Here is a 70360-nt window from a genome sequence, read left to right on the forward strand (position 1 = left end):
ATAGACTTGGCTAGTTGTTTGGTGAGCACTTAGTAGAACAGGTTCGATCGCTCCTGGTCCTGGGATCTGCGGGCCCAAATGTCAGGGTTGGAGCACTTCATGCAGAGCCAGTGTTAGGATAGGGGATGTTCTTCGATTCCTCCAACAGGAACACAAGCCGAGTCCGGAATGCGATTGGATCTGGAGATTCGGACTCCACCCAAGGATTGCCTTATTCCTCTAGAAGTTGGCCTGGGAGCGCCTGCCAACGAGATCGGTGCCAAGCAGTCGAGGGTTGAGCATTCCCCCCAATGTTCTGAGTGTCGTGTGGACGAGATGGTGGATCCCGTGCTATTCTAGTGCATGTGGGCGAGGGGGGTCTGGAGACTTGCAGCGGTCCCGCAGGATGCTTGGAGTTGGAGGGACTCTTTCCTACAAGTGATCTATCGGTGGTCCGGTATCCCTCAGATGCGCCGGATGGCCATTGGAGCGAGTTGCACAGCTTACCACATATGGCTGGCAAGGAATGCTCAGACTTTTAGCGAGCACAGTCTGTTCCCGAGGTTCGTGGTGGAGCGCGCCCGAGCACAGGCAGCAGAGATTACTCATGCAAGTTTACGTCATGGGCTTTTGACAGCTTCGGACACCTAGGGCCCCTATTCTGCTCAGGCAGTGCCCTATATGGTATTTTTTACCTCGGAGCCCCCACCCTCGAGTTTTCTTAAGGTCAACTTTGAAAGTTTCATTTTGGACGAAGGCAAGAGAGGAGGTGTCGGATTTGTTATCAGGGGCCCGAACTCTCGGATGGTGGCTACTGGTGGTTGCCGGTGGTTGTCAGATCTTCGACATCTCGGTTTCTGGATCAAAGTTGCGGGCGTCCCGAGCCGACCTGTGTCATGCGCGGCGAGTGCTTTAGCTAGCTCGATCATATTAGAGGGCGACTCGGAGACAAGGGGGCCCTCATGGTGGTGGAGGGGGACACTCTCTGCTTCGAGATATTTGGACGATGTTTAGAGATGGCATGGACTTTCAAGCTCAGCATATGTTCCGAGAGGCCAATGGGGCAGCGGACTGAGTGACTGCATATATGGCCAGCCACTCAGGAGGCACCCTGTGGGCCGAGGAGGGAGAGTTGCACAAGGTACTTCGTGACTTGTTGTTTATTGATTTCATTGGATGTATCCGTACTCGTAATGTATGAAATACCCGCATTCGCAAACAAAAAAAAAGAAGAAAAGGCGAGCAATTTTTGGACATGGCAAAGGTTAAGGAAATAGAGCTGCATGGTTCTCGGCTCAACTCCTTCTGTGCCATAGTTCATCAAGCCCTCGGGCTCTAGGGAGTGGCCTACGAGTAAACATGTTGGCTTTGGGTTAAATACAACAAATATCCAACATCAAACTTCCTATTTTGGGACTGATTTTTTCTAATCAAGTTTTGATTTAGGTTTGGATTGATAACCAGACTTCAAGAGCTCTAGGGGATTTTGCAGAAAGAATGGGTCACTTTTCAAGATTTGAGATTAGAGGCCTGGACTACGGAGTCATAGCATCTGGTGATAGCTCGATTTTCGATACCTCGATTTTAGAAGCGGAGATAAGGGCTGCTTGGGCTGGTGTTAGCTACGCTTGGCACATTCTAAGAGATTGTGGGTGACTCTACTATTGTAATTGGTTGGATCTAGGGTGGGCTGGGGAGATGGGTACTCAACCCCTATTTCAGTACATTTGGAGCCTGATGAGAGGGAGCACTTGTTTTGTGGCGAGGCAGATCTACTAGCAGGCGAATGGAGCCACAAATTGGATGACCTCCTTTATGGCGCTTTGGACCGATGTGATGCTTGCTCTGAGGGCTTTTCGGGCCTTCTTACTTCTTGATTTTTTTTTGATGTATTCATGCTGTGAAATGCCCGTCTTAGCTAAAAAGCTAAAAAAAATGTAGACAATCAAATCCATGAGCTAATTGTGTGCACTCATTTTTAGAGGTACAATCTTTCCGTTTTATGGATCTAGGTCTTTCCCTTGACTTCTACTATATAATATGAGCAGCAGTTATAATTTGTTTTAACAATTTGTCTTCTTTGACTACAACTGCTAGGTCAAAGGTAAAGAGTTTCATGCATAGCCTCCTAATATGTTCTTAATAAGAAAAATACTGCCTAAGCTTTGTAATTTCATGATGAGGAAAGCTATCTGCAAATACATCGCTACCAAACATGCTTGACATCCTAGAACATCACATGTGCTTAATCCTACTATATTGATTATAAGAATTTGAGCAATTCACTAGTTTTTTTTTTTATTGCTTTCAGTAGCTGGTTCCTAAGTTTCCATCTGATTCTACCATATGAAATTTCAAGAAACTTCAATTATCCACATATTTCATTATTAAAAAAATGATTGGTCTCACAAAATTACAAAATGCAATTTAAACATTTAAACCAAAATGTAGGGCAATTCATGCTAGAATCAAGCAGGTAGGATACCAAATGCGCAGGCACAAGTTTGTACCATCTGGTCCAAAATAGGCTTGGTCAAAATAAGTATAAGATAGTTTATCACGTGTAGACAATGGGATCCAGAATTTGATGCACCAAAGATACAAATTGTATTGCATGGTTTTTGCTATCAATCTAGATTTTCCTTGTTTACACATGATGTAGTGTTTTTTAATTTTTTTAAGCTGTTGTTTCTGTAGCGGTACATTGTTCTTGTGGTTACTTTGTCCTATATTTCCTATTCTTTTTTCTCAATGAGAGGCACAAGAAACGAAACAAAGAAGTACATAAAGAACTTAAGCATATTAGATGATGGGCTTAGGAAGGGTATTCCAAATGCTTTGCCCTTTATTAAGGGGGAGAGTCCATGGCATTTGAGGAGGTTGTTGACAAAGAAAGAACACCACTTCTATACTCCATATATGGCTGCATTTGTGGACCCTGAGCTGGTCAAAGACAAGATGGCACCTTATGAAACAATGCTAGAGTTCACACATGCCCTTCAGAAGATCTCTCTGGACTCTGTTGGAGCACATAGATTCCTTATTAGCTACCTTGAGAGCAAGTACAGGGATATGGTTTGTCATGTATATTGACTATAAAGATAAAACCTACAGTGCTGTGAGCTTTAAGAATTCCCATTAGTGAGAATTTGTGTGCTTATGGTATTTATATTTTCTTAAAAAATACAATAATATAAGCATCTAAAATATGTTTCTACAATAGCAATTATTTGGCTGTGCATTCTAGTGTCTTGTGTCTTAGGCAGAACAGGCCATTTAAAACACCTGCACAAACTAGAACTGCGTAATATACGCAACTTCCTTTGATCTACAAATATATAACTCAATATTTTATGGTGGGGAATGCACCCATGATTCCACAAAACCTTTGTCAAATGGAAAAACACCCTATTTTTATTTCAGACTAAATTTGCACTTTACGTTTACTTCAAGTAGATTTCTGCATGCAATTCACTTGAGGATGTCTTATAATTGTTGATTGTTGACATCCTATTTTCTTGCAAACTATTATTTAGCCATGTTTACTTTAGATGAACCATGCCAAAAGTCCTCAGTGACTAGAAATTTATGAAAACACCTCAGGTATCTTACTAATTGCAGATTGATGCAAGACCTTTTTACTTATCAGTGACTACAAACACTTAAGTGATGAATGCATTAATTCATTGTTTAGAAAATTTTGTAGCCAAGCAAATTTTAACTTTTTATATGAACCCCTTACTATGGCATGCAACTTGAATTTATGAAATACTTTTCATACAACCCCATCTGAATTTTGAATGATTGGTTCACATAGTAACATCCATGGACAAACTAGGGGTGCAAGTGATTTCCAGGTCAAGCATGACTCACCAATCAACTATACAAACCCAATCTCCTAAACCTAGTTTCTTTTTGTTGCATGGTCACAGCGTGTGGAGTAGGAGTAGTAGGACCTCCCAATAATCACCAAGACAGTGATAACCTCCTTCAGAAGATGTTTTTCTTCCTTTGTCACAAAAAACACAACATAGACTAGTTCAAAAAGGCACTTCTTGATACACCGAGACCAAGAAACCAGAAACGGGACACCCTACATAACCACAATCAATCGTAAATTAAGCATATGGAAATCTATCTGTTCATAATTAAGGATATAAATATCCTACCTAGAAATTCTGAAGAAAATAGAGGAAACTGACAGACCAAACCAATTTTAGCAATCTTTCCAGGAGAATACATCAAGGATCCTATGCACAAGGACGATGAAGACCCAACTGATCGAAAGCAGAGCTGAATTTAGTTTTTACATCTTGTGATGGATTTCTTTTGAGCGTTCTTTCAGCAAATGGGACTGCCCTCCCTAGAGGGGATTCTGATTAAAGCAGGAGTTTGGATGTAATAACAGGTGATCTATAACACCCCCCCCCCCCCCCCACCCCCCAAAAAAGAAGAAGAAGAAGAAGAAGAAGACAATTACTCATTTCACATTTGTTGGCTTAAATTGTGAATTTATGTTACAAAAATATTGTTTCTATTGAATGTTATATCACATTTGCTGCAACAAAATGCAGCACATCATTACAAAATATATATAGGGACATGGACTTTATTAAAACAAAGAAGGCAAATAATAGAAACTCCTACATAGGACCTTATTCAGCATACATCAAAGGAAAAATAGAATCAACTCTCTCAATCATCGCATATGATGCCTGAAATAAAAGATAGATATTTTTTGACATAAAAACTAGGCAACATAATAATTTCAAAGATGATACAAAGAACTTTGTAGAAGCAACTAACCTTAAAGTCTCTTTTGTCCCACGTCGGATTTTACATCGAATAGTTGGGAGACCGAGGCGCTGATGAGCCTCAAAGCGGTGACATCCAGAAAAGCCTGCAAAGGAGAGTTGTGCTCAGAGATGCTAACATGATAAAAATAAGGTCATATTAGCATTGCAAGGAAAAGTAATATAAATAACACACAAGTATTGTATTTGCTTTTGCAAAAGTCAAGGAGCACGCACCATAGTAAACTCCATCCACCTCTAGCACATCAATCTGCATAAGTACATAAATTAAAATGACTATGCCTGTTATCATATGAATGATCTGAATTTAACAAATGGTAAATAGTTTAAAAAACAAAAGCTAAATACAAACACAGATGCATTTTGTGTAATAAATGCCTATATGCACATTACAAAGTACAGAAGGGTTTGTTCTCTGTTATTTTGATCAATCAATCATCATCATCATCCATCAGTCTTCTCTAACTAAACTGTGCCAAGGTCTTATCTACTTCAACATTTTCTCCAATTAAAACTAAAACCATTCTTAAAAAAATCTTCCAGAAGTGTAATACTCTACATGTAGTAATGATAAACAGTAACTTCTTATAAAATAATTCCTCCTAAACAAAGTTTTTTGCTGGTATACACTGGTTTTCTTCAAAAAAAATGCTAGTTACTTTTGCCGTCACAGCAGATTAGCAATAAAAGAGAGGTTCTGCCAATAAATGTTCAAAAACTATTTGTGCAGTTCTAGGAATACTGTTTCTTTTTTATGGGTAATACTTGCTACTGATCAAGGTGTGCTTTAATTTAGGTTCGATGCAATGCATGGGACCTTGCAAAGAGACTAAGCTCCTTGCAAAGAGAATTGCCAAAACCTCTAAGTGAGTCAAAACAAGGTAAACTATAGCAAAAGCGATGTAATCAGCAGAATTCAATAAAATGTGACTTCAACCTGAACTAAACATATAGGTAGGCTTGAAGTAATTTAAAATGTTATCGCAAGCTTGTGGATGCACATACAGCAATAAGGAAAAAAAAGGGAATGAAATTACTTATCTGACTTTTTTTTAAGATTTCTTTTTTTATAAACAAACTTGATGAAAAGGACAAACACGATTCTTAAGGGAGTAATGCGAACATAAAATGATCACAGGATAAGCCTTTAGTGATCCATAAAGCAACTAGAAAATGGACATAGGAAAGACATTTGGGAAGGAAAAAAAAAAGGAAAAAGATCTTGTCTAAACTCTAGCATTTCTTTTTTTAATATCTCTTTGAAAGACAAGATTAAACTTAAAATCCTCGGAGGAAAGGACAATCTAGATCTCCCAAATAGTTATCTTTGTATGGACACCAAAGAACAGTCCCAAAATTGTGCTTTAAATGTACTATAGTTCAAATTGTTCTATTTGTATCTTTCCAAGTTTCCAAGTTCATTTGGACCGGAATATATATATATATATATATATATTTACAAATTTGCTGCAAATAGTACCAGATGTATACAAGTACAAACAAATCTACGAAAATCAATTATTTAACAAAGGTAACCTCCGAGATTTTTCTGGATTTTCCTTCTCTTTTTGCTTGTTAACAGAGTTTCAGGGTGTATAAGATATCCAAACTTACAGGTTCCTGAAGCCCTATTTGTTTGATGCTCTCCATGAGGTCCTTCACCTTCTCCGGATCATTCGCCCGGGTGCGCATCAGAGGCCTCCTAATCTTCTCGAGAGGCAGTTCAAGAATCGCAGGCCCTCCCGATTTGGGCTTCGAGAAAGGAACCCCTGAAAAGAAAATTAACAGAGATCACCAACGGACTTCAGCTTTCATAAAAATTTCATAACTTATCACCAAAAAATCCCTCAAAAAAGCTAATGTTTCTCATAGGGAGGTACCATTAGCGGAAGCTTTGATCGGGCGCAAGGAGCAGCTGCTGCTGAGGGTGTGGGAGAGATGCAGCGAAAAGTTCGCCATCCTCTCCTTCTCCTTCTCCTCCTCCTCCTCTCCGGTGGGCAGAGGAAAAATATAAGAGAAATTTTCTTGCTTATAAATCGGGACGAAAGCAGTAGTGCCATCAACGAAGAGTTCGGATCGCTCACGGCAGGCGTGGGCCGCATGGCCGGCCCATCTGCGACCGCATGCATCGGCGACGGCGTGGCAGTTTCTGGTGGGCCAGCCTCCAGGGAACGAGATAAGAGCCCAGGAAACTTGGGTGGCCATCAAAGAGAGGAGCTTTCGATAGCTTCGAAATGGAAGGAGCAGCTCAAATGGCTGTGCCCATTCTGGGAATCGTAGCAGTTGCCGCAGTGACATTCTATGCTGTTAGCTTCGCAGAGATCCGTGAGGTAATCTTATCCAATCTCTGTAGCCAGCTTCCATTGTTCTCTCTTTGCTTGCTTGATCCATCTATCGTATGAGCAAGTCTTTTTCCCTCGTAAACTACAGAAGTCTTTCAAGGACTTGGAGGACTCGGAGGAAACGGAAAGTGGGGGTGGATTCCGGTCCTCGGCCAGCTCCAGGGAGCGAAGAGCCAAGAGAAAAGCCGAGAAAGAGGCCCGGAAGTGATATTATTGAACTCCAGTCTTCTATAGATGCCATGAGAGCGTTCTTCTTTTCTTCTTGTGGAACCAACGGGAAAAAAAAATTACAAACAAGTTGTCTGCTTCTTTTTTCCTGGTTTTTCTAATTAAGCTACATTTCCCCTTGGATGGAACCTTTCATGCTCATCATCCTAATTGTGGATTGCTGCAGCTTTAAAGGCTATACAATTCGGTTTACGGATGAAATTTATGAATTTCTGTTGGACATATAGATTTTTCTAATCTTAATTCTGATATCCTTTTCATGATATGCAAAGTAATTAAGATTTCCTGCAATGCTATGAAATGTTTTTTTCATGAAAAGAAAACAACTAATTTGCATAGAGGTCGGACAAGTTACCTTAATAACATTTAGTTGTTTTGACAAATATCCTGAAAGCAAATCTATGAGGCTCGAGGTCTATATAACGCAATGACTTAGGAACTTCAATGAAGAGTCTGCTAGTGGCATTTCCTGATTGAATCTTGCTCAAGTTTGTGCAAAAGATAATTGGGACTACTCCTACCTCTAAAAGCTATTTATAATTTGCAGCCAAGGATGGATGCCTTCTATGATCACAGCTATATTTAACTTTTAAGCATGCTAAGTAATCATTCAACTGGTTAATAAGGCTCGCAGCCACACTCGAGAGTGTTTTCCACTGGATTATTAATGCTATACTCCATTCCATACAAGTCATTCTCTTTCAAAGAGAGGTTTGAAATCTCTACATGAGAAGTTATCTTATACCTGCAAAATTAGAAGCTGATTAAACCAAAGTAGAACCGAAAAGCAGGTTAAGCAGCAATCTTCACTGTGTTGGCAATCAAAATCTATGCATGGCTGGTATATGATCTTCAGATTTGATTTACAACTTCTCGCTGCACTTCATGGTAGTGCTAGTTATCATAATTCAATTGTGTTCACTTAGGCCTATTTGGTTGGAGGTAATTTTGCATGAAAAAATAAATTCCATATCAGACTACTATATTTGATAAAAAAAGTGGATGAGAGAGATAGTAAAATAAATAGTGGATTCGATGTCTATTTTTCTGAGAGGCAAGGTAAAACAAATACCATCAGAGGGTGGTATTTATTTTTTTGTGCCAGATTACTCAGTAGAGGTAATCCAAAAATATTATTTCTTGAGGGAAATACCATTACTTATATTATGTTAGTATTGTGTTAGTTATATTATATAATTAATTTTAATTATATAAATATATTATAAATATATCAATATATTATTTAATAATATTTTATAAAATAATATATTTAATATATTAATATATTTATTATTAAATATAAAATGTTACCAAATAATTAGCATATATTTATTAATTATCATTTAATCTAACATAGGATTTATTAATAATAAATATATTTATTTATATACAAAACATACTAAAATTTATTTATAATAATAAGAGATATATTTTCTAATATATATATAATTAGTTTAAAAATATTTATTAACTTATGTAAATATATTTCAATATTCGAAATAGCCAATATTACCATGTTTATGCAAGTGAGCCATAAATATCTAACAAATGGACTAAACAAAAATGTTGTTGCTTGAACTGTTTATTCAAATTATTATTAAAAATTTGATAATATTCCAATATATTATTATCTCGAATCAAATGTATCAATCTTTTTTTGATGCTATTTTTTAAAGTATTTTTTTTACCAACCAAATACGATAAAAATTATTTTTCTCCATAATTATTTTTTTAGATAAATAATTGCTAGGAGTCAACAAATTACTCCGTAATCTTCATATATATCCCAACCAAATGAAGCCTTAAGCTAACCATGGAACCTATATTTTCTAAGCGACTTACGCAAATAGAAAAAAAGATGAAAGAAGTAATATTTCTCTAGATACTTCATGCAAGTTTTGAAAAAATTCAAGTTGTTACCAACATAATCTATAACTCTATCTCCAAAAAAAAGGTTGCTCACTTAAATGGAGCAGCAAGGAGAAGTAAGTTTATGATGATCGCCTTAATTAAAATTCAAGATAGTTTTGAAGCAGCAAAAGTATAGTCGGCAACCGGAATGCCCATTCTGTGTGTAAAGTCGGCAGTCCTTCGATCTCCGTAAAGGATGCCGACTTTAATTTTTTCTCTCGTTTTATATCCATCTCTGTATTTTAATCCTGCCTTCCTGAACCGAGCCGATCCAGCCGGTTCGAATCTCCCTTCCGGTGTACGGTATACCGTCCTCCCTCTCCTCTCTTTAACGGTACTATTAACGAACCCCGTCTCGCGAGTCTACCGTGCGCCGCTCTCTCTCCCCGGCCGAGAGCCGGACCGACATGTCCGACCGGAGCAGGCCCCGAAAGCAGCCGAAGCCCCTCTCCCCGTCCCTCTCTCCCTCTCCCTCCACCCCAAAAACCCTAGCCCCATCCCGAATGGCCCGCCGCTCCCTCCTCAAGCCCTTCGTGGCCTTCGCCCTCTCCCTCTTCGCCCTCTACTCCCTCCTCCACGCCGACCTCTCCCTCGGTCCCCTCTCCTCCTCCTCCTCGTCCTCCGCCGCCGCCGCCGCCGCCGCCGATGCCGCTGCCGCCCGCCCCCCGGTCCCCAAGATCTACGTTCACGATCTCCCCCGCAAGTTCACCTACGGAGTCATCCGCAGCTACCTTCTTGCCCGCGACCCCGGCGCCACCCCGCCCCCCGACGGGGCCCTCCGCTACCCCGGCCACCAGCACTCCGCTGAGTGGTACCTCTTCTCCGACCTCCTACGTCCCGATCGCCGCCCCGACTCCCCCGTCCGCCGCGTATCCGACCCCGCCGACGCCGACCTCTTCTACGTCCCCTTCTTCTCCTCCCTCAGCCTCATCGTCAACCCGATCCGCGCCGCCAACGCTGGGGCCGCGCCGGAGAAGGCCTACAGCGACGAGGCCATGCAGGAGGAGCTCATGGAGTGGCTCGAGGGGCAGGAGTATTGGAGGAGGAACAGGGGGAGGGACCATGTGTTCATTTGCCAGGATCCGAATGCTCTTTATAGAGTTATCGATCGCGTGAGGAATTCCGTCCTCCTCGTCTCGGATTTTGGCCGCTTGAGGGGGGATCAAGCGTCGCTTGTCAAAGATGTGATCTTGCCATACTCTCATCGCATCAATCCATATAAAGGTGACATCGGCATTGAGGGCCGGCACTCGCTGCTCTTCTTCATGGGCAACCGCTATCGTAAGGAGGTAAAAGTTTGCATTTTTATTTTCTTTCGAGTCGTATTCTAGCTAATATTTTTATAATTTACAATCTATCCTGAATGAAACATCGGCTGAGCTTCTAATCTACGCATAATGTTTGTCTTCTAAGATTTTCAGGTAAAATATGCTTACCAACGATTTATAAATCAAAACAATTGCTAGAACTCCTTATTCCCGATCTAAATTAGTTTGACTTGTTCTTTCGATATTATATGCATAGATCTACATTATATTTCTGTTGGCCAATGGATCCCTACAAAAGTGGCCGATGTAGTAACAATTGTTACAAGGAAGTAAGTTTGTTCTTGCATCTAGAGCAGACCCTCTAATGTCAAATTCTGTAGAACATAATGCTCTGTGATATCATTTTCTTAAAATAAATGATCTTGAACCAGGGTCATATATTATAACTAATAAATGCAAGCCTACTTATGAAGAAAGTTTGGAGAATTTAACTACATTTTTTTTAGATGGTAAAATGTATATCTCAGTAGGATAATCTTTTGTAATTTTCGCAGCCTGTTCCACATCTCCATCTTAACCTGGTGGTTCTATCATACTTGTCGAGTTGTTTTTAATGGAATATAATCAGACCATCAAAATTATATTTCTTCTCAAATGCTCTGCTCTTTGAAGTTATTTTCATGCTACATCCAGTCAATGAGAAACCAATGCCATTCAAGCCGCAAATCAAAATGAAGAGATATGTAAAACTGATTTCCCTCCTATTAACAGGAAATTCTTTTCTTGAAGATACTATGCAGATAGTTATTTTAGTGTTTGAAATAAAATATATCATGATGTCTAATATGTAAATATATCACTTCCACCAGGAAGGGGCCCTGTTATATTTACCTTTTTGGTCTTTTATAATTTATCTTAAATTTTCCTTGTATTCCTCTCTTATAATAGATATCAGAAGTAATAGAATAAGTATAATGTGGTGAATAATGCAGTTTAATTGCTGGTTCTAAATTTCTTATATGAAGATTATATGCGTTTACTATCGACAATGTGCTGTTATTTTATTATTGAAGACATTTCAGATTGAGACTAAATCCATATTTGCAGTTGTTAGTCATTTGCCGTATCCTTAAATAGGCTATCATGCCCTTGTTAAACATCTGCCTACGTGAGGGAAGACTATGATCCTGCATTGATTTAAGCCAGAACTTAGTCAAGTTATTGAATAGGATTGATATCTTCATGGCCTGTATGGCTTCCCTGCACACTCTTGTTTACGTTACACCGTACGTCCTGATCCTGTTATCATCATGATTCATGAGCCTGCAATATACTTAATACTTAGTAGCCTAGACAGGAAGGACTACAACAAAGTATTATAAGTGACCTTCTAGAGCATGCTATATGGATGTATAGTTCTCCTTCTTACTTGCTATTCTAGTGATTTAATATACTGAGAAACTGAATTGCAAGAATCTCATTTGCTTTCTTTCACTGTAGTACTATCTTCCTGCTACCTAATTTGAAAGATATATTAAATAAAAAAAAAATGAATATTAGAACCATTATCATACTTGTTGGCACCACTTCTCAAGATATGAAGTCTAACTGGAAATACATTTTTGAACCACTACCCTTCTAATGTTATCCCTCTACACCTATAATCTGTTAAAATTGTCATAATCTGTTGGCTTTATGCAAAGTAGGGTGGGAAGGTTCGTGATACTCTTTTCCAGATACTTGAGCGTGAGAAGGATGTTGTCATCAAACATGGTACACAGTCCCGGGAGAGCCGGCGCACGGCAACACAAGGAATGCATTCATCGAAGTTCTGCCTACATCCTGCTGGAGATACTCCCTCAGCTTGCAGGTTATTTGATGCAATTGTGAGTTTGTGTGTTCCAGTGATAGTCAGTGACTCTATTGAGTTACCCTTTGAAGATGTCATAGACTACGGAAAAATTGCAATATTTGTGGATACACAAAGAGCTGTAAAGCCAGGATACTTAACTAAAATGCTCAGAAAAGTAAGCAAAGACAAGATTCTGCGGTATCAGCAAGAGCTTAAAATGGTAAGTAGAATGTTGTTCCTATGTCATATCTTATAATTCTGTTTACTCAGTTATTTACATTCTGGATTGTTCTTTCAATTGTTCAAAGAAATATATCTAAAAAGGAATTCTCACAACATTTTTTTCAAACATTTATTAATAATACTAATTGTTGCACGGTCATCTGTATATCAAGGATACGGAAGATAATTGTGTCGTCAATATATATTATTTTGGAGTTGGTGTGGTAACCTTCCCCTCTAGATGCCTCACCTCTATGTCTGCTATCCAGAAATTTTGCTTAGGAAATTTGTTTATATGAAGGAGGTCAAATGCTTTTAGAACAAGGTGAACAATATTAAAAGGCCACAAGCTAGGTTAGCTGTACAAAAAAAAAGAGGAAAAATTACACTACCTAGATTATGATAACTTTCTTTCTTCAGCCTTTTTAGTTTTGCTTAATTGAGATCTATTTCTATGCTATAGTTGGACGAGTTATGCTTAGATCTATTAACAGATTGAACACATATTGAAGTATTAATGCAGTACATAATTTTGAGATCTAGAGGTTTAGGCTTTACCCTTATTTTCAGGTGAAACGGTACTTTGAATATGAAGATCCGGATGGAACAGTGAATGAGATATGGCGACAAGTTTCTTCAAAACTCCCCCTGATAAAATTGATGATCAACCGTGACAAACGTCTTGTCAAGAGGGGCCCACATGATCTTGACTGCTCCTGCATATGTTCAAGACAAAATGGGACTATCATTTCTAGGTGATGAGGAGGTTCAAGTCTTACTGCTATGCTAAAGCTAGAAATGTATTTGAAGATTAAGCCTTTCCTGGAGATTCAGAGCGGCATGGCTCGGGTCTTACTGCTTGTGCTTATCCATTTTTGTATAGCTGAGGCAATTCTTTCATCATCATCATGATGCCTTGCACTTGTCCAGTGCAATATAGCTTTAATTTCCAATGTAATACATAAAGATAATCTGCATGAAATTAGGGAGATTTTGGATTTTAGCATTCATTCGAAAGCCATCTTTGGCTACTCATTCTTTTTTGTCTTGAGTTCAATTTTTATTCTCTTTGATACCATAAAATATGCAAGGTGTAGGTCTTTTCAGCTTACTCTTGCTTTCGGTAAATGGATTGAGTTTGGAACCTGTATAGTAGAATAAAATCATTTTTGCTCTTCTGTTACTGCAGTTATCATATGTGGTCCTTGACTTCTTGTTATTTAAGGTGGTCATATCTGTTCAGGCAGAACTAAACTGTTAGAGTGAGACAGTCTTTCGGGGGCACAACCCAGCTATTTGTGTCTTGGCTCACAGATTAACACAGCTGTCAGCCTTCTGTGTTGCATTTTAGATCTTTCAGTAACAATTGACATGAGATGGAGGTAGGATTCTCAAGCCAGGTTAAAACTGGATTGGAGTAAGCAGGGTTCATCTCGGTCACAGCGTGGTGTCTGCCATAATCCAGACACCAGTTAAGAAGGCTCTTTATTTCCCAAGATGAGAAAGCTGAGCTCGTTCATACGCTGCTATAAAAAAAGTGGAACTTGACTATCCATGTTCAGGTGAGGTCTAAGTAGACATAGCTGGTTTGTTTCTCTAATAAAGTATGCTAATTACTTTTAAATTCTAGTGCTCTTTCTTGCATTAGTTTTTCCATCAGTTATTTTGTGTTTGAAGGTTTGAAATTTAATTGGATAATGGACGGACATGCCCACAGCTTCATTTTCCTTTGAAGGGTCCTTGTTTGACATCACAAAAGTCCCACTCTTGTGGGAAGCAAGTTTTCATGTAAATCGGTAGCACATATAAAACCGTCATGTGGTCACATTCAACACCATTTACTGTTGCTAAATTGTTGATCTTTTAATGACATATGCCTTTCTTATGTGAAGCTTTTCTTCAAGATAACAATATTCCTTTTCCTTTCTATGTTATACACTGTCAAGGAAACAGGTATTTTTGTTATAAGCCATCCTCTTCTACCTATGTAGATCTTGTGAGATATTCATTACAATTACCATTTTGTTCATTTAACAATTGTATTATTACATATAGGGCTTATTAGATGGATTTCGATTTAGTTCATCCATTTTACCATTTCCACGGAATTCGATTATCACGTACCGTTAAGATTTTTCATTATTTATCTAAAATTTGGTCGTAACATGACTTTCTTCTAGTGAAGTCGATGAAATATCTATCGCTTTTTCATTCCATCATTTATGTAACCTTATTTACTTTCTATTGTCTCAAAGATTTTATTTTTTCGAATCATGGGTTGCTATGCTTTTCTGTTGCATTCCTATCTACCCTATGAGCATTAAGCTTGTAGTTATCAGAGGTGAAATTGTTTATAGATTTGACGACAAGACCAAGTAGTAGAGGAAAGGCATCGAGTTTGCTTGGACCTTCATTTTATTACCATTTGGTGATTAGTTTTTGCTTGATTTGCATTTTTCTGAGAACTAGAATCCAAGGGGGCTTGGCCACTTTCAAGGTGAGAGTAGAATTGAACATAGATCACTAATATCCAATATTCAATCACTTTATCAAATTAACCAATTGATATCCGTACATAGGTAGGCTTGTGGTTTGTAAAATATTATTCTTGTTTCTTTGCACATTAATACCTTTTTTCTAAAACCAGATTAAGTAATAAAATAATCATTAAAATCAAGGATTAGATATTAAATTTTCAATGAGCAATGACCAAAAGTAAAATAACAGTCAATCCAAGAGTTGGTTCTCAATTTCCTCTAGGAATTCATGCTAATTCAGTCTTATTAAAATTTCAAAATGCTGTTCAAGCAATTGCATATATTTTTCCTCAGTTATCACACTGTTTTTGGGCTTGGGCCATTAATAAGTTACTAGAAGCTTGTAGAGGCTCAAGTGGCTGGCATAGGCAGCCCAAGTGGATATGGATTATAATAAAATGGTTTATTAGATCACTATGAATAAGTGATTTTTTAAGGACATTTGTGGTATTATTGTTGTTTCTGCCTCATGATTGATGTTGTAAATAGCATTTGCATGGAACTTGTGCCGCCTTTCTTCTTTTTTTTTTTTTCTTTAAAAGAGAAATAAATCTTCCATACCAAAATCTTCAAAGGTTTTGAAGCAATTTAAAGAATAAAGAATTTCATCATATATATCTGTTTAATTTAGTTCAATTTTTTTCACAAGTCCTTAAATTTTATATGGAAAAATGCTTTGGGGCCCAAGCTGGGGTGCTAGGAAAAGATTTTTTTTTTTTTTTTAGATACAAAGGCTATTCACACAGCTCTGAGTCTAGAGAGAGAGGCCAAGGAAAAGGTTTCAAGGTCCGGGGGTCTCTTTCGTTTGGCGTTGTGCTTGAGGGTTTCGTTGGCGCTGACTTCGTAAATATCGAATTTTGCATGAATATTCTTCAAAAATTAATATTTATATGTATACTCTCGTATAATACTTGTTTTGCTATTCTACCATTTTTTTTTTCTTATTTTTGCATATGCACCCATATCATCTAACGTCGTTAAAAAATTAACAGTTTCAAATTAGAATGACTAAATACTCTTAATGGGCAGGTGTGCAAAAAGAAATATTTATACGGCGATCGTGGTGAAGGACAAAAAAGTAATTTCAAAATTTTATTTTATTTTTAATTAAAATAAATATGGTTTTTATTAACGGTGTTAGAAGAACCATTATATTAGAGGTATTTGTGCAAAAATAATATTTTGTGAGGGTATGGAAATAAATATAATTTTTAAAAGGGTATTTACGCAAATTTGTATTTTTAGAGGGGCATTCATACAAAAAAAAAACGCTAAATATATTGTGGTGTTTGCACACGAGAGCATATTCTCTTATCAGTTCTGTAATTGTTCGTAATTACAGATCTCATATACCATGTTTCTGCATTAGTTTCTAAAGATTATAATACATCGTACATGGGAATGCCTACTTCGGATGAAGCCAAATAATTTGTCTAAGCTCTCAGAATTGAAGTGCCTAATCTTTGATCGATTCTATCAGATAGGATGGGGTTGTATCTTTTGTGCGAAAGAAGAATTCATATTTTTAACGATGGATAATTCAAAATGATTGGTGAATAATTCAATGGTGGATTCGCATTAAGAAAGATGAATGCTTTATTTGCTCGGAAGATGCAACCTCGACCCCATTGTTCGTGCCTAAATAGTTATTAACTGTGATTAGATTATACCGTTACATTGGGACGCTTGGATTTGATGTACCCTCCCCCCTCCTAGTATTAGATTAGGGCCAGGGGCGGCTCAACCCTTAGGCAACTGAGGCGGTCGCCTAAGGCCCCAGCCCAAAGAAGGCCCACCGTAGAAAATGCCTCAAAGATAAAATGAAAAAAAAGGCCCCTTGTGAATTCGCCTTAGGCCGGCCCACTGTAGAAAAGGCCTCAAAGACAAAATGGCCTTAGGCCCCCAAATACATTGGGCCGCTCCTGATTAGGGCTTAGCATGGAGCGAGAGATCGTCAAAAGAGACGTTAATCCAAGAATCACGTGTTCAAGTGAGCTGTTATGCCACTTGCTGGCCGCGGCTAAATAAAACGGGACGAAACGGATGGGAATAAAACCCAAAACCCTTCGCCTCTTTCCCTCCGCTCCAAACCCAATCCTCGGTTGCCGACTTCCGAATGGACCTCGGCGTCCTTCCCATGCCCGCCCCTCTATCCTTCTCTTCCTCCTCCTTCCTCTCCCGAAACCCTCGCACCCTTCTCCTTTCTAGGCCATTCCCTCCCCCTCCCGACCCCAGAAGAAGGCGTCGCCACGGCCGGGGAAGGGTTCTTGGAGCTTCTCTCTCCGGCGCCGCGGATGGGCCGGAGAAATTCTCATGGCGCAGGGTCTCCGAGTCCATGCGCCGCGGCTCGGTGCGGTTCTTGGCCAGTTTTGGGGAATACCTCAGGAAGGAGACCGGGCTTGATCTGGAGCAAGCCAATCTCAAGGCTCGCGAGCTGCTCGATGGTGCCCGGGGAGCTGCGGAGAAGGGCAGAGGGGTGGTGGATCGGTTCAGGTTGGAATTGGTCCCCGAGTTTATAGGGTGGAACAAGTGGGAGAATTGGAAGGTGCCGTTTTTCTTCTCTAAATTTGTCTCTTTTTTTTTTGTAGTCCAATTTATTACTCTGAACGCAGTTTCATTGGATTAGCTGATAAAAGAATCACCTTATCAATGCTGGATCAACTGATGTAAATTAGAATCTTTATGTGAGCGTAGCGTCTTGTTTTCATTGCTTGTGTTACATGTCATCATACGAGTTGCTTATTCTAATTTCTAATGCTATTTTAGTCACTGATTGTTTCTATAATTCCCGTAGTATGATTACTCATTCAGCATACATCTGAATAAATTCTTGGGGATCAAAGTTTTTATAACTGTAGAATGTTGACTCTTGGAACTTTGATTCAGGATATTTGATGATCAATAGCCATAAACCCTAAGATATGAGGGGGATCGGGTTGAACTTGGAAGGCATAGAGGAAGGGAGATTGCTGGAACACATATAATGTTGATCTGTTTGATTTAGAATATGAGGTGAGGGAGGAGAAAAGCTTTAAAAAAAATCTTACTGCTATAAAGGGTGACTAGTGGGGCTCTGATGCATAATTTTTGGCCCTCTCTTGAAAGAAACTGAAGGAGAAAAGGGCCATTCTTGCAGTCCTTATGAGTAAATGAAGAAGAGGCATAAAGCAAAGGGATGATATGTTCAAAGAGGGAAAATTGAAGAAGAAAAGGAAGAAAAATGAAAGAGAAATTATGAAAAGAGAAGAAAAGGAAGAAGTGAAAATGAAGAAAGAATGGGAAGGGAAAAATCATTGTTGTGTTTTTTTCAGGAGAAAAATATTGTGGTGCAAGAAAATAGGCTAAGAATTATCTGCCTAGATTGGTCAAGCAACTATAGATTTTCATGGATTATGATAGATTTTCTGTTTTCCTGAAAACAGTTTAACCTGTGGAGAATCATCGGATTTTTTCTTAATACATACAAAAATTTTCTATACAGCGATTCTTTTGTATGACAACCAGTTATCTTAGTGCTGTTTTATGCTTTGTAAACTGAAATTTTACTGTTAACTTGGACATGCTCAATTATTTCATGCACTGCTTTATAAATTTGTCTATTAATGGTTAATGTGTAAGATAAGCAAATACATCCATTCAATGTCCTCAGGACAAGGAGAAGTGGGAGCCAAGACGTGTTGGGGCCTTGATTTTGTATATTATTGTTGTTACAATAATATGTCAGAAAACCTATGTGGCTTTTACAAGTTATTTTGATCGTCGAAGCAAGAGAGAACTGACTGAGGCTTTCATGGAGGCATTGATTCCCGAGCCATCACCTGCTAATGTTAGGAAGTAAGTGCATAATGGTTTACTTGGAATTGGTCTAATTAGCCTTTTCTCTTTGTACATGCTATTAATTAGGAAAGTTAATGACCTTGTGGTGTAATCATGATATCTCCTTATTTTATTTTTAATTTTATTTTGTTGATGAAAAGATTCTCTTGTAGTGCATGATGATATGCATTAAATGTTTAAAGGAGATGACATGCTAATCCTAGAGAGTCCACTATTTGCATGTCCATCCTTGAGGCTTGCTCTATGTTTGAAAAGCAAATTAAGTTATTTCTGGGTAAAAGAGATCTTGCTATGTATTTAGATGGATGACTAGATGGTGTTTTGATCCAACACTAAGCACTAGAACATCAGGAGGTTTCATAACATCATTCACAAATCAAGGTATGTCTCCTAAATCGCTAGATACTAATGAATAAGTGAAATCCTGTGAAATCTTTTTCTTTAGCCATCAATTTCCTGTGTCGATGAATTCATACAAAGTAACATGCATATAGATTAACAATTAGATGTTGTGACAGTTGACCATTAAAAAGTAGATCATCAGGAGAAATTATGGTAGCACCATCCACAATGTGAAGTTTGTACCTTTTACCTGCTAGATGGCATGCCATATATACATGCATCCACCAACTCATAATATTGATAACATAAGAACTAGCTAACAACCGACTTCCACCTATGTGCATGCATAATACTTGGGCTGACAAAGTTGAACTTGTTTTAGCTCTTTAAGTTCTCAACATGAGGAATAGTACTCATGAAAACAAGCAAAGCAAAGGATTGAATGCCTAGGCTGTGAACCTTTTAATTCATGATATTCTTGATTGGTGGTTGGTGAATCTACATCCAGTATGATGTTGGATTTATCCATGGAAATTTTAGTCTCAGTGTGTTTAGCTTCAAACTTGCATGGAAGAAATACAATGGGCGTTTTAAACTGCTTATAATTGAATTGTAAGGATAAGGAGTTGGATAATTACTTAATATTTTTGGGTTGTGTCACATAAAGATTCCTGATGGCTAAAACATTACATTGGGATGTCTGGACATCAGAATGATATCCTACAAGATATATAGAGATTTGCATGTCCTTTATACCCTTGTAATGTTATATTTTGCAGGGATTCTGTAGTGAATTCAATCAACTTAGCATGATTTTCACTTGATAAAAAACCTGCTCCAATTGCAAATCTCATTGTTACAAGGAGTCATATATCTGAGGGTGCATCATCAAGAAGCTTACTAATATAAAGGTAGAAATGACCATTGGTCCTAACTTTGACTATCTTTTGTATATATGAACTAAGGGAGGGATGCAGCTTGTCAGTACTTGACTACTGCAGAGGTGCTTTATATCTGGTTCAAGCTCGAACCGTACCAAAACATATTGGGAATTTTGTTTTATGCAGGACTACCATTATTTCACGTACAATTGTAACCATTTTTACACTAGCTGATTTCATATACAACTACAACCATTTTCATACAAGCTATGTTTCCATTTTGTATCTTGATTCGTTGATGCTCTCAGATTATGTATCCTACTTAAAGTTCAAAAATCAGAAATTTCTCTCGTGTTATATCTTTCTACTGATAACCGTATTTGTCCAGCATTTCATGTACGCAAATAATTCTTCTAGTTCATGGATGTTGTGTAAGCTATAAAAAGTTCTACATATTAGACCTTGTTCCCTGTCTTAACTTCAACCCCCTTTTTGCTCTCTTTTTTTTTCAGAATTTTTGTAATGCAATCAGTATTCAAATTCTTGATATGTCACCATGTTTACAACCTGGATGTATTAGTATGGAAATTGAAAACTGGAGCTTCTTTTACACTTGGTTATCATTTTTACTGCAGATACAAGAAAAGCATATGGATGAAGACAATGCCCAAAGGACTAAAAATTAAGAAATTTATTGAAGGACCAGGAGGGGCACTTATTCAAGATGATTCTTATGTTGGAGAAGATGCATGGAGTGATGATCCTGAACCTGCTCAAGATACCGTAAGTAAAGTTATTGACAGTGATACAAGGTTAAGCATTGAACAAAAGAAAGAGTTAAAGGGAAGCTTGGGCATTTCAGGTGGGTTTCCCATTTTTTTGTGTTTTAACCCTCTTTGTAGGTTAAAATTCTTTAACAAATGATATAATATTTTAATTACGCATACCATTTCCACAGTCCAAATGCTAGTTAGGATATGTTGATATTAACATTTGCATATTCTGTGTCTCATGTAAAAAAAAATAATGCTATGGCCCTGCATGTATGAGTTGCTTGGTTGTTTAATAGTAAACCAGCTGGGCAAACCCATATTGATTCTCATAAAGCATCGAAAAATCTCTCACTATCCACTTTCCATATGGATTACAGTTGAGGCTGGCACTTCAATAGAAAAGCAAGAAGGTTCAACAAACTGGCGAGAGCGACTAGGAATGTGGAAGGAAATTCTGAGAAAGGATAAATTAGCTGAGCAAATTAGTTCAATTAATGCTAAATACGTAGTTGATTTTGATATGCAAGAAGTGGAGAAAAGTTTGCGCAAAGAAGTGGTGGAGAAGGTGTCAGATACACAAGGTAGTAGAGCATTATGGATTTCCAAGAGATGGTGGCTTTATCGTCCAAAATTACCTTATACATATTTTCTTGATAAACTTGATTGCTCCGAGGTAATAATTCTATCATTTCTATCAGCATGGTCTAACATCAGATTTTATTTCTGTAGTTGTTTCTTTGTTTTTTGTTTTGGTTTTCCTTGGTTACTCTATGCAGTTAAAGCTGTATGTTGCAAACAGGTTGCTGCTGTTGTCTTTTCTGAGGACCTGAAAAAAGTATATGTAACAATGAAAGAAGGATTTCCTTTGGAGTATGTAGTAAGTTTGATGCCTAATTTTTCCCTCCAGTTACATTTTTGGTGCAAGATCAGAAAAAAATGCAATCCATGTTACTGCATATTAAACCTGAACTTGATCATGGATGAATTTATGTTTTGTAGGTTGATATTCCTCTTGATCCGTACTTGTTTGAGACTGTCTCAAGCTCAGGTGTTGAAGTGGATCTCCTTCAGAAACAGCAAATTCATTATTTCCTTAAAGTTGTGGTTGCATTAGCTCCAGGTTTGCTTATTTTGTATCTTATAAGAGAGTCTGTGATGCTTTTGCATATCACATCTCGGCGATATCTCTATAAAAAGTATAACCAACTTTTTGACATGGCTTCTGCAGAGAACTTTATTCTGGTGAGCTTCATGGCTGCAACTCTAGTTGCTTTTCTTGTTTTGTTATTTTAGGGACTATTATATGCTAATCCACTGAACTGATAAATCTATTGTATGTATTCTAGCCAGTAGAGAGTTCTGATGAGACGAAATCAATGTATAAGGAAGTCGTTTTAGGGGGTGATGTTTGGGATCTTCTGGATGAGGTCATGATTTATATGAATAATCCTATGCAGTATTATGAAAAGGAAGTGGCATTTGTGCGGGTAATCTTTCTTACTTCACTTTTTTTTCTCAATATTATGAAAATGTATATAATAATGAACAGCTCGCACAGGCAACCATTATGAAACAGGCTTAGTGCCTAATAATTGTGGCTAGTGGTGAAGGGTCAGCTCCCAGCTGGCAGGCTCCCTTATCGGCAAAAATTTTAATGGGCATAGTCCTGTTTTCTAAGGGCTGTCTGTGAGGGTTGTTCATTGTTTTAGCATTGCTCTAATATAAAATATCTTTTTGTCTACTTATTGTGGCATAGGGGTATGATATGATCTAAAATATTATCTAATTCCATGCTAGGGTTTACTTCTCTCTGGACCACCGGGGACTGGAAAAACACTCTTTGCACGGACGCTTGCGAAGGAAAGTGGCATGCCGTTTGTTTTTGCTTCTGGTGCTGAATTTACAGATAGTGAAAAAAGTGGGGCGGCAAGGATTAATGAGATTTTCTCCATCGCCAAAAGAAATGTATTCATTCTCTCATCCTTTGTTCTAAAATATAATATGATATTTTCTGTTTCTGAATTCTGACCAGTCTGCACTGGATGTAACTTGATTACTAATATAATAATAATATGGCTTGTTAATGATGACTAACAAGATACATGAAGCCTGCAAATTATTCCTTTGTTTTTCTTTTATTTTTTTTAGCGAGAAGATTTGTAAGGCTCATGAAGTCACAGAAATAATTGAAGTCTTGATGTTTGAGATATTGAAATAAAGAAAAAAAGAGATCTCTATTTGCAAGTGAACTTGAGAATATATATATATATATATATATATGTCACAACATTTTCTGCTTCCTTTAAGTCTGATCTTTGCATAGTTTATTCTTTTATCATTTATCTATTCCTTTCCTCCGCTCATGATGTTTTGCTGTCCTATTCCCTGATCAGTTATAATGTGCTTATGAGAACTCCTTTCAGAGTGATCTCTCAATGTGGTCAAATCTGGTTCTACCATTCCTCTCCTTGAATTGTTTTTAGAAATTAACTTTTCTTTTTAAAAGAATGTGACACTATATTTTTCTTGTGTAGGACCTCTAATTGGTAGATCATTCCATTTTTGTTTCTGTTAGAAGAAAAACTTATTTATCTAAAACCAGGGATTGGTTTCAATTGTTGAATTTTCTGAAACTTATTTTCCAGTTTCCATTTATTGTTAAATCAGTTTTCTGAAAGAAAACAAAATTGAAGTCTGATGGAAAAGGGTTTGTTTTCTATTCTGAGAACTGTGCTGAAATCAGTGGTCATTTCCGGCATTGCAAGAAAGAAAAAAAAAAACTCTGATGCATATTTTCTGGTTTCTGGTTTCTGTTTCTGTTGCTGTTTTTAAAAGCTACTTGCTGTTTCTTTTTCCTGTTTGCTGATGCTGTTTGCTGAAGAAGACAACCTTCCCACCCCCCAGATTTCTGTTTTCTGAATTTTATGCAGAATTTACTGAATCTCAGATAATGGTGCTGGGAATTTTAAATCTGAGACATATACCTGTGCTTGTTTGAATCTCTGCATGATATAGAGATTAAATAAACCTTCTTTTGCTGCTTGTACCCTTCAAAACTGAAATTTTGAATACTGCTTGTGCCCTGACTACCCTGCTTGAAGAATCTCCTGCCCTACATATATTTGTCTTAATCACTGAATCATATAAATTCTAGACTTGATTTAAATTTTGATCTAACTTAACTAATCCTTACACTAAAACCAAACATACTACCAAGGTTCCCTGAACCAGTACTTGGGCTTGTACTGGTAAGCTATCAGTTTGTATGTTATTGGTATGTACCGTACTGACCCACTGGAGCTAGGAGAGGAAGGGGGAGAGAGAGTGAGAGGGAGGGGGAGAGAGAGAGAGAGAGGGAGAGAGAGGGAGGGGGAGGAGGACAGAGAGGGGAGCTATCAGCCTTGTCATTTGCTATGGCAGCTATGGCAGTGAAAAGCCTAAAACCCAAGTAGTTTAAAGATAATTAGGCTTAGGGTTTAAAGATAATTAGGCTAGTTTGGCCCTTCAGCCGAGTCGAACCACTCAAAACCGAGTGGAACCAGGTGGTTCTGCTCGATTTGGAGCAATTTGGGCTAATTTGCGTTGAATCCCAAACTGAATTGCTGAACCAACCTAGTTTCGCACCAATTCAGTTTGGTACGCCGCGAGCCAAGTAGTTGAAGTCGTTTGGCAGACATTGCATACAACTAAGATATAAAGTTTGATCATATTTGTCTTTGGTCCTTTCTATCACCTTCCAACCATGATAGCTTGGTTGAAATGAGTTCGTTTGATGTATCTAATAAATCCAGTAGGTGCATCGTAGCGAGGCATCCCAAGATCATAGAAAGTTTAGTTGTAGTGCACTCCTGAATCGTCGATATGGTCCCAAAGGATTATGATAAAATAAAAAAAAATTAAAATTAAAGAGATTGCCCGAACCTTCTTCAACTGCCTATACATATGATGGTATCATATGTCAACCAGTTTCAAGCAGGATGCCACATTATTCTATAGTGGCATAACTTACTTTCCATTGCATATATTCTCTTAGTGAACATCTCTTAGTGAAAACTAATGCAAACTAAGAAGTAGATCCCGTGATTGGTCTCACAATCTTACCAATGATACATGTCTGTCTTATTTTGTAAATATCATCTTAACATGATATTTGCAAGCATGGGCGCATTAATTTTTGCAAGTATGATCCATGGATTTGCACTAATTATTCTTCACTTATCTTGCTTCTTCCAATGTACAATTCTATTACATGTTCCAAAGAGTTTAATTATAATAAGAAATATTATAGTTTTTTTTCTTTCAGATACACCTTTATTGCATTTTGTTGCTGATTTACTCTTTCATTGAAGTTTTTACTATCGAACTGTTCTTTCAATGTCTATAATCTGGTTGCCTTATTAAATTTGACATTTATTTTTTTTAAAATATTAGTACAATCAAGGTACGCCATACCATACCGAACTAGGCGGTACAAGACATACCATATCGTACTGGTTCGGTACCGGTAATATATGGTACGGGTTGCGTACCGACACTCAATATATTGAATCGGCCTCCATATCGAGCGTACCAACATAGTAACAGGATGACATCGGTATGGGGCCCATTACTGAGATGGCGTACCTTGAGCACAACATTCAGCTGCTTTTTGTCCAATTAGAGATTTTAGTTTTATATGTTGTAAACAAGCCAGTGATCCTCTTGGCAGGCTCCTTCTTTTGTGTTTGTGGATGAAATTGATGCTATTGCGGGACGACATGCGAGGAAGGATCCACGCAGACGGGCAACTTTTGAGGCTCTAATTACTCAGCTTGATGGAGAGTATGTTTTTCTCCTTGTTTGTTCCTATCTTCTTCAAGTGTTGTTGAGTGTATAGAAGAGAAACCCTTCACAAGAGAAAAATCTCAAAGAATTGGATATGTTTCAATTAATATACTAAATTCATGTCACACTAAGGTAAGTATGACTGCCAACTAACGCAGCTAATAAAGCCTTTGGAGGTTGTTACCAAGGACTTTGGTTTGAGTCCTGCCCTCACCCTCATTTCAGATGGGTTTTTCTGTCCTCATTCTAAAATGATCATGAAGGCAGGTATAACATGTTGCTAAATTTGTGCCAAACTAAGAGTTGGTGAATTCAGCAAGTTGATTTGTCTCTCTGTTTTCAGGGCTAGTAACTCAAAATTCTATTTGTTTCATTAGCTTTCATTGAGTATGACTGTGTCTGTTATAATTTGGATGACATGGAAGTCTAAAAAAACTTGTTATGCCCCTTTCTGATTAAATGTTGTTTCTATCTTGGTGGAGTTAAAGTCACTTAGGCAAGTAAAAAGATGAATTTAGAGCTGATTGAATCAAATATATAACAATTTTTTGCATATATCAGTTCCTAGTAATTCTTGAATGTTAATTCTATAAAATCCTGCTAATAGTTTACAACACTACATATTGGTAATAACTAGCCTATCTATTTATAGTTCTAACTTAAGTAAATATGTGCTGTTAGGGTCTTATTGTAAGAAATGTTTTAGGGCATATGCGAACAGTTGACTTAAATGATCATTGCATTCATTAGGTTACTATATCGGTACTAAAAATGTTACTCTCTTTGGTAGCCATTGTCTATTCACAAGCAATATTTTCATATGCATTCTTTGATCTTGTGGTAATATTGGCATGTGGATTGGAGAAAGTATCACAAGTTATTTATGATTTGCAATAATTTCTTCTAAAGTTGATTTTCTCTACTTATTTGAATGTTCTATCATTTTTTAATCCCTTATATCTGAATCTTAATTTATTCTATCTTTTTATTTAATTTTAGTTATTTTTATTTGAAAAATTTACATTTTATGGGTCACTGGGTTGCTTCTCTTAAGTCAAATTGTGAGTGGGCATTGTGAATATGAGTCACATATTTTTCAACCTCAATCTTAACTTCATTGTACTGAAGCTGGTAACTAATAATTGGTCCTTACTGTTCTGTGGTCACTTGCAATTTTGTCATGCACGCTATGGTAACTAGAGTATGGCACAAGCAATGCATGTGTCATGGAAATGCAGAGGCATGGAGCTTCATGAATGCATTTTCAAGGAAGGTTTGATACTTGATATAATCAAGGCTATAGCAAACTGGTACCCCCGCATTGCAGTGTTTTCCAACTTGCCTTTGTTCAACTTTCATATGGCTTATTATCTACATTAGATCAGATATTTTTATGGACACCTGTATTCAAGGTTGTGGATTAGTGGGCGAATGTGTTATGCAGGGAAGACTAAACTAGCAGTAGGGTTATTCTGTTTTTTTTTTGGGGTTTCATAGTGGAATTTTTATTTAACCCAAGTTGGTATTGTGATCAATGATGCCTAATAATATATGCTTTGTGTGAAAAATAGGCTTGTTGCTATATATGTTTTACTTTTTATTAAATTATCTCATATATAAACCTTTTTAGATTGTGCCCTGTCATCTAAGTGAAATACTGGTTATATGTGCCAACATAGGCCTGTTCTCAGGAGTTGTTTCTTTACAGGAAAGAAAAAACTGGTGTTGATCGTTTTTCTCTTAGACAAGCTGTAATATTCATCTGTGCAACTAACCGGCCAGATGAGTTGGATCCTGATTTTGTTCGCCCAGGGCGCATTGATCGGCGACTGTACATTGGTTTACCAGATGCTAAACAACGAGTTCAAATATTTGGTGTGCATAGTGTAGGAAAGAAGCTCACAGAAGATGTGGACTTCGAAAAGGTTAGAATTTTTTCCCCTCACTTTTTTCTCCCTAGAAAATGAAGTACTGTATGCTACTGTCGCATTCAGATTTTATATAACACTTGCATTACAGTTGATAAGGAGAACGTGTAACAAATTCAGCTACCAGTCTACTATTTTGATTGCTTGTATCATTTGGCCCTTTTTTTCCTTAGCTGGGTTTAAATGTCCGATGATTTTAGTTATGAAAGATGTTAGTTGCATTGAAGGTAAGGAGTTAGAAATTCTTTTGATGACCTACTATGACTTTCCTGAGAAATGCCAACTATTGTATTAAAGTTGTTAGGCAGCCCGAGAGTAATTAAAAGAAAGTTAACTAATTTGATTAAATATAGGGGGAAAAATAGGAGACTGGTTAGATCTTTTTCCCGTTGCAAGACATTATATACAGTTTGATGCCCATTGTGGATAAACAATTTGTGATAAATAATCAGGAAAATAGATATTTCATGGCTAGGTATTGTGTCAAATTCAAATTAGTTTAGTCTTTAGTTAGCAGCGATCTTTGAGTCAGTCTCTGGGGAGGATATAGATCCAATGCTGGAAGATTGGTAGGTCAATTGAAAATTTGATATGATAACAACTGTGGCAGGTTGGATCTCAATCCAATGCCAATTAGTGCATTCCAACTTTTTAGTTGGTTGAAATTGCCCTTGTTCCCAGATTTTGCTCGATTATTTTCTTTTTCCAATGAATTTCGAGTTTATATGGGTTCAAGAGGCCTAATACAAATCCTAAGAGTAGTCAGGGCATTAGAATTCTATAAATACCTTTGCACCTCCTCATATTTTCTTGATAAAATCATTAATATTTTTCTTCAAAAACTTTCATTCCTTTGGGTTGTGCAATGCCATAGTTACCATGCGAGATTGCAAAGATCTGCCCAAGAACCCTTGGTAGTGCAACTTTGTGGACTCTTTTGGAGCTTGCACTGTGATGCTTGTTCCTGATTGAGAAGGGAGATTGCAATGCTTGCTGATATTCCTGTACCTTACTCTATTTCCTTTCCTTTCCTTCTTATTGTTTTATATTTCCTTATCTTCCACAGAACCAAAATTGCTTCTTGTTTCTCTCAACTCTGGTACCTAGCAGGACTCTGTCAACCTGACTCACTATCTGCATCGACAACTAAACAATTTCTTAAGTATCTCTTCTCTAACAACCTAAAATAGGTTTGCTTGTTCAATACAATTAGTGATTCAAAAAGTCCATTCTTACGAATTAAGAGGCTCCAGTTAGTGATCCTTTTTGATTATAATGAAACATCAGAAAGTAAAATGAGTAAAATTGAAGATAGATATACTCTTTAAAGGGTAGACTTTGGAACATGAAGAGTCAATGTCTATGAAGTTATTGAAAACTGACTTCTATGTGGAAAGTATAAAACTAGCTTAAGTGCATGATAGGCAATAGAATGTCAGTCGTCTTCTCCTCTGAAGATTAAACATGCAGTAATTAATTTCAGCTGCTTAGGTTTGTGATTGCCATTTGAGCTAAAAGACTGCATCCTCATCCAATCACAAATCTCTTTTACTGATTTAAGTTAAAGGTATTATTTGTTTGCTGTTTACTGTCCATTGTCTATGACCAAAATCTTATGTAAAATTTCCTCTTATGAGGATAAATGCATGAGATGCACATGGAATTTTGTTTTGTTCCAAATAAGGGAACTTGTTGGTTGATAACTTGATATAATGGGATGACACTGTTCAACATTGGGATAGTCTGGTAGAGATATTGGAGGCCTAGTGGAAGGCCAAGGGATTCACACAAGCAATGTGGCTTATTTCATGGGTTCTTTTTGATTGCTAAATTTAAGTCTGCATAACACTCTATCGAGACCTGCTAATCTGAACCGGTTGTTACATGAACTGGATATCTGCAGCACATTTCTCTCTGGGAGCCTGCAAGTGGAGGTATGCAATGAATAATAACCTACATTTACTGGAAAGATGTATTGCATGTAGACTTATGAGATGCCACTATATCATCTGGTCTTCATTAATACTCCTGCTCACAGGATTAACATTAGATGGGTTATTCTACATTTTCAGATTTCAGCCGTTTTTAGGAATGGAGTTGCCTTTGTTCTGGGGTTTTCTGCAAATTCTTACTAATTTAGGAATTCCACAAGAGGAGTGTTAACAGTTTGGACAAGGATTGATATTTGATGGTTATGGTTGTGGTAATTCACAATGAATAATTATAAAGCTGATTTGGATATATCACTCTTTTTTAATTATCACATTCAAGATGTTTGTAGAAGAAACACTATTTGACAAATCTGTCTTGACACAGCTCAACATCCAGGAACATATCATGCTTTGGAATCTGAATGGATGCTGTACTTTAAACTTTCTGTCAAGTTGTATTACATGGACTGTGTGTATTGGAAGTTTTATTATGCTGATATTATCATTTTGTGATTATCTGAATATTATTATTGATTGATGCCCTTTATGTTAAACAGCTTGTATTTCGTACTGTTGGCTATTCTGGAGCTGATATCCGGAATCTTGTCAATGAAGCAGCAATAATGTCTGTAAGTTTAAAAAAATTCTTACATATTTTATCAAATGATTGGAGATCGTTGGTAAAGTTCCATTATGTTTATTGGTTTCGTGAAAAGTAAGCAGTACTATTTACCATATAAACAAACCTCTATATGCTTGTAGCAGTATACATTTCTTTTAACTTGGAATTTGTAGCTTATGATAGTATTATGTGCTGAATTCATTTCTAGTTAATATTTCCATGGATGCGTAAATAAATTGGAAGGGATAGTAGTCTTCCATTAACTTTTTATTGGCAACTGTTTTCTGGTCTTATCAAAGCTATCAGTGGGTAAACAAAAGCATACTTAAGTCATAGGCTGTATGGGATCTCTGGTGCTCTAGCTTTCTTCTCTCATTCCATTTACTTCTTGTTCTTGTCTCATCAGTTGATACCATATCAAAGCAAAGATATAGATGCAATTTCAGCAGAGAATCAAGTAAAACCAAGATTCAAATCAAGTTGATGGCATGCAATAATCAAACGCAATCATTTTCAAAATCTTCTTTCTGATGAGTAAATCCACAAGAAAATACATCTATATAATTAAGCCTAAGTGGATTAAGTGGTGGGTTATGTAGAAGAGAGAGGAACAAGAAGAGGTGATAGCATGGATGGATGTTATGGCAAGGAAATGGATAAAATAGCAGTGACTGTAGACTTGACCCTTTTTACAGATTATGGTGGAGAGTTCGAAAAGTTGAACTTTGATTATTTGCGATTATTTATATAATAAGTGGCTATACAATATGTAATCATATACAGTCTATGCATGCATGAGAAAACAAAATGCAACCCATTGTAGAGCAGTAGTCTCCAGCATAATTTTTTGTAAGAAAGTTTGACTTTATCCTAGGTTGGCCATTGAGAAACTCCAAACTTTGAAAACTTATTTTAAATTTATATTATGTATATTACCAAGTTAGTGTAACTTTAAATACTTAAATATAATAATCCAGTAGTTAGAATTTCATAGTTTTTGTTTTATATTTTCTTGGAAAGGCCAAAATAAGTGTCTTCAAGTGCTTATTCATGCAGCTCCAACATTTTGTCGTACAGGCTAATGGTGGTCTATTTTCTCATCATGAATGCTCACTTGGACTTCACCTTGAAGAGTAGATATTCTTGAATACATGACATATCTTTCCACTTGCCCTCATAAATAGTAAATTATCGCTTCTATGCACATAAAATAAACATTAACTTCTACCAGTTTCAGTTCATGTACTCCTTAAGGTTGAAAATATATGTTGTTAATTGGAAATTTTATTTTGTTATGGTAGGATTTGAAATTTATTTGTTCCTTAATTACCTTGTGAAATTCTAGACCAACTTTTCATTAAATAGGGAATGAATTATGCTAGCCTATGAAATCCTTACTATGTAATGGTTATGCACATCTATTTGGATCAATCTTGCCCTTTCCAGTAATCTAGATTCCTATTATGGCTTTCAGGTAAGGAAAGGCCATACCATGATTACCCAGCAGGACATAATCGATGTGCTAGACAAGCAATTGCTGGAGGGCATGGGTGTGCTGCTCACAGAAGAAGAGCAACAAAAATGTGAAGAAAGTGTAAGTATTCTTCTTTCTCAATAATTTTACTTGGATGCATATCTTCAATATCACAGCTGTATTTTTAACAAGGCATTTTGTTATTCATGTCCATGTGAAAGGTTTCTATTGAGACAAGGAGATTGTTGGCTGTCCATGAAGCTGGCCATATATTGTTAGCTCATATATTCCCCCGATTTGATTGGCATGCATTCTCTCAGCTACTTCCTGGTGGCAAGGTATGAGTTTGACTCTGGATTTGGAGATTAGTGATGACTTGTCACTCCGATCAATGGAGATTACTGCAGACTAGAGTCATCTATTCGGATGCTACTGTTAAGCTTTAGAAGTTATTCAAAATTGTCATCTGATATATCTGCATATAAATTTGTGCAGGAAACTGCAATTTCTGTGTTTTATCCAAGGGAAGATATGGTAGATCAAGGATACACAACCTTTGGATACATGAAGATGCAAATGGTAGTCGCACATGGAGGGCGCTGTGCTGAACGAATTGTGTTGGGTGATGACATCACTGATGGAGGAAGAGATGATCTAGAAAAAATTACAAGAGTATGTGAAATTTTATAGATTTGAAGGATATCTGCTTGTACTTCCACATTCCATCTTTTTTGTACGTCGGTTGATAACTATAATGAGTAATTAATTTGCTGATTTATTGCTGCCTTATCTGATTGAAAAATTTTAATTGTTTCCTACATAATTATACATTCCTTGAGATGAATACTTTCACCTTTTTCGTAGGTCTTATTTCTTTAAGATATTGACTACATCCTGTGGTTTCAAGTAATATGATCTGTCCACTTATCAATACATTGACATTCTTAGATGGAAATGTTTCCTAGGTATTCCCAATAATTGCTTAAACATTCTTAATCTGGTTAAAATATAATTCCATCATTGTCCTTAGAAGTTTCTATTTAAGCTTAGTTGTCATGAAAGCAAATCAGTCCACAATTCTCTGTGTGTGTGTGTGTGTGTGTGTGAACGCGCGCGCGCGCTCATAGAGCGCATGTGTGGATGTGTATATATGTATATCTCTACCTCTTGCTTTCTCTCCCTCCCTTCTTGATATCATAATCATGGGACAAATGCTAAATTGCTGAAACTTTTCAAGAACATTTTGTAGACAAACCATCTAGACCCCAAGGTAAGCAGGGAAGATATGCATGGTTAGCTTTACACAAGAAAAACCATGTGCTTCATTGTAATAATTGATTCAGAGTGACCTCTGTTGATTGGCACATACTGTTTATGTAGTAATTACTACATTGTAGTAATTAATTTGTTCATTGTAGTAATATGTCTTTTCCTAATTAAGCCTACTCTAGTGCTGCATATTTATATTCATTTTTCTAACATACTAAATATTAGCATTTCATTGTATATGTGCTGACTAAAATTTATGCATAATGATGAGAATTAAGAACCAAGTGCTTCTTTCACCAATTATGGGTTTAGTGCAGATAGCCAGAGAGATGGTAATTAGCCCCAGAAATTCAAGATTAGGCCTTGCAACTCTAGTCAAAAGGGTTGGAATGATGGATCGACCAGATAGTCCAGATGGCGAGTTGATCAAGTATAAGGTATTCTTTATTTGCCTTCTTAAGTCCTGGTACACAATAAAATGGCATTCTTTTCTCATTATTAACTTTTTTTTTCTTTTGATTTGTTTTAGTGGGATGACCCTTATGTGATTCCTGCTGAGATGACTCCTGAAGTGTCTGAATTATTTACTCGAGAGCTCACAAGGGTAACATCTTTCTTGTCTTTGTAAATTCTGGGTACATAAGATATCTTCAACCATATAAGTGATACTGATTACTTTCTTTTTGAGCAATAATTGTTGATCTTATGTTTTGTTGGATCTTATGTGATGAACTATTGGCACTGGCAGTTGCAAATATATGTCTGAACTGTTGCTTGTGTGGTTGATAGGGCATAAGTGTTCTATCAGAAAAATTTAATTACACACTATTTGTAGAAACTTGCTAGATACCTGTGTGCATACATTGATTGACAAGCATGGGCATACCCATGATACCATGCTATTGTAATTCTCGCAATGGGCGAGTGGACATTGGGAAACAGGCCTCACAGAGGTGGTGGTTGTGTTTTTTTTTGGGGGGTGGGGTGGGGGCTTGTTTGTTTCAACTTGAGGTTGTCCATGAACAGCCATAGATCACTATGTCAGGATAGTGGATGTATATATGAAAGAACATATGTACAATTTTGAAGGCTCTTGAGAAGATTTTAGAAATCCTTCCTTTCCAACTCCAATTTGATGCAAACTGCTTCTGTGAGCTACTTCATAACTGATACGACACTTGTCTAGAAACTTAGGAGTAGGGATACTTTCAGTATCTGATATAGATTGATTTTTAGATGCGTTTGTCAAAGTTGTTAAATAATAGAGTTTTATGGGTAAGCATTTCTATCATTAATAGCTATTGGACCTCTTTATTAGCACCTTTTCATGTATATCAAGGGAAACAAAATCCTTGCTGTAATGGCATTTAGATGGACAAATGTGTCAGGGTTATAGAGAGGTATAAGATGTCGAACATGTCGAACAATGAAATAACGATCTGAGGCAACTTGCATTAGTTCCCTTTTGCAAATGTTTGAAAGTGCATGTGTTCAAAAAGTACTAGTTCATCAAACTAACTATGCCTTATAAACAACAATGCGCAATTGTTACATGGGTTATAAATGAAAGCATCTTTAATGTTGGAAAATGTAAATGTTAGCTTTGAGGACCCTTGGTCACATCAAATCTTTAAATTTCATGAAGAATATAAACAGCAATTTATCCTCCACAATTTGATAAGTTAATCTGTTGAAAATGGCTTTTATTCTAGAGTAATTTTTTGAATGTGTGTCTTGTCTTATTCACATAGATTCAAGGGAACATCAAAATTCAGCTATTAGCCTCTAGTACTAATAAAATGAGACATTGCCAATAGAAAAAAATTGACTCCTTTACTTTTCAAGTGAGTTAGCAGATTTTCTTGTTAGACCAAATGTCAGAAATGAAATACTGTACACTAGGATTTTACATTTATCATTCAATCATCTCTCTTTCTTTGAAGAAATGATTTAATGTTGATCTATATGAAAATTAGTAGAGGCATAATAAAGCTACATGTCTTGTTTATAAAGAATCACTATTTTCATTAGCTTTTTTGCATGATACTCCATTTAAACACATTTTGTTTTTGGTGGCATAATCTGGTTCTAAATATTACATACTGATGTATTGTAGGCTGCAAAAGCTCTCCAATTACGTGAAAAGTTAACCCATTACTATAACATTGTTTTGATCCCAAAATTGGACCCGATAATCTAACCAAGTCATATTCTAGGATTGTCGTATTGGACCAAACTACACTATTCGATCAGTATGGTACCGTTCCAACCATGAACTAGGGCAGTTGATGGTCTCGCATGAAATAGGAACCAAATCGATGCGAACTGGTCTTTAAGGGGCTGAACTGCCTATAACCACTCGTTTCCAAATGGTTCGGCCTGGTAAGGGCCTGGTACAAGCCTAATGAGTCCCTTCCCCTCAACAATTGAAGGAGAAAAGGTTGCCATGCCCTTTTATCCCTAGTGTAAGAGGAGAAAGAGAGGAGGCGAGAAGAAAGAGGAGAGAATGGAAGGATGAGCAGGGCGGGCAGCTTATGTTCAGCAAGATATCTTCCTGGATTCCGTCTTCCATTTTTTTTTGGTTATAGCCCATAATAGGAAAAAATTTAAAAAATATGGAAAAATCATGCCAACATACAAATATTTTGGCATGATTTTGTGATATATCATAGATCTTAGTCAAATCAACACAATGATATATTTTTTTATTTTTGATATTTATTTTATTTTTTATTAAAATTAAAGATGTTAGATTCAAAAATAAGTACTATTCTTGGGGTCTAACATGCTATTTGCTATCCTTTTTTTTTACAACAATCTGATTAATTTTTGTCATACTAATTGCTTCTTGAGTAAAAGTCCAACTTTAAACTAATTTCCAGATTTATTAGGCTATTAGTGCTTAATACAGGCTGAACAAAATATATGTGGTACTCCTATCAGAGGCTACACTAGTCAGAATTAAAATATTTAATATAAGCATGTAACATAAAAAATAAAGGATATTACATTTAAACATCAAAAATGAACTCACAAACCCTACGTTGACTCAAAACTAAATAAAAACAGTGCAAAACCTTGAAACCAAAAAAAAATTCAAAAAATATACTGGTACAATCTAGTACCATACCATACTGGTCACCTATTGGTATATAGTCCGCTACAAGATTGTGAATCTTGATCATATCCAAATCCTGCATGTTATGTATTGTTATTTGTTGGATGTGGTCAAATCTTCTTTTGATAGCCCAATGGTCAATCCCCTAATAATTAACATATATTTGAAATCCCTTTAGGGCTAGAATTGGTTGGGGTCATCTTGGGCCACCTCCCCGAGCCAGATTGAGTGTGATATAAATGCAATAATTAGGCTTAGGTCTGGGTTTTTGGGGAAAGTATCTGAGAAACAATGCTGTTGGGGGTATCACTTATAAGTGATTACTAATGTAATAAGAGACTCAAACCTGACATGAACCTGATATGAAAAATAGGCCCAGAGTTTAGATAGGACACCTAGAATCCAAACCTGACATCAAAGTCATTTAACGTATTGTTTGTCAGGTATCATCCCTAATAAGCTATCTTTAAATTTTGTACCTCAAGACCCTTGTGTTGTTAATTTGCTTGCTGTTAGTCCTCTAATATCAGACCAGGGGTTCAATATCACTTTAGAGAGTATCTTATACAAATTACACAATTGATTCCACCTTTTCTCAACACAAGCACTTGAAGGACTGGAACAAGGTTTAATACTGGTGGAATGGCGGAGCATCCCACTGTCCTGGGTATCAGGATAGTACGAGATGAGAAACGAACAATGATGGGACAGGACATCCACCTTCCAGTGTTTGTATGTGAGGCATCCTGTGGCATAAAAAAATGGGATGGCGCCATCCCATGGTATCCAAAACCCAGGAAATAGTTATCATTGTAATCACTCAAAGTATCCGAGCCACTTTTTATACTTTAACAATGTAGGATCATCTAGATTGGGTATTGTGACACTAGATAATGCTTTGAGTTCTGTCTTACGTTTTGTCTTCTTCTATATGCTTAATTAATCTTGGACTTTTTGAATAAAATTTTCATAATTAATTCGTATTTTCTTGACAGTATATTGATGAGACGGAAGAACTTGCCATGAACGGTTTACTGCAGAATAGGCATATCTTGGACATGATTGCTAGAGAACTTTTGGAAAAGTCAAGGATCACTGGACTGGTATGATGTTACTTGCTTTTCTGACTTTGAAATTTAGTGCTCTCCTCAGTTTTCTGATTTGAGTCTTGAGATTAGGCAAACATGCAGTCCTTGATCAGCATCTGTCATCATTAAAGAGTAAATTGTTTCTTTAAACATGTTCTTCATCACTTTCATTTATTCAGGAAGATTTTTTTTTTGTTCCTTTTGAGTTGTTAGCTTTGATTTTTTTGATCAAACATCTGCTTATTCATTATCTACGAATGGTCAGTCTGGGTACGAAAGTTGTACAAGCTGCATAAAATCTCAAAAAATTTTGTGGATGAAATTTTTAATTGTCATGAAATATTATATAACTGTTTTCAAGGACATAAGGCTTCACAGGTATCAGGAAAGGTACGAGATAACTTTATTTCAGAGACAGGTGAATGCTCTGACTTCATGAAGATATAATTTTTCAATCTCATGCTTGACCATATGGAAAGCTTCACAGGCATAGGAAAAGTTCTAGACAACTTTCTTTCAAAATATAGATGGTATGCTACATTCCTGTGATAACATTCTTTCAAAAAAATGAATCCTAAGTGATTTCATCTTGCAGTTGTATGAAGCACTTCATTTCTGCTGGCTTTTTTTGAGATTTGAGTTCAAGAGCAACATTGTGAAGGACTTTTCTAGATCCGGCTATTGATTATGATTAGGTAACATCTCAAAGGTGAGGTGGACTTGGTGTGGTGCAAAAGTGTAGGTTAGAAGTTGGGGAGGGTAGTGTCGAATATAGACTTTGGGGTCCGGCCTAAGGAATCAATGTTGGATAGAAATCAATGTTGGAAAGATACTGTTGATTTGGATGTGTTGGATGCTTTAAATACAAGTGAAATTCTTCAATTACAGAAGCGGGGCTTTGATGTTTTTATAACCAAGTTAGGGATGCAGGTTTCAGAAAACCTTGGCCAATTATCATACATGTTATATGCCTAAGCTAATCTTAGAGATTAGATGGGAAATAAGTATTTTGATTGCAATGCCATTGGGAATATGAAGATATGTTTCTCTGATGTATGTTTGTGTGTATAAAAGATGACATACCTATTTTGCTATTATTTTGTCATCATTCTTGACACTAGTACTCTTAATTCTAAGTATATTTGCAAATGAACAATGTAACATATCATGTTTTGTACTTGTGACCACTTTTCAAATCTATGAAAGTACAACTACCTTACTCGCATGACACCTTTCGATATTGTTGGCCAACAGGGACAATCATTGAAATGTTTTGAAGTAAAAAGTGACTTGATGAACCAATCAACCACCAATATGTTTTTTTGTGGTTTATAAATAAAAGAACCACCTTTGCATGTGTGTGCATGCATTAATATGTTAGAGCTTGACATGAAAGATTTTTTTTTTTGTGATTTATAAATAACAGAACCACCTCTGTAGTTTTGGTGTGTGGGGGTGGGTAGGCACGATGGTCCAATTACCCAGGCCTTCCACATGTAAGTGATAGAAGATATCTAATGGAAGAGGAGCTGGATTGATAAACTGCATGTATGCCTTTTTAGTGTCTCTGATCTCTAAATTGAACAGCCCTATAATATTTGCCATCTTTGTCTCTTTTGGTGGGTATTAGTTGACTCCTAGAACTTGATTTTGGATGTTCAGCATGGCTTGGCCATCTAGTAAGCTTGCCACTGTCATGATAACACTGCAACAATACTCATCAACATTTTTCCTTAGTAGTTGAGAATAGAAATTTTTCATCATTAGTGAAAATTTTCACTGAGCTTGTACATCACAACTTTTTCATCATTCGTGAAAATTTTCACTGAGCTTGTACATCACAATTCATATGCCACAGTTCACATACTTGGGAAGCCCATATAGCTTGTTTGAATACCTTTGTAGAACTTATGATTTTCAGAATAGTACTCTTCAATATTTTTTAATCAAATCAACAGCTCAGTAGAGCAATAAAATTTTAGGGAGTTATCACTGTAATGTTGTAATTTATGGCTTTGCTGATAAATGCTCTAAACCCTGAATGTGATGCATTTATCTATTCAGGAAGTGGAGGAAAAAATGAAGCAGATGTTCCCTGTCATGCTTCAAGATCTAGCAGAACCATTCCAAATAAACCTGGATGAGGTATTCTACTTGGTTTTCTGTTCCTGACTTACATTTATAAATTGTTAATTTTCCAAGTTGGCGATTCACACAGCTGATGGTGTATTCTTGTACTGTTTATCTATTTTTTTCCATGAATTTGTTGAGTCTGTGTTGCCTCCTTGGCTCTCTGCCCTATTTTGCATTTTTGTCAAGTAAGTTTTACCTGATATTTCTTTTTTCAAATCCGTTTCTTAGGAGGGACCATTACCTGTTAATTCCCGGTTGCGTTACCAGCCACTGGACGTTTATCCTGCACCTCTCCACCAGTGTTAAGAGTTCTGGCACTCAATTAAATTAACAGCTCCATCAAATTGTAATATCAGATGCACGAATATTCCCATGGTGAGTATTTACATGCTGTTTTCCAGTGATCATAAGCTGGAAATCCACGGCTTTTTATTGACAGTACCAAACAGAAGATTCTTTTCCTACAGAACTCTCATGGTGCATTTTGAGGCTGCTAGCAGTCTCTTTTCTAGTCTGGCCAATTATTTGATCGTCAGACTGAGCTCCTACAGGTTGTATGATTATTGTTCACTACTTTGTAATTGAATATGATGTGATTATATGTAGCATTGAGAACACTGCCCTGCAAAACACAATTTTTGGCTATTGAGTTCAAAATAGGATAGTTGTAAATGCTATCTTTTCCAAGCCTGGAAATCCTGTGAGATTTCAAATTTGGCCATCAAAGTGGCCCTATATTTAGTCTTGGCAGTATGGCGGCAATTATTCAGATACCCTGTGAGTTTCTTTGTATGACTTGCACTTTCAGGGTAAACGTTCAGATGCACGAGCTGTGAAGAGCACGAGTCACTGAAGTAGCCGTACAAGGTTTCCAACGGCATTGTTTGTTTGACCTGTATATTTATCAGCAAACATGTATCAGATTTCAGGAAACAAAGTACTCGATTTTTTCTTTTTTCATATTCTCCAAGCTCTCTTTCTCTAGGGATTGTATAACTTTGGTCTTTGTGATAGATATTTTTTGGCACATTTCAAACTAAATAGTTTCTCTGCATGAATCACGAATCTGGGGTTTCTTCTAAGTCAGGTTATCTCTGGTCTGTATTCGAATTATCCTTCTTTTGAACTCTTTTTTTTTAAAAAAAAGAAATACTTTCATGAATGGGGTTGTAAAATTACTTGACCGAATTAGGTGTATAATAGATAAAGATTATGAGAATGTATGTTAAAATAATTTAAATATAAAAACAATGGGAGAGAGTATGTTACCTTATTTGTCTAAGTTGCAAATAATCTACTTTTTTTTTTAAAAAAAAAGGTTTGAAATTGATCTGTAAAATATATTATTTGGGGTAATATAAAAGAATGGGCAAATTGGAATTAAACTTTGCAGGGTTATTTAACTAATCCCTCTAGTATGCTAACTGTTGTGATTCAAATTTGGCCTGAGGGTGACCATGCCGGGGGAGTCGAAGGAGCTGCCGGCTGGGGTCGAGAAAAGAAAACCACTTCCTTTGCAATGGTGTATCTACGCGAAGCCTCACTGGTGGTTCCGGTGAAGGCCTTCCGACGTTCAAGTTAGAGTGGATCTTGGTTGGTTCAAAAATTCCTGTAATGTTATCCGATGGAGCTATTTATAATCTTCGTAAAAATGTTTAGGTGGTGGAGGTATGACCCGTCCTCATCATGAGAGGAGATGGATTTTAGACAGATGGCGCGCAGCTGGAGCTTGCTTAAGGCATACGGCGTAGGCCGTTCTTATGAACGGTAAGCAATCGATGAGTGTGACGGAGTATGGCTGGAGTAGCATGGTGTTGTGCTTGGCTGTTATTGGCCAGCAAGCAAAGCATGGCGCGGTGGCGTTGCAATATACGACCACGTAGGTGGGCGCAGACACGCACGTGGATGCAGTCGTGGGCGAGGCTGAGCTCGATGAGGGGTCGCATCATATATTTGGAGAGGTCGGCTTGGCAGGTGCTAAGGTTGGCTTAGCATTCTTGATTCCGAGATTTGCTCGATAGGGTGCCCTGAGCTCGAGGGTCGGGGCGCGTTGTTAGATGAGGTGCTCCGAACTTGGTCGAGGCGTATCATCGAATATTAAGGGCGCCCCGAGCTCGGCCGGGGCACGTCGACAAATATAAGAGGCATCCCGAACTCGGCCGGGACGCATCGGGAAATATAAGGGGCGCCCCAAACTCGGCCGGGGCGCATCAGCGAATATAAAGGCGCTCCGGCCTCGGCCAGGGCGCATCGGCAAATAGACCTGTGGTTGAAGGAGCTTTTGGGCTCGCAACTGACATAGCAGGGCGTTCCGAGTTCGGGCCCGAGACGTCATTATAAGCATCAGAAAAGGTTGCTGCAGGTCGTAGCAACAGAAAGATCCATCCAAGGTTAATTGAACATTCGGCGGAGTCCGAGATTGGGCCGGTTCTAATTGCCTGGTCGGTGTTGTGGTCTACCCGGCTGGGATGGGATGGGATGATTCCTTGCCCTGTGCAGGACGATCCATTTTGCCTCCCATCACTAACTTTTTCCATCTGTCAGCTTTTCTAATAACTCTGGAAGCATTGTTATGGAATCCCAACCATTATACCAAAACTTGCATTTTTCGATTAAAATCAGAACAAAATATCACGCTGGATCATGCAAGGCATGAATATTTTCATCCTTCTGCAAGCGAGCACAAAATTGGTAATGTTTAACCAAAGATGAACACAATGGTATGCCTTGGGTATCTATGTGAGAGATTTGATGGCTTTCCCAAGAGTACGGTGCATGCACACACGCCTTCTCGCATGCGAGTGGGCATAGAGAGGGACAATAATATTAACGTACTCTTGAAAAGATAGTTGAGCTGGTCCTCTTCCTCTCCAAAATCAATAATAGACCGTTTCAATTAAAGATCCAAATTATTGGATATGAATTGCACTATAAAAAAAAGCAAAAAAGCGGTAAACTTCAGTGGTCACTAATTTATACATCCAGTGTACAAAAATAAATAGTACCAATTGCACAAATACAAATTGAAAATCTATTTTATAGATCATGATCTATACATTTTAAAATAGGTAGATTTAAATTCACTAATTTTTTTATTAGATAAGAGTAAATTATAGTGTCATGTGATTAAAATTTGTCCATTTTAGTATCTATTTTATGATTAGGTTAGAAAACTCCAAAATTTATGGATTTTGGTTTTTTAGATTTTTTTTGTGATTTATATCATATGTTCAATAGTTTTGATCTTGAATTTGGATAGTTTATTATTGAAAGTAAGAAAAACATCTCAACCATCCTTTTATATATATATATATATATATATATATATATATATATATATATATATATATATATATATATATATATATATATATATATATATATATATATATATATATATGGTATGAACTATGCTTCTCTCAAGAGAAGAGAATATCTACTCTCAAGTTGGAAATTAATAGTCTGGCGCCCAAATTAAAGTTCTTTTTAGTTGTCATGATCCATACTACTAGAAATATATAGAAATGAAAAATCACATGTTTCAATGGTATCTTACTTATGCATCAAATGAGTGCAAAAAATATACGATTAAAACAATATACAACCATATTTTGATATGATTGAAGCATTAATTTCTATTTATTATTAATTGTACATGTTTTACCATTTGTAGATTATAATAAATAAGATGGATTCTTAATATAAATGCTTTATCCTATATTTTAGCATGCTAGCACAATAAAAACAGCCAATTTATATTTTTTTGATGCTACGATAGAGATTTTCAAAATATGTGATTTTTTATTTTTATATATTTTTAACTGTATAGATTATGATCAACAATGCTAGTTTTCAATTTGAGTGCTTGATTATTAATTTTGGATCCAAAAAAAAAAAAGTAGATGCCCTCTCCTCCAGAGAAGAGCAAAGCACCTCTCTCTCTCTCTCTCTCTCTCTCTCTCTCTCTCTCTCTCTCTCTATGAGAAGGAAAAATGAGAGTATTTTAGTTCAATTACAAAGATGGTAAAGACAGGGAGACATAAGTTATAATCTACCTCGTATTATAGATGCATATATTTTAAAAACAAAGAAAAGTTTCATTTATATTTCTTTTAATATTAACAACGAAAATAAGCAATCTATGCATTAGATAATTCTAAGTTTAGTAATTGACTTGAACATGCATGCTTTAAGCTTTACATATAAAATACTATCTTAGTGGATGGTTAGAAAAATGAAAGTGCTAATTTACCAAATTGGTGAAACTATCTCAACAATTTAGGTTTAAAACCTACATTCAACAAAGTTTGGGCATATAGAATACCTACTTAGTTCATACAACTCATTACTTATATTTTTTAAAAAATAAAGATACAGCACAATCAGTCAATCTTCAAACTCAGGTGAGTCACAAGCAAATTTTGAAGCTCATATTATCTCCAAAAAATTCGAAGAATAAGCAAAAATGGTGTATACTCGACTCCATACCAAAATCTTATGAATGCAGGGAGATGATCTTGTTGTGGATTATTCACTATATAACATAGAATTGAATTGAAAGTAAAGCAATGATCCGATTGGTGCACATTAGCTTTTTTTTAATATAATTTTAAAAATAAGATAATCATGGAGATCTCTGGTATTGGAAATTTGGAACATGCTCCCACAGTTCCACCTCATGCCTACACCAGAAACAAACATTAAAAATATCATATATATATATACACATTAAAAATATAAAATAAAAAAATATATATATATATATTAAAATGAAGAAATTTACAAGTCCAGCGTGGTGCTCCACGGAATGCCGTGGACGCATCAATCTCCTCCGAACGGCGGCCAGCCCTCCCTCCGGCCACGTCCGACGGAAACGTATTAATAAATGGAGGAGAGCATGGGCCCCGCCGAGCCGGCCACCCACTGGTCCGCACGCTCCCTCCTCGCACGGAAGCGCTCTCTCATACCTCCACCAAACCCTAGCTTCGCTTCTTCCCTTCTCCCACCTCTCAAACCCCCCAACTCCCTCTCGATTTCTCGCTTGCCGATTTGATAGAGGAATTAGTGCGGTGTTCCGCTGCCTATCATTCTCCATTAATCAGGTAACCCAGCACGGAAAAACAAATTCAACAGTTACCCTCTTTGTAATTTTTCTATAATTTTTCCCGACAGTTTATTTCTGATTAATTAATTGGGTCGGTTTTCTAGATCTGGCCTGATGATGATCACGAAGCGAGTCCTTGGACCATAAAAATATGAACTTGCACTCCTTTTAATTGCTTTCATTTGCACCTATTTGCTTCTCATCACTTACTTCTTCGGGAATGATATCCTTGGATATGTAGATAAGCAGGAAAATGGGGGCCGCAGAGGATGCCGATGTGCCTCCAAATCCAGGATGGGTTCCGCATCTGGATATGCAGTTCGACAGTGAAGACGCTGCATACGCTTTCTACAATACGTATGCCGCTCGTGTCGGATTCAGTGTCCGGAAGTCCAAAATGTGGACGACTTCCAAGGATGTTCTTGCGGCCAGGACATTCGTGTGCTCCAAGCAGGGCTTCCGCCAGAAGAAGAAGGGGTTCGAGCCGAAGAAGCCTCGGCCAGCGACGAGGACGGGCTGCCCTGCGTGCATGACCATCAAGATTACTCCCAGCGGTAGATATCGTGTGACCGAATTCGTGCCGGACCATAACCACCTGCTTGCGAACCCGTCGGCAGCTCACCTGCTCAGATCCCACCGGTCAAAGGTCAAAGCGAGAATTGCGGATGATTCAGGGATGCCGCCGGATACTAGTGGCGATCACCTGTTGAAGCGTAGGAAGGCGATGCAGGTGGGTGACGCAGGTGCTGTGCTCGAATACCTTCAAAGGACGCAAGTTGAGAATCCGTCCTTCTTTTATGCCATACGAGTTGATGGGGATGATAACATGACTAGCTTCTTTTGGGCCGACGCAAAGTCCATGATGGACTATCAGTACTTTGGCGATGCGGTGTGCTTCGACACAACTTATAAAGCAAATGATTATGGTAGGCCGTTTGCATTGTTTGTCGGTGTAAACAATCACAAGCAAACGATTATCTTTGGCTCCGCACTGCTTTATGATGAAAGTGTTGAATCTTTCCGGTGGCTGTTTGATACCTTCAAGAATGCAATGCATGATAAACAGCCAAAGACAGTTCTAACAGATAAATGCATGGAAATAGCTGATGCATTAGTCGCAGCGTGGCCGGGCACAGCTCATCGAATATGTGCGTGGCATGTGTACCAAAATGCCATGAAGCACCTAAATCAAGTCTTTGAAGGTTCGAAAACTTTTGCGCATGACTTTGGTCAATGTATTTTCGATTATGAAGAGGAAGAGGAGTTCGTATATGCATGGAGAGCAATGGTAGACAAGTATGATCTCAATGATAATGAATGGTTGGCAAAGCTATATGAAGATAGGCTTATGTGGGCTTTACCTTATGGAAAACAAGTATTTTGCGCAGATATCGGAAACAATCTACAAAAAGAAAACCTGGTCAGTCTGCTCAAGAAACATTTGAGCCCACAACAAGATCTTTTGCCCTTTTTTGAGCATTATGACACATTACTGAATGAGAGAAGGTGCCTGGAGTTACAAGCTGATGTACATGCTAGTCAAAATTTCTTGAAAGCACCCTCTTTGCGTATGCTGAAGCAAGCTGCAAATGTGTACACACCTGCAGTTTTTAAAGCATTCCAAAATGAGTTTGAGATGTACATGGACTGCATGGTATACCACTGTGGGGATGTTGGGGCAGTATCAGATTATAAGGTGATTGTTGATGAAAAATCTATAGAGCATTTTGTTAGATATGACTCATCAGACAATTCAATTTTTTGTAGTTGTAAAAAATTTGAATTTGCTGGAATTCAATGCCGTCATGTGTTTAAAGTACTGGATTATAGAAATATCAAAGAACTTCCACCACGGTACATCTTGAAGCGGTGGAGAAAAGATGCTAAGCTGGCTGCTGTAAGAGACCGTCATGAGTATCCATCTGCCGACAGTTCAAAGTCACTCGTAGCAAATCGTTATAATTATCTGTGCTGCATTTTCAGTACAGTTGCAGCAAGGGCTGCAAAGACAGTGGAAGCATTTACATTTATTGAAAGCCAATCAGAGTTGCTTCTGGAACAAGTAGAGCATATTTTGCAAACAAGAACTTTTGAGATACCGCAATTGACTATCGCCTCAATTATACAACCACGGAATCTGATTGATAGTGTAGTTGAAAGTCTAAATCATGATAATAACGCTGACACAAATGTTATCATTAGTGCAACAAATGGTATATCCTTTATTTACTGATCTACAGGTTCTGGAAACTATGCTTGATACTTTGTCAATATCAAATCAGTACTTCTAAATATTTGCAGGTATCTTAGGTTTCTGATGCATGTTTTCAGCCATTCTATGCCACTGCTTAAATTCAGTCCAGGTAATCACCTATCGAAATATGTTTTTATGGCATTTCTTTCCCAAGCTAATATCATGTCATATGTTAACTAATTTACTGAGACTTACTTTCCATATTTGTCAATGATGACTTCAGACCATGAAAATTTCCCAAATGATTGTTCTCTAACAAGATATAAAGACAATACAGATGAAGACTACTCTGACAGGGAGGACTTTGAAGGCGAGGAATTTTTGAAGATTTGTCTGAGAAAGATTGGATATTGTTGACTTTAGTGGACATGTATTCCCTGCAAATGAGGCTTCCTGAGCCATAGATTGATGTGGTCCAAATGCTTCTCTTTTGGAGCTAGCAGATTCCATACATGCTGAGCAGATCACAGAAGAACCTGATTGTCATTTAGGAGAATCTCCTATATGAGGTTCTGCTGAAGAGATAGGTAATAAAGGAGGTATGCACAGAAGACAAATGGCAAGAGGAAATGTTTGCTGGCTGACAATGAATCCATGATCTGTATTCCAGATCCAACCATTGGAATTGGGCTTCTGAATCAGAGTATGCATATTGCAACAAGAAAGGTACCTGAGGCAGCTACAGGTCCACCATACTTCTAAAATGTGGCCCTAGCACCAGGAGATAGTTGGGAAAGAATCTCATGATTCTTATATGACATTGAGCTGGAGTTCATGGACTGAAATTGCTTTTGTGCTGCTGCCCGAAAGAGAGCTTATGTTCACAACCTGCCATCCATGATGGATCTCCTCTTCGTCCCTCTCCAAATTCTCAATCATTTCTCAAAAAAATCATTTAGTGATTTATCATTTGACACTGTATTGGCCAACTGCTGGTTGGCAGAAAGACTAAGACATACTTTATGTGATTCTTTGGCTAGAATATCAATTATTTATTATGCTAATATCGATGTTGATCACATGCCTCAATACCATAGGCATACTAATCTCCCGGCATTCACACCAACTGTGCGATGGAAGAAGTCTTCAACTGGACGACAAGAGCAGTGGCTTTGGTGTTTGGGATATTGTGCTACACTAGGATATTTTTGATACATTGTGCTACTTTTCTTCTGTCAGGTACAAACTCAATCTGCGTATGGAATTATCTACATAGTTTATGCTGTTAGTTAATTCACTTGAACATATTCTAATTATGCTTTTATATTAATTGTAATCTTACAAGCTTATGTTTTTCATGCTTTAGCAATGACTCAAGGAGGAGGTGGCCATTTGCTAACATGCTGATGGCAGGATTTTCCATAGTTTACTTCTTCATTAACATTTCTCCTTTACTTGATTATTTTTGCTATTAATAAAGTTTTGATTTTTAAAGTAATATTAGGATGTTGTTCTAATGGGATAGTATATTCGAAGTGTATAGGAACAAGTTTCATGGTAACCAGTTCCGAACTACCTATGGTAGGAGACCAGCATATACTGATATAGCATCGGATCGTACTAATACACCAATATATATATATATATATATATATATATATATATATATATATATATATATATATATATATATATATATATATATATATTATTTTTAAGGTTTTTAAGCTTATTTTATTTAGTTCTAAGTGAAATATGGGATTTTGTGAGCTCATTTATAATGTTTAAATATAATATACTGTATTTTTTTTTATATTACACATCTAAAGAATGGTGACTATATAATACATGTTAAATTAAGTATAGCATTTAAAATGTAAAATACTCATATTAAAAAGTTAGAAATGCAACATATATGCATCTAGTCAACTTTAAGTCTAGTGTCGTTGTCTCTCATACACATCTAAGTCATGTTTGTAGTCGGGCCATGGGACTTGACTCCAATGGTATTGTGCCTATCTAGGATCCTGGTAGCATGTCTGTACTGAATGATCATGCTGATACTGTTGCTCTGTTAGGTACAAAGGCGGAAATCCATAAAAGGACTGAGCAAGGTCCGATCTATAGTCTAACTAAGGCCGAGGAGGATTATACTTGCTCAAACATGAAGACTCAAAGGGCGCATATCCATATAGATCATAGCTCAGCACAGGATGATATGATTCGATATAGGATGATAATCCTGACTAGCGGAAGGATCCTAATACGTCCAAGATTCCCACTCGGCGCACCACCTCATCAGCCAGATAGGTATCATGTCCACCACCTCTAGGTCCTATCCTCTTGTACACTATGGTGTCCTTCCTAGCTTGAGGTTTATGATCCTTATCGTGCTTCGCATACTCAAACTAGGACTTACCAGTCAACGAAGTAATCATAGGAAACTGCAAGCCACTCCCTCTCTATCCACTTCCTCCTCCTTGACCATCGAACCCATCATTACTCGACGAGTCATTATTATCATTGCTTATATCATAAGATGACTTGGGCAATCTATTATAGGAGTGCTCGGTAATCTAGGAGTCACTATGAATTGGCTCCTCATTCACTCTTTCCAATGGACCTGCTTTCTTCCTTTCTGTTACGTTGCTTGATTGGATGTCTAGGGTATTGGCTTCTTACCCTTACTTGATCGACCTCCCTGACTCTCCTATTTGTCTCGCATGGGTACACTACATTGACTAGTTCTGCCCCCTTGAATGGTTCTACCTTCCTGCCTAGCTCTGTCTCCCTAGCCCTACTACCCTAGCTGATTCTAGTACTGTAGTGTCCTCTTCTAAACATCTGTTTGTCAAATCTTTGATTTGAGATCTCCAACTCTAAACTAGATTATGACCTTGACTGGCTTCTCCCTGAACTTTACAGTGGCTGCAACTACCGAACATCGGCTTGTTGTTGACTTGATACATGTCAATCTACTCAGTTCTCTGAATTCACTTCGGCTTGCTAATCTATGAGAACGGTCTGATCAAGGAGGTGGTCTTGGGTCATCAAGCTCATTAACCTATCACATGATCCTCCTCATCATATACAAAGTCATATAGTTGATCCTCATACATTAGATCGAGTTCATGCTGAAGCTATTTCAATGCCAGTCATATGTTGTAGTTCATATGTTGTAGTGCACAAAGGCGATGCATTTGGTCTTTCTTGAGTCAAATTGTTTCTCTATTTGCTGCGGATCAACGCAATGGTTGACCAATTGCACTCACACCCACAAGCTAAAACTCTCTATGACTGGGGCTGCCCCACCATAGTAAAGCCACCACTTAGCTACAAACGAAAATACATTGTCCATCAGCCCCTAATTGGTGTTGACATATTAAGTGAAAGATCTAGTGTAGAATGGTACCTAGACAAATTTATCTCTTACTAGCAACTAGACCTCTCTCTAAGACCATACTATCGCCCTTCTTATATTCTTTGCTCTGCGATGCACATAATTTATGGTATTATTGTGCAAGATTCACAAATCAAAGATATATTATAATGGGTGACTGGTATTTAAGTAATGCTTAACCCTTCTGCTTGGCAGCGGTCAATGCATCATCCTTCATCTTGGAGATAACATTCCTCAATGAACTTAAGAGCTCAACATTCCTCGACATACTCAAGAGTTCCTCATCAGTGTCCATCCCAGAAACTGTATAGATATACTTCGGGTTGTTATAAAAAAAAAAGAGACTGCAGAAGAATCTCACCAAATTATATGTAAAGTTAAAACAAGAAAGGAGATTGAAACTTCATTCTGGCAGCTGGAGAATTCAAAATCTCCAAAATTTATCTTTATTAAATGACAAATTTGCCCATGATATGAGCTGCTTGTTGTGTTGCTGCAAATCACTGACAGTAATCAGCACTTGTTTACTAACACTTTTAAGAAAAATTTAACTTTCAGCATTTTGTTTGTTATCTTCCATTATTTTAAGGTGCTCATCACCCTAGAGATTTAGACCTAGCTTACTTTGCCAAATCGGTGTCTTAAAATTTAAGCAACCTTTAGCTGCATAATGCTTCAAATAGTTTGCAGATTCAGCCTTCTTGGAAACAGGCTCCTTTGCTTCTTGGTTGCTAAAGGCCTCAAAAATATGGTTCAGGAGATTTGTTCTTGCATGCCCATATCTCCTTGACACGGGCAGTCAAAAGTGTTCCCAGCAATGTATTAGACTGGCATGCAAGTATGTGCTATAGGTTGATGGGTGGCTTAAGTGTAATTTTTCTCAGAGAAGGCAAGGGACAGTTGTGGGATTGTCTTATAAATTTTGCAACATCATGATTTGTATGTTCCACAATTGTTTCCCTATCTAAGATTTAAATTTGTTTCCCTTAAAACTTCTGTAATCTGTTTACAAATGTTGTAATGCTTTCAGATGGGTTTCTGTATGTAATGCATCTTTTAGGTAAGAATGAATTCTTTGCTAAATTTAATCACTTTTTCTCTTCTTAATAGCATGTTAACATTCAAATTAAAATTCCTTCTCTCTTACAGATACGTCATTTTGTTTCTATGTTGCTAAACCAAGTTCCATTAGATTTGTGGTTTAGGTGCGGACTTATGAAGATTCTCTTTGAGAGTGTATTTTGTTCTCTGAAATTTTCTGAGGTACTGAGATCGGTTTACTGTTCTGTTTTTCCAAGTACGAACCATTTTCTTGTCTTGGAACATATAATTACAAGATGCCTCTATAGGTAGGTTTCATGGTAAACATTGAAAGTAACACTGATCAGTATTGTGCCCTAGGTTCTAGCAGAGTTCTAATCCTCTACGGTAATGCATGTCTAGATGGATGGCTGTTACCCATTGTACTAGCTTGAGAGATGGTGCGACAACAATCCATTTCCTAATTATGGTAGCTTGAGAGATGATCGACAGCCATCCATTTTTGAGAAGGGCGACGTGTCATCCATCCAAATATGCATTGCGGTGCAAAATATGCATATCAGAGGATCTCGGCTTGCAGAAACCATGGTATGGTTCTTATCAGGGCGTTTGCTGACCACTGGCTCTCAGTGGCTTTGGCCATTGCCTACAGATAGGATTCTCACCACCCATCAGGTATGAAAACATTGTCATTGGTTGCCATGTTTACAGGAGCTTCACCCAGGGTCTTCCAAGACCCTGATTTCACTTGAGAACGTCGACTGTTACACCTCCAATTGCTGTGTCTGGAGTCTGGACCAGCAGATCCCGCCACCTTCTTAACAATTTTCGACCCTGGTACTGCAGGATAGATAACCTTTCTTGCCCATTTAACCGAACAATCTTCTTTTTGGTTTGAATTGTAACATCATTGAGAAAAAGACACTTCAGACTATTTGTGTTCATTTAGAGTTCCAACTGAAGTTTTAGGGGTCCATCAAGGGAATTCTAAGCATTTAATTATTCCCAAGTGCATTACTTTTGAATGTTTTATGCCTGAGTACTGCATGGCCATCTTTCCATTGTTGAGGTCAAATTCCCTCAACCAAAACCGAGCAAATAAAAAAAAACCACGATAAAATAATTTCTTGATGCTCACAAAGTGATTTTGTACATACAAGGAAAAATACATCCTACCAGTCTTTCAAGATTTGAAGCCTATTAAAATGGAGGTAATTTATGATGGCTTATTTGAATATAAGGTCTTGCAGATATCCCAAGGTTCAAAATACACATGCACTTTGTTCTGTTATTTGTATACACTGCACATGATAAAGGTGCCCAACTTAACTAACTTGACTCGTGTCTTACATAGATATCTTCTTTCTTTGTTTCTTTTTCGTTCTTTCGACGGAAACATCTCAGAAAACCATTAGGGAGCATATGGTATCTGGTTTCAGCCTTTCAAGTTTACCGGTGATTGCAGGTATAATATATCATACCGGCCCAAACCGTATGATACGGCGCATACCGTATCGTACCGGTTTGGTATCGGTATGGATGGCGTACTGACACTTAGAAGGCCACATTCCATACTATACCGACACAGTGCTAATGTGGCATCAAAGTTCGGTACCGAGACAACGAATTTTAATTATGGTTGTGTTCTTGCTTGCTCTTCTTTCACCTATGCCTTTTCACAATATTTCATGAGAGCATCAACAGCCATCACGGAATTGGTGAAAAAGCATCTCATCGGTAACAAATAAATGGACAGAATGGAAGCATAAGGGATGAGTAAAACAGTTGATACCATGACTTACCCTTAACGATGACCTTGACAAATAATTCGCATGCTTCACAAATTTTCTCATCTGTCTGCTGGTGAATAATGTTTACTCAGAAGCTCAAATATGAAGTAAGACGAAAAAATCAAATGCAAATATTGAAACCATTTGCATCAAAAATCAATTGCAAATATTGGAAAGCGTTGGATGAACAATAATTTGATTTGCTAAATTATGTTTTGAAAATAGATTGATTATATTTTTATGCTAAATCATAATATTTGTATTTGATTATTATATCTTATATCATTATACAGGGTTCTGCTTAGGAGTGAGAATAGAAACGATATTCAACAATATTGATATATTTTAATTTTAGTATTGCTGTTAGAATTTTTTTATAGGTTTTGAAGTATAATGATGTCAGACTCTTGAATTCTATCTGTTAGTTAGTTTTGTTAATTAATTCAATTTTTAATTTTAGTTATTTTAATTTTGCCACTGCGATACATTTGATATTATATTGAAATGTCTTACATGTTTGTGGAGAGAGTTCTCCATAACTATGTAGCAGTTGCTACCCCAGCTCATAATTTGGGATCGGGGGCATGGCAAAAATAATCCATCTTCTCTATAAGTGACATCAATTCCTTATTTTTCTCATACTCTGCCCCTCCTGCCTCTTCCTTTACCCCAACTAAATGCAAGAGTAGAGTGACATGGTGCATCCGGAATGGATGCAATAATATTAGCACCTACATAAAATTTCAATTTAGGCATTCATGATAATAGGACAATAACTGGTAGTTCCACCTTAGATCTCTAGTTTATACTTTTGCACACTTCTACTCTCCACTCAGAATAGGAACTAACCCTATTTAGCTGAATAAATGAGACACTTTTGGGATGCATGCGTTGGATGCGTTTATGCTGCCCCTTGCAAATCCTTCTCATCCTTTTATATGGTGTCCCTCATTTTTCTGTTGTTGAAAAATTTATAATAGCAATACCGAGAAATAGAACCCCAGAAAATCATACAAATATATAAAAAAAACATACTATTCATCGCAACCATTGATTAAATCTTGAAGATAACATGCAACCACGGCAAAGAAAAGGAAACTGAATAACAATTAGAGCAATGTAAGGTAATCATGTGTCTAGCCTAAGAATTTCCCCTCTCTCTCTCCAATTTCTATATGGTGGCTCTCAATAGGGCGAACCACCAATGATAGCACAGGCTACCGCATTCTAGACAGAGAGAGGATGTAGCCCTAGAGTTTATTTTATTTTGGGCTCCCTCATCAAGAGTCCAATCTTTAAAACATGCCTTGCATTTTTTTTTTTGGTTAAAACAACTATTTCATACATTATGAGTACGAATACATCTAATAAAGTCAGAAAACATCTTTCATACAATACCAAAAGCAGATGTAGGATCATACCGAACTATATTAGGGTTTACTGATCTAACGTCCAACCCATTTTTCGCACTAGGAAAATCCGATCAATGTCAGCCCACAGCATCCACACTTGGTCTTATTATATGAAATGAAGTATCGAAATTCATCTGCAAAATGGATCAAATGCAAAGCAAATGGATGATTAACCCACGTTCCATTCACCCTCCTTTGACCAACATAGCTTTATCAGTAAGCGAACAGCAATTGATTTGTAATTATCTCAGATGAGCTTGGATGATAACTAAAGCCACCATTTTAACAATGGAAGCAATTACATTTCAGATAACCAGATGTGAGATAGTGACAAAATATCACAAAGCTTCATCAAATCCCTACTGTGGCAAAAGATTCCTGATGTCCATCGGACAATATACATCTATTTTTCATAAATAAAAAGCCAAAACATCATGCAATCCTGCAGGTAAAGAGTGTCCCCCCTGCTTGGTTATTTGAACATACCCTATAGAAGTAAAGCTACCACATTCTTATCCGACTTGACGGGCATTTCACAGAGATATCCCCTCATCACAGAGATTCATCAGACGGCACAAGTCATTGGTTTTCAGCTTGTTAAGTTTGGACAGGATTAGAGGAACATACTTGTAGACCATCTGCTTGCACTGCGAAATCATAAAAATGGCAGCAGAAGTCATTGGTATGCATTCCAATGAGGACCATGCCATCAATGATTGTTTACAGAGATGAAATGCTTACTTGCTCTTCATTCTCGTCTGCTTCTTCGCAGTACTCGATAAGGATCTCCATTATCTTCATCTGAATAAGAAGTGAAATGAAATGGGTACTTAAACACAAGAAGAGGAGGATATTCTTTGATATAATACTAATTCATCGAAGCACAATCGATTACCCTCATCTTGGGCGTCTTTAATTGAATGACAAGATCTTTAACAGCTCTGCGGCATGCTAAACAAGTTTTCTCGTCCGTCTGGTAGTAAATGACACAGATTTAGATTCAAATAAAACCACAAAAGTTATGCAATATCATGGAACTTGGGGTTGAAAAAGACTATTGTTACCACCAGTAGTTCAGTGTACAAGCACTATAAAATCTGGTTATCTCATGAAGAATAATCAATGTGATGAGCAGAGATTTTACTAGTTATTTTTAAAAAAAACATTCAGCCCCCTCACTGCATCACACTGTTGTAAGTAAAAAATATTATTTTGAATATAGGCAAAGTGTGCATGGAGACACAAAAATATCCAATATGTAAGTATGTGGCCTAGTTGTGCAATAGTTCAAGACATTCATTTAATGGATTTTTAGATTGAATTGATGTATGGCTTGCATGCTATGGGAGAAATGGAGCTTTGTGTGGCCGCTACAATCTATAAAAGCTCATGTTACCTCAGGAGAAAACTTGTTTAGAAAGATGAGACTCTTATCATTTTGAAGCATGTGTTCATCCAAACATAATCCTGTGTTGTTGCAGAGACTTTCTTCATTGTAAAGATCTTGCAAAGACAACCTAGTTTGAAGCATGTATGCTTCTGACTTTTGTAGACACTGCAAGGATAAAGCAAGCCATGCTTGGTGAAAATAGTGTCAGCTGGATTAGTAAATTAAAGGTAACCATTTGGGTGGAAGTCTGTACCTTAGACTTGAGATCAGAAGGCAGAATATGGCAAATTTCACTTGATAGCAAATCAACATACCCAAACAGATTTGGATCACTCAAGGCTTTCTCAGTTTTTCTTGAAGCCTCCAGGCATGAATTACAAATGGAAGACAGGCCTTTCATTGAAGAATGCTTGTTTCCTATGGAGAAGCCACTTACTAGTTATGATTGAAGGCAAGATGGGTTTCATAGAAATTGACAGTCTCATTAAGGAGGTGTGCATCAAATTTGAATGTGAACTACTTTATCCATGTATTTATTGGTTTTCTTTTTTTCTTAGCAGCAGCAGCACCTCCTTCATTGTGAATTTGTTCGTGCCCGGTATCTGGACTAATATCGAATAAAAACTATAATGGTGATTTTTCATGATTTACTTGCACTCACCTCGATCCATAAACTCGGGCTCGACCCCAAGCCTAGCATCCACATGAGATAGCATAACAAGTAGAACAACAAAAGAGGATAACATTCCCATTTCCATCTTCTACTCACCTTCAATATGTTAGATAGCCAATATTACACAAGTTCTTTAAAATAAAAAATAAATAAATAATGCAAAGCAACATTTAAACCAACAGTAAAAGCGTAAAATTGTTTGCGACACCAGTTCTTATCTTGGATTTCTTTTTGAGTGAAAATTAATCGTTTATCCTGATAATTTAAGCACTTAGGTAATAGTGCAACTTTAAATGCTAAAACAAATTTAAATCCTGAAATTAACTTCGTGATTGTTAAGAAACAAGGCTAACTAAGAAAATTTACTAATATTGAAAAGAAAAAAGATCTTTTGTATTGCCATGGACCCATGCAAGGAGACATGAACACTTCATATGATATCAAGAAGCTGTGCTTTAAGCTTAAACTTATATAGATAGATAGCGAGACCAGCATATTAGGAATCTAAGAGATTGAGACATACCAATCACTCTTTGTGAGGAGCTGAGATGATATGGCTGAAGCAGCGGGCAGTGAAGGTATTAATAACCAGCAGCAGCAATGAAAGCATATTTCTCTCCTCGTTTTGCTCATTTTCCTCTTCTTTCTTCCACTCAACTTGTTTTATTCCACACGTATCGTGTAAGAAGGACCGAGAGACGTCGTTTGGTCACACAATGCTTTGGATGTGGCAAGAATAAGAGAAAGAACACAACATATGGTGTACCATCACAGCATCAACATACGGAAGCTATAGCTTAATCATGGGCTTATGCACCTTCCCAGAAGGTGCCTGAGGGCCACGTAGGAGTGCTCAATCTAGTAACATTCAGACACTGGTCTTGTTAGGGAAGCTGGTAAAGCCTCCTGCAAACCTATCGTGGAAACTATTATGGTCTAGGTGGCACTTTAGATGGTGGAACTTTATGTGCTTGAGGGCTGTTTGGGTTGGTCTGTATTAAGTCCGGCGTGTTCTGAGAGCCAGTGTAGTCCTGTTCTAGAGTGACTCAACTACGGTGATCGGTTGGATCCAAAGGTGCATGGGTGACATGGATGGATGTCACCCATTACTCCGAAATATTCGGGCCACGGTAGGTGGAGACATTGTCTTCCAAGCCAAGCATATCTATGAAAAGCCAACAGAGCTACGAATTGGGTGGCCTCATATATGGCTGATCATTCTAGAGGAGCTCTCTAGGTTAGTGAGAGGGAGCTTCCTAGAGCACTCCGAGACTTGTTATATTTTGATTTTTCTAAATATATTCACACTAGAAATGTATGAGTCATCCATTGTAGAAAAAAAAAACTTTACATGCTTTTTTCTTCACCTACGTCTCAAAAGCCTCTATGCTATATATGACAAAGATGGTAGAAAAGAAAGACACCATCAGGCATGAAGTTAAGATGCGCTGGTGCTCACCATGTGAGATATAGAATAGGAGAGAAAGCATAGCCATGATCATATGAGAGAGCATTGGTGACGTCTTACACAAAAATGCACTCCCACTTATAGCTCATAAACTTTTATTTCTCTCTCTAAATAGGAGTTTGATTAACAGGGTATGATTTTGTCAAAGAAGGGATAAGTATGGAATATAGATTTCCCAATGGATGGGTAATAAAAATTTCGAAGAGCAGATTGCAGGAATAATTATCTTTATTTCTATGATAATCATAATTAACGGCTTTGTAGAAGCATTACAACAAGACAACAACGTTATTGAAGTCTTGAACTAAGCTTAGGGCTTGTCGGCATCGTTGTTATTTTTGTGTTTTTGTTTTTCTACAAATTAGTGAAGTGATATGTTGGGTTTGATGTTAAAAGTAGCATCTAGCTGCTTGCGAAAGTATTACTAATGCGAGGCTCGTCTTGGAAGCGGGTGGTATTCATATTGAAGGAGATTTGGCTGTGGTGATCAATTAGATCTAGAACCAACATAGGGCTAGCGATAGACATCCACTTTTGCAGAACATCAGCAAGTTGACGATGGATTGTGGTGCTTTTTGAGCCACTCAGGAGATTAACAGGGCTACTGACTGGGTCACCTCTTTTGTTGCCCAGCACTCGAGTGATCTCCTTTGAGAGAGCTATAACATTATCCCACCGCCTTTGCATTATCTTTTTTTTTTCTGATTTTTTTGAATGTATTCATGCTAAAACAATATAACCCACCTGGTCTGTCAAAAAAAATAAAATAAAATAGCATCTACACAAAACTTATTCTATTCCTTGTTTTTGTTTCCACCTTTTTATAAAAGCAATAAATCTTTGCTACTAAAAGAATAAACATCTTGCAAAAAAATTCAAAATATAAAAGATTTTGTGTACATGTTGTTCAGCCTAGTCAATTTTTGTGTTAGGTTTTTGAAAATAAAAAACAGAAAACCAAAGCAATACTCAGCGGGCCCTTAGTTTCTTTTGTTTTGTGAGCCCATCAATGTTGGCATGCACATCTAAAATTGGTGGCCCACCCCCATCCCCAGCTACTTTGAGCTCAAAAAAGCTAATTACGATAGTAGTATAAGTCCAATGTTCTGGGCCGTAAAACCCAAATAAAATATCATGAGTCATACATTCATGGCCACCAGTTCACTCTTCATTTGAAGAAAGGAAAACAGAAATATGAAGTGTAAAAGAAATATTGGTCTTGTATAAGTGGCGATTAGATGAGTCTGGAAAATAGAATAATCAAACCAAGCCAGTTTATGTATGCCTTTAATATTTAATCAAGGATCGGAAATGGAATTATAGCCAGTGGCTGCACTGCTCCTCCACATAAAGAAGAGGTTCTTGGGAAAAAGATTGGCAATCTTGTTTCTCCTATTTTTAACCTAGATAATTCTAATAAGTACCGCTCAGATTGTTGTTGAAGAACAATGAAAATGATTTATTCATGCAAGAGTAGGCAAAACTATTTCAGAATGATTTTACCACATGATGAAAAATTATTTGAGTATTAACTTTTGGTGATTTATAGCTCAATGCTAAATGGTGTAAATAAGGTTGAACGTACTGCATACTATGGTTTCCCAACCATGAGTTCAATGCTTGGGTTGACAAAGCATTTATATCATTGAACTACCTTTTTTTTTTCCCTCTTATATAAGTAGTTGGTGCAAGAATTGTTTAAACTTATGTAACCATCCTATTAGCAAAAAATCAACCCGGACTTCAAACACAAATCTTCCTCCATTTGGGAAAGTTAAAAAATCGATAAAACTATACAATTACTTCGACTTCTACAACTACGAACTAATGTAGGATAGTAATTGGGTTGGGTCGGATATAAGATAGATTAAAATTCTATCAATCCAAACGTAATCTGATTATTAAACGGATTAAAAATTTAGATCAAAATCTGACCATTTTATTAAATAAGTAACCTAATCAGATATATAATAGATTGGATCAAATTAAATTGATTAAATATTTAAGCATTACCATCCCTAGACTAATCCCCAAGGTCTTTCTTTTTTTTTTTTTTTGGTGCAAAATAGGAGGGGAGGGGGAGGGACCAGCCCACCCGCGTAGCAGCCCCATTACTGAGCCCCCCTTCCACTAGGGAATGTTCGATACAGGTCGCAGGTTTCGCGTGCCTTCCCCGACCCGTGGGCTCACCCCACTGGGTTCACCGCCTCACGTGTGGGTACGTCACCCCAGTACCACCTTGGTACAAGTGGAAGGAAAGCATAACCGCCAACAAGCCAGCCGAGCGTGGGGCATCCGGTCCCCTAATTTAATCGACGCCCGTGCGTTTCGAACCCGGGCAACCCCATTTGACATGCGCTCGCTAAATGGCGCTAGTGCAGACAAGGACATCTCTCATATGTGATGGGTCTGGTAAGTGGATAAAGGGGTGGTCCATCTTTCGCGGCAAAGGACTCTTTCTTCACATAATCCACCGTTGGATCATTCACCTTTGGCTTTGAGAGCTGTGTAGAGGGATGGATGATGGAGTTTGGATTTTCTTTTCTTTTTATTTATTTTTTTTTTTTAACAACGGCGGCTCACGTCAATCTAGCATGAGCATTATCAGCAGAGTCAAAAGAAATAAGATGATATAAGGGTAAAAGGGTAGGGTCGGACACTGTCCACGAGACCTCTTCTGAATGATGAGCAACAAAAAAGGCGACCCAGTCGGCAACCCTATTCGCCATAGTAGAGTTTCCCTTCAGGATGATGCAGTCAGCCCCTAGAACATTCCTCACATAGGTGATCTCCTTCCATGTTGCCTTGAGCTCGGCTCCAGTAGCAATCATATCACAAGTGCGCCACCCACCTGCCACAACCAACCTAAAGTTGTGGTTCCGGATCACAAATTCTATCCTTCCACTGTCTTCGCCTGCCAAGATGCTACCATCAAAGTTCGCCTTCAGATGACCAGAGGGTGGGAGCTTCCAAGAGATAAGAGTTACTCGAGATGTTGTAGAAGTGATGTGGAAATCTCAGATGTCCCTAACCCACTCCGGTGAAGGTGATTGGGTAACGGTGATAATCTCGGTTTCATGGCGAATGGCTCTATCCTCCTCCACTGCTTTCGGGGATGTCCTCCTCTCCTTAAAAGTATGGATATTTCTGTCTAGCCAAATATAATACGCCATATAAGCAATAATGATCCTCCACTCTACGTCCCCGATCTACTCTGCAAGAATCCGCAGGTGGCACAGCAAAGCCTCCGCCGACCTCACGGTGGATTCACGGTGTCTGGTGGGTGATCCACAGTAGATTCGCACCAAAGAAGGTGAAACCTTTATTCGCGCGAAGGATACACCTCCGACCCGTTCTCATTGCGACATAAATAGTATATTCACCTTTCTTTCGCGCGCCGTTCCGAATACGACATAACTAGTATATAAACAAGCAAGTTGTCACCGCCGCCCTGACTAAATCGCACACAGGTTCACATACGATCTAGCGTGGCAAACTTTTACCAGGAGTCGGAGAAAAATAATGGAAGCTACCTTAAATACACGAACCTTCTTCCTTCCAAGTTATAAAAAACAGCATGAAAACAGAGTGTAGCGTTCCAGATTTAAACCCTTGAACCGGGTCAGCCGTTGGTTTTTGAATCCCTTCAACGCCAGACTAACTCATGTTCTACTTTCTTTACTCATTTCCTTTTGGCCTTTCCCTTCTCCTTTCATCACTCCCCTGCTTCCCCGAGCCAACCGCGCCCAGTCTGCGTTCCACACCAGACGGCGAGCACATCGGTTTCGCCCTGCACCGGCGACCCGCACACCGGTCAAGCCAGAAATGGTGGGCGGGCCGGATTCAAACATATCGCATGAAGAAGGATACCAGTTTAATTCGTTCTCATCTCCTTTCTCGAGGCCTATATATATATATATATATATATATATATATATATATGTATAGAAAGAAGCAAAGGCTGATAGCTTCGCTCTCATATTTGCGCCACTTTTTGTCATCCATTTAGCATTCTTCTTCACCTGACCGTATATGGACTGGTCGGAGCTCCCCTCGGAGCTCTTGGGCTCCATCTTAGAGAGGCTCCCCGTCCCCGACCACCTCCGTTTCGGCCTCGTCTGCTCGTCATGGCGGTCCGCCGCCAAATCCAACCTCTTCGCCCCCGTGGCGCAGTCCCCATGGCTGATGATCCCTTTCAACCCCAACACCACCTCCCCTTCCGCCAAATCCTCCGCCCAATTCTACAGCCTCTCCGAGCGAAAAGTCTACAGAATTCCCCTGCCCGACCCCCCGGTCTCCGACCGCCTATGCATCGGATCCTCCTATGGATGGCTGATCGCCGCCGACGAGACCTCCGAGCTCCACCTCCTGAATCCAGTCACTGGAGCTCAACTCCCCCTCCCTTCCATCACCACCTTCCCCTTCGTCGAAGCCCTTCGCGACCGCAAAGGCCGCGTCACAAGCTACAATCTCTGCTTAGGCGACGACGACATCCCGCCGGAATCCTTCGCGCCCGACCAGCTCCGGTATTTCTTCTACGAGAAAGCTGTCGTCTCCTCCGACCACACCGTCATGCTGATCCATAACCCTTTGTTCAAGCTGGCCCTCGCCCGGCCCGGCGACAAGGAGTGGACGATGGTGGACACCCCTTCATCCTATTGGGTAGACGCTATATTTTCTTCCGGCGGGCAGTTCTGCACGCTTGAATCCACGGGAAGAGTGGAGGCTTGGGACCTCCATGGCCTTCTTCCGACGTCGGCCGTCGTCGCGCCTAGCCTGGGCTATTCCGATTGTTCCAAGTACCTGGTGGAGCTGCCGGCCGGGCAGCTGTTGCAGGTGAGGAGGTGGCGGGATCCCGTTCGCTTGGGCTGCAGCTGGGAGCCTCGCCCTCTCTACGTCGAGCACACGACGACCAGGGTGGAGGTGTTCGAGCTGAGGCCGGGGCGGAATGGATGGGCCTGGGTCAGAGAACACAAAGAGGGATTGACCGGATTTGCTCTGTTCCTGGGCAAGAATGGTTCGCTGTGTGTGTCAACGAGGGAATGTCCGGAGCTGCGAGGGAATTGCGTCTACTTCACGGACGACGGTACTTGGTCGTTTGAGAGGTGTCACAATGTGGTTCCAGATGTTGGAATGTTTGATTTGAGTGATGGGAGATTGAAGCCTTGTGGTGGGTACGATTTCCAGTGGATTTGGCCGCCTCCAATCTGGGTCACACCCACTATGTGACATGTACATGCGAGTTTCAAAGCCAAAAACTTCTGTTTTTGTTTTTCACTTTATCCACTGATGCACTGCTGTAGAGGTAGTACCAAAATTACAAGTACTGATACAACTTTATATTCATTTAGAACAATAAAAAAATCCTAGGCTTATGTACCAACAATGATGTAGGTATTTTAAAAAAATTTAACAGTCCGAAGTGAATATATATATATATATATATATATATATATATATATATATATATATATATATATATTCACTTCGAAGTAAATTTTTTTTAAATATCTACTTTCAACAGTTGAATCAATTTGAAAAAAACCTAAAGTTAGGAATTTATCAATAAGTAATGTTGCTCCAATACCTAACCAAAGAGCTACTACGACACCGATTAAAAAAGACTGTTGTAGCTACTGGACGACGAAATAAATTTTGTATATATATATATATATATATATATATATATATATATATATATATATATATATATATATATATATATATATATATATATATATATATATTTGCACGCGCGCGCGCTAAAGTAGGTATTTTATACAATACAGGTATGAATATATCTAATAAAATTGAAAAATAACAGATCATGGAGTGCCCAAAGCAACTCCCCTTTCTCAGCCCACAGGGTACCTCCAGTGACTAGCCACATAAGCAGCAATTTAGTTCACAGTCTCGTTAGCCTTTCTTTGAATACATGCTTGGCCTGAAAGACCATCCTATCGTATGATGTATATTCTTAGCTTTATTTTATTTTTAAAAATATAATAAATTTTTACCACGAGGATCCTTTATATGGAAAGATGAATGCTAATTAGGTAGCTAACATTCGTAAGAAAAAGATTAATGCATGATATTATTAGCCTAAAGGGCTGGTGTAGTCTTTTGGTGGTTGAGCCAAGATATCTGAATTCAAATCCAAATTTCAATGAGATCGTGGAGATTAAGGATAGTTGCAGAAAGGTTGCACTATTGTTTAGTTAAACCGTTGCAATAGTAGTTCAGACAAAATATTCTAGTTGTGTTTTAAATTGAGGATTTGTCCTTTTACCATGAGGTTATTTGTTCTTTTAAATGAAGGAAGAAAAAAAAATACATAGTTTATCATCGGTGCCCTCCAAAAGCCCTCCCAAATGGGCCTAAGAATTATTCGCTGATCTCCCATCTAAGAAGCAATTCCCTTCCAGATAAAATCTCGATCGCTCCGCCATCCCCTGCCCCCGAACTTGGCGAACCTCTCCGTTTCTCTATCGCTTTCTTGGTCGCAGGCGTCCCCGACCTTCAAACCCCAGCCATGGCAACCGTCGTCTCCTCCGTCGCCCTCACCCTCCGAAACCCTAACGCTAACTCCACCGTCTTTCTCCCACCCAAACCCCTCCCGTCCGCCCCGTCCCTACTCCGCCTCCCCCGCCGCCTTCCCCCTCCCAACTCCCTCCATCTCCGCCCCTCCCCGCCCTCCAAATCCCTCGTCGTCTCATCCTCCCTCGCCTCTCCCGCGCCGACGTCCCCCACCCTCCTCTCCGGCTCCACCCGCACTATCTCCTCCCTCCTCGCCCTCGCCCTCTCCGTTTCCAAGCTCGTCCTGTCCCTTCCCGCCCGCATCGCCGCCGCTGCTGCCCGAGCCGCCCCATCCGCGGCGGAGCTCGCCGAGATCCGGGATCTCCGGGGGAGCCTCGCCTGCGCCGTGGGGCCACTCTTCTTCGCCGCCCTCAAGGACCGGCCCAGCGGGTACCTCAACACCCCGCTCACCGTGGTAGCCTCGGGTATGGCCAAGTGGCTCGACATCTACAGTGGGGTCCTCATGGTTAGGGTTCTTCTCAGCTGGTTCCCCAACATCCCCTGGGATCGCCAGCCCCTCTCGGCCATTAGGGACCTGTGCGACCCTTATCTCAATCTCTTCAGGAACATAATTCCGCCGGTGTTTGATACCCTGGATGTGAGCCCGCTTCTCGCTTTTGCCGTCTTGGGAACTCTTGGTTCGATTCTTAACAACAGCCGAGGGATGTATTGAAGGAGCGGCGGGCAAAGAAGGTATTTTAATAACTTCTCTCTATGTTATATTGTTCCGATTCTCTGTTGGTTTAAGCCTATTGATTAGGTTTGTTTATTGTTGTACATGCATATGATTTTCTATGCGATCGATGAATATCATGGACATATGCGACTGTTTATGAGATAGATACATATATCTTGAAATGGAAAATTCGTGTTTCTTCTTTGCCTTAAAGTTTTTGTTTTTGCTCCCCACAAAAAATGCTAACATGCACAATTATTTTCACCCTGATCTGTGCTTGTAATACTAATTTCATTGCTTATTCAGAGATATCTGTGCCAAATGGTCCAAAGCATTCTAAGATTAGAACTTATACCTATTTCACTGTAGGTGGTGAATTATTGCATTTAGCAAAGAGTGTAGATTTTCCAGATACTATTATGCTGCTGCGCATTTGCCACTGTTTTCTTTTTTTTCACTTCCTTTTGCCAAGGCTTTCCTCAGTGTAGCGAGTGAAAGGGAAACGATTCAAGAATGTGCTGATCGCCAATGGTCTGAAATTGGTCATCTTTTACAAGCTTAAAGAGTATATATGTGTAATTTACTTGCTATGCAAGTGAGAAAACATATTGAAACTCATTCTAAATGAGAATCAAGAATGCAAAATGTCTGAGCTGAAAGTTTTCATCCATAATCCAATGAATTTTATGTCGTACTTTAGCTTCTGCAGAAAACTTTGATAGATCTCTTAGTATAAAAATTCAATTGACAACATATCTCAATTAGGATACAGTAAGATTTTTAATATATTTCAACTCTGGAACTTTACTGAGTGCTCATCCATATAATGAATATAAGATTATGTCATGCTAAACTTTTCTGGACATTGCTAGTTTATAAACTCTTTGGACACACAATATATGGACCGATTTTTCTTCTTGGATCTCCTCAAATTAGGACTGGGAATTCAGGAGTCTCTATAAGACTAAACCAGTCTGTGGAGTTGTTAGACAAACCAAAGTAGCCTGTGCACCCTTCGAGTGGCTTTTAAAAATTGCTTCTTGATAGGGAGTTCATTGTATTCATTGCTTTATAAAAGTTCATATTTATTAAACTCAGGATAGAAGTGACCTTTTATATGCGAACTTCGTGAAGGCTCAAGTGAGCAAGTTGAGCTTTGTGCCTCATCTAATCTCCATCAAAATAAGCCTTCACTCTAAAATCTGATGCATATGATTTTATCATTAACACACCCTTTCTTGCTGCCTTAATATTTTTGCATTTATGTTTAGTGTTTATGTTGCAGAACTTTAGCTGTTATAGGGCATTGTACAACTGCTAGTGTCTAGGTATCCTTAATCTGGCATAACTTTCTGAAAACCCAATGCACAGATACCCTTATATAATATAAATAACTTCATATATTATCACCATTATCTGGCATAAATTTCTGAAAACCCAATGCACAGATACCCTTATATAATATAAATAACTTCATATATTATCACCATTATCTGGCATAAATTTCCGAAAACCCAATGCACTGATACCCTTATATAATATAAATAACTTCATATATTATCACCATTATAAACAATACCAATTTCATACTTAGGTGGTATGTCTAATGTTTAAAAAGCCAAAGGTGATGAATAAGGTATGAGGCATGAGCTTCATGCATCTCCCTGATGTATATTGTGATCTCATGAGAATATTTTGAATTTAATCAAAATAATGGCATCACTGTCATGTTTCAACTCATGACCTTTATCTACCATAATAAATAACTTTATAATAAAAGTCCTCAGACATGTATAACTTGTATGACCCTAATATGATAGAATAGTTTAACTGTAAGATCTAATTATTGAAATACAAGAATAAAACGTTTGCGCATGCCTCATCTTAAGTAAGCCTGTGCATGCTTTTTATGCCAAGACTGATATGAACTTATGACAATCATGCTGCCAACTTTTGGAAGCACAGTGTGCAGGTGAGAATTGGAGTTAGAACAAAACTTAGAAGAGTGAATGATGAATTTTATGCTGTTGATATTTTTTGTGGCATAAAAAATGGTGGCAAGAGGGCAATTGAGCAGTCAGCTTGATGCTGACTTTGGCGACTTATGCTTCTAGGTGCTAGCTATTGCATTAACTCCTCTCAATTGGTTCAGAGGAAATTTTGGACTAACCTTGTGCATTGAACTAAGTTATCATCAAAATAAGGCACTATGATTGTGCTTGCTGAAGTTTCTTTTTTATCATTATGCTGTAAAATTTTACAAGTTTTCGATCACCTTTTCTATGATGAGTAATTTTGAATGTTCTATGCCCTCGAAGAAATTTTTTCCGGTGCTCTTTCATGAATCTCTTCATAATTTCAGTACCAGTATTCTCTGTAATACAATCTTTAGATTATGCCTAATATGTGAATTTTATTTTCATTTTAAATGCTATTGTTGTAAATTTGATGAACATTGATTAAAGTCATTTCTGGTCCATGTTGTTATTTTCAACTTTTGACTGCATGATTCATTGTGATCTGTAATTGTCACTATGCATCAAAGTCCAATAATTTTTAGTAAAACAAGAACCATAATTGAAAGCTATATATACTTTTTTAGAGTTGTATATATTTACTTGCCATTTTATCTCTACTTTCTTTTTGAAATATTTGTGCAAAAAATTACATGTTATCATTGGCCTTCTCCCCCTTGATCCGTCAAAACCAAATCTGGTTTGCTCTCCTACATGAATTTCTATTTCACATGTTCATACTATCTCGTTGATTCTAAATCATGTGAAAAACAGTCAGCGTGAATTATAAGCATCCTCAAATGTACTTATTTAGATTCTCATCCCTACATATTACACGTCAACTCGAAGATTCTCGTATGCCATGCTTATCTTATGTGCTTAGACCCTCTTAAAGGCCTCAAAAGTTAAAAGATCGTAGTCTTTGTTATTATCTGGTTTAATTTATGTTTTTTTCTTTGTATAATTGATCAAAAAACAAAAAATGATTGCATCGTGTACTGTTTCTCCCCTCTCCCTTCTCTTTTCTTATCTGCCCCCCCCCCCCCCCCCAAAAAAAAAAAAAAGAAAAAAAGAAAAAAAAGAGAGGAAAACAACTTCCTTCCCTCCGGTATATATGTCTTACTGATAACCAGATCTATATTTCCTTCATTATTTCACCTTCACATTCAACCAAAATCTTGTCTTGTCGTTTAACACTAAATCATTACGAACTAGCACACACCTTGTCATCTTTGTAATATCAATTGTAATCAATGATAAGTGTAAAGATATGAGTCTTAAGGTCGAGCCATATTGTTGGTCCTGCGCATGGGCCTTCTTTCTCTCTCTTTTTCTTGTAGAACTGGTTTCTTTTTTTTTTTGGCTAATGCGGGTGGATCATACCTTACGGGAACGGATACACCCAATAAGGTCAAAAAATAGGATACCTCGGAGTGCCAAGGACAACTCCCCATCATCAATCCACAAGGTGCCTCCGGAGTGACAAGCTACATACGCAGCTACCCAATCCACAGCACCATTACCTTCACGGTAAATATGCTTGGCTTGAAAGATCCATCCATCCCTCGCCATAGCTCAAATGTCACGGAGCAAGGGATGGTCACTACTGCCACCCCTTGGACCCTCCTGGATCCAACTGATGACGGTGACTGAGTCACCCTCCAGGATGATGGACCTAGCCTGTAAGACACATCGGGCATGGCGAAGGCCCGCCCAGGCTGCTCTCAGCTCCGCACTCGAAACCGAAGTGTCAAATAACTTACTGCCACCGGCAGCTACAACCCTGGCAGACGAGTCCCGAATAACAAAACCTGCACCTCCCCGCATGCCACCATTCAAAACAGACCCATCAAAGTTGACCTTGAGGAAACTCGGAGGTGGGGGCTTCCAGGTGAAAAACACCGTACGGGATACTGCCGAAGCAGAGTGGGAACCCCAGATGTCCCGAGCTATCAAGGTCCCTCCAACAGGGATGGTGTAACACAGCTCTGCCGTCTGAATGCGGGCACTCTCGACCACAAATCGCGGCGACATACGTCGTTCGCCGAAGGTGCGAGCATTCCTGGCCAGCCAGATCTGGTAGGCAGTGCAGCTCGTTCGAACAGCCTCCTGACGAAGCACTGGGGACTTCGAGCCCTGACGCATAGCCTGTAAGAACAGGTCCCTAGCGCCATACCACCTGTGGGACCCCTGCCAGACGCCAAGTACCCCTAGCCTATGTGCACCGAAACAGAGCATGGTCCACCGTCTCGGCCACACCACAAGCCGCATACACCAATGGGATCCTCACACCTCGACCTTTAAGTACAGCTCTCGTAGGAAGACGGTCCCAGACCACCTTCCAGAGGAACAACGCTACCCTCGGGTGGAGCCCCAATCGCCAGATCCAGGCACAATCCGGGCCAGGCTCGTACTCTCGCCTAAGGATGCTGGAGAGATCGCCCATCCTGACCCTGGATCTGGTCGAGGAACACCACACACGTACATCTGGTCCGCCATTCTGTGGTAAAGGGAGTGAACGGATCCGCTCCGCCAAATGCTGTTCAAAGAAACGGGCCAACTGAATCTCATCCCAGCTAGCCACCCCGGGGGTCATGAGATCACAGACCTGTAGACCCTCTCCAGCCTCGACACTAACCGTAGTTGGCCAAAGCCGCAGAGGAAGGCCATCGACCCATGGGTCCCCGGCTACATCGATGCTACGTCCGTCGCCTATCAGCCATCGGGTGTGACTCGACACCAATGGCAAGTACCTCGCTATCTCCCGCCATAAAAAGAAGCATCTCCGCCCTCCTCGGGGCCAGCCCTCTGGGCCTGCCCCCCCATAACGGATGGTCATAATCCGGCTCCAAAACCCCTGTGGCTCCAGGATAAAGCGGGAAGTATGCCGGGCAAGGAGCAGCTCTCGTCTCTCCAGGAGAGACACCACCCCTAGACCACCCTTCCTGAGGGGGAGGCAGATACGCTCCCATGCCACCAGGTACACCCTACGGCCCCCTCCATGTGAGCCCCATAAGAAGCCCCGAAGAAGTCGCTCAATCTTCAGTAAAAGAGACTTTGGCACCACCATATTTGCCATAAGTAGATGGGCATGGAGCTCTGTACAGATCGAATCAGCGTGACCCTGCCCATCATAGATAGGGACGCTGCCCGCCAACCCTCTAGTCTGCTTTGAACCCGCTGCACCAGCCCGGTGCACTCGGAAACTCGCAATCTCCTACCCGAGATCGGAGCACCCAGATAGGTCC

At 38.4% G+C, this 70360-nt stretch overlaps 7 protein-coding genes and 1 pseudogene across 13 annotated transcripts in view; 6 read left to right on the top strand and 2 right to left on the bottom strand.

Annotated features, from left to right (window-relative positions):
* Window positions 1-1954: 1954 nt before the first annotated feature.
* Window positions 1955-6831, bottom strand: SRX (sulfiredoxin). Of its 2 annotated transcripts, none has more exons than XM_088720286.1 (5): window positions 6674-6831; window positions 6408-6562; window positions 5010-5043; window positions 4786-4879; window positions 1955-2998 (listed from the first exon to the last, which is right to left on the bottom strand). In XM_088720286.1, the coding sequence occupies exons 1-5, from the start codon at window positions 6750-6752 to the stop codon at window positions 2959-2961; spliced, it is 402 nt and encodes a 133-aa protein (XP_088576412.1). In that variant the 5' UTR covers window positions 6753-6831; the 3' UTR covers window positions 1955-2958. The 2 variants fall into 2 exon arrangements, with proteins under 2 accessions (XP_088576412.1, XP_088576418.1); XM_088720292.1 differs by lacking the exon at window positions 1955-2998 and adding an exon at window positions 4443-4694.
* Window positions 6832-6977: 146 nt separating this feature from the next.
* Window positions 6978-7638, top strand: LOC103718788 (uncharacterized). The gene is made up of 2 exons (XM_008807759.5): window positions 6978-7123; window positions 7224-7638. Exons 1-2 carry the CDS (start codon window positions 7028-7030, stop codon window positions 7341-7343), a joined length of 216 nt encoding a protein of 71 aa, XP_008805981.2. The 5' UTR covers window positions 6978-7027; the 3' UTR covers window positions 7344-7638.
* A 1886-nt stretch (window positions 7639-9524) lies between these two features.
* On the top strand, window positions 9525-13799 carry ARAD1 (Exostosin family protein). The gene is made up of 3 exons (XM_008807758.5): window positions 9525-10563; window positions 12249-12614; window positions 13187-13799. The coding sequence occupies exons 1-3, from the start codon at window positions 9682-9684 to the stop codon at window positions 13373-13375; spliced, it is 1437 nt and encodes a 478-aa protein (XP_008805980.2). The 5' UTR covers window positions 9525-9681; the 3' UTR covers window positions 13376-13799.
* A 3339-nt stretch (window positions 13800-17138) lies between these two features.
* FTSH12 (FTSH protease 12) lies at window positions 17139-40455 on the top strand. Of its 2 annotated transcripts, XR_015977307.1 has the most exons (20): window positions 17181-17698; window positions 18803-18987; window positions 20849-21075; window positions 21364-21659; window positions 21786-21863; window positions 21986-22228; window positions 22333-22473; window positions 22784-22951; window positions 25695-25807; window positions 27519-27735; window positions 30227-30298; window positions 31766-31885; window positions 31987-32103; window positions 32261-32437; window positions 33352-33471; window positions 33564-33638; window positions 37148-37255; window positions 39305-39385; window positions 39602-39748; window positions 39841-40455. XR_015977307.1 is itself a non-coding variant. In XM_008807757.5 (19 exons), the coding sequence occupies exons 1-19, from the start codon at window positions 17270-17272 to the stop codon at window positions 39677-39679; spliced, it is 3045 nt and encodes a 1014-aa protein (XP_008805979.3). In that variant the 5' UTR covers window positions 17139-17269; the 3' UTR covers window positions 39680-40455. The 2 variants fall into 2 exon arrangements, 1 of the variants encoding a protein (XP_008805979.3); XM_008807757.5 differs by having other exon boundaries at window positions 17139-17698; window positions 39602-40455.
* A 3692-nt stretch (window positions 40456-44147) lies between these two features.
* On the top strand, window positions 44148-47735 carry LOC103718785 (protein FAR1-RELATED SEQUENCE 5-like). 4 transcript variants are annotated; one of them, XM_088720319.1, is made up of 4 exons: window positions 44148-44475; window positions 44582-46690; window positions 46779-46840; window positions 46955-47735. In XM_088720319.1, the coding sequence occupies exons 2-3, from the start codon at window positions 44731-44733 to the stop codon at window positions 46793-46795; spliced, it is 1977 nt and encodes a 658-aa protein (XP_088576445.1). In that variant the 5' UTR covers window positions 44148-44475; window positions 44582-44730; the 3' UTR covers window positions 46796-46840; window positions 46955-47735. The 4 variants fall into 4 exon arrangements, with proteins under 4 accessions (XP_088576445.1, XP_088576453.1, XP_088576439.1 ...); XM_088720313.1 differs by having other exon boundaries at window positions 44161-44475; window positions 44719-46690; XM_088720327.2 differs by lacking the exon at window positions 46955-47735 and having other exon boundaries at window positions 44159-44475; window positions 44719-46849.
* A 6810-nt stretch (window positions 47736-54545) lies between these two features.
* LOC103718784 (uncharacterized) lies at window positions 54546-56984 on the bottom strand. The gene is made up of 7 exons (XM_008807751.3): window positions 56901-56984; window positions 56366-56473; window positions 55958-56121; window positions 55711-55869; window positions 55210-55287; window positions 55056-55115; window positions 54546-54961 (listed from the first exon to the last, which is right to left on the bottom strand). The coding sequence occupies exons 2-7, from the start codon at window positions 56460-56462 to the stop codon at window positions 54848-54850; spliced, it is 672 nt and encodes a 223-aa protein (XP_008805973.3). The 5' UTR covers window positions 56463-56473; window positions 56901-56984; the 3' UTR covers window positions 54546-54847.
* A 4818-nt stretch (window positions 56985-61802) lies between these two features.
* Window positions 61803-63214, top strand: LOC103718783 (F-box protein SKIP23-like). Its single transcript, XM_088720330.1, has one exon. It carries the CDS (start codon window positions 61878-61880, stop codon window positions 63072-63074), a length of 1197 nt encoding a protein of 398 aa, XP_088576456.1. The 5' UTR covers window positions 61803-61877; the 3' UTR covers window positions 63075-63214.
* A 978-nt stretch (window positions 63215-64192) lies between these two features.
* Window positions 64193-70360, top strand: part of LOC103718781 (ylmG homolog protein 1-1, chloroplastic pseudogene) — an 8732-nt pseudogene continuing 2564 nt past the window's right edge. Inside the window, exon 1 of the transcript XR_005506424.2 lies at window positions 64193-65114. The product of XR_005506424.2 is annotated as a ylmG homolog protein 1-1, chloroplastic pseudogene (transcript). The remainder of the gene's footprint in view (window positions 65115-70360) is intronic.

The sequence above is a fragment of the Phoenix dactylifera genome, chromosome 1 (genome assembly GCF_051530095.1).
Source record: "Phoenix dactylifera cultivar Ajwa chromosome 1, Ajwa_hap1_PhDact_Kaust_v1.1, whole genome shotgun sequence".
Taxonomy (NCBI): Eukaryota; Viridiplantae; Streptophyta; class Magnoliopsida; order Arecales; family Arecaceae; genus Phoenix; species Phoenix dactylifera.

Excerpts from the sequence above, each read along its gene's own strand:
- SRX (XM_088720286.1), bottom strand. The coding sequence starts at position 6,752 with ATGGCGAACTTTTCGCTGCATCTCTCCCACACCCTCAGCAGCAGCTGC. Across the intron at positions 5,044-6,407 it reads AAATAGGGCTTCAGGAACCT|ATTGATGTGCTAGAGGTGGA; the intron begins GTAAGTTTGGAT and ends GTACTTATGCAG. Across the intron at positions 4,880-5,009 it reads GGTGGATGGAGTTTACTATG|GCTTTTCTGGATGTCACCGC; the intron begins GTGCGTGCTCCT and ends TCTCCTTTGCAG.
- LOC103718788 (XM_008807759.5), top strand. The coding sequence starts at position 7,028 with ATGGAAGGAGCAGCTCAAATGGCTGTGCCCATTCTGGGAATCGTAGCA. Across the intron at positions 7,124-7,223 it reads GCTTCGCAGAGATCCGTGAG|AAGTCTTTCAAGGACTTGGA; the intron begins GTAATCTTATCC and ends CGTAAACTACAG.
- ARAD1 (XM_008807758.5), top strand. The coding sequence starts at position 9,682 with ATGTCCGACCGGAGCAGGCCCCGAAAGCAGCCGAAGCCCCTCTCCCCG. Across the intron at positions 10,564-12,248 it reads GCAACCGCTATCGTAAGGAG|GGTGGGAAGGTTCGTGATAC; the intron begins GTAAAAGTTTGC and ends TATGCAAAGTAG. Across the intron at positions 12,615-13,186 it reads ATCAGCAAGAGCTTAAAATG|GTGAAACGGTACTTTGAATA; the intron begins GTAAGTAGAATG and ends CCTTATTTTCAG.
- FTSH12 (XM_008807757.5), top strand. The coding sequence starts at position 17,270 with ATGGACCTCGGCGTCCTTCCCATGCCCGCCCCTCTATCCTTCTCTTCC. Across the intron at positions 33,639-37,147 it reads TTACTCGAGAGCTCACAAGG|TATATTGATGAGACGGAAGA; the intron begins GTAACATCTTTC and ends TTTTCTTGACAG. Across the intron at positions 39,386-39,601 it reads TCCAAATAAACCTGGATGAG|GAGGGACCATTACCTGTTAA; the intron begins GTATTCTACTTG and ends TCCGTTTCTTAG.
- LOC103718785 (XM_088720327.2), top strand. The coding sequence starts at position 44,731 with ATGGGGGCCGCAGAGGATGCCGATGTGCCTCCAAATCCAGGATGGGTT.
- LOC103718784 (XM_008807751.3), bottom strand. The coding sequence starts at position 56,462 with ATGGAAATGGGAATGTTATCCTCTTTTGTTGTTCTACTTGTTATGCTA. Across the intron at positions 55,870-55,957 it reads CTTCTGATCTCAAGTCTAAG|TGTCTACAAAAGTCAGAAGC; the intron begins GTACAGACTTCC and ends TTATCCTTGCAG. Across the intron at positions 55,288-55,710 it reads TAAACAAGTTTTCTCCTGAG|ACGGACGAGAAAACTTGTTT; the intron begins GTAACATGAGCT and ends ATTTACTACCAG.
- LOC103718783 (XM_088720330.1), top strand. The coding sequence starts at position 61,878 with ATGGACTGGTCGGAGCTCCCCTCGGAGCTCTTGGGCTCCATCTTAGAG.